At 41.2% G+C, this 72089-nt stretch overlaps 2 protein-coding genes across 8 annotated transcripts in view; both read right to left on the minus strand.

Annotated features, from left to right (window-relative positions):
* Positions 1 to 5393: 5393 nt before the first annotated feature.
* C9 (complement C9) lies at positions 5394 to 52257 on the minus strand. 2 transcript variants are annotated; one of them, XM_084781824.1, is made up of 11 exons: positions 52101 to 52257; positions 39097 to 39196; positions 38317 to 38461; positions 37919 to 38066; positions 29043 to 29181; positions 17632 to 17892; positions 16431 to 16671; positions 13581 to 13727; positions 12192 to 12370; positions 6617 to 6842; positions 5394 to 5948 (listed from the first exon to the last, which is right to left on the minus strand). In XM_084781824.1, the coding sequence occupies exons 1-10, from the start codon at positions 52217 to 52219 to the stop codon at positions 6618 to 6620; spliced, it is 1704 nt and encodes a 567-aa protein (XP_084637950.1). In that variant the 5' UTR covers positions 52220 to 52257; the 3' UTR covers positions 5394 to 5948; position 6617. The 2 variants fall into 2 exon arrangements, with proteins under 2 accessions (XP_084637950.1, XP_084637951.1); XM_084781825.1 differs by lacking the exon at positions 5394 to 5948 and having other exon boundaries at positions 6615 to 6842.
* Positions 52258 to 59850: 7593 nt separating this feature from the next.
* DAB2 (DAB adaptor protein 2) overlaps positions 59851 to 72089 on the minus strand; it is a 128981-nt gene continuing 116742 nt past the window's right edge. For 5 of the 6 annotated variants that reach the window (XM_084783767.1, XM_084783768.1, XM_084783769.1 and 2 more), the window contains 6 exons: positions 69335 to 69988; positions 68168 to 68321; positions 63530 to 64153; positions 62930 to 63039; positions 62372 to 62439; positions 59851 to 60655 (listed from right to left, as the gene is read on the minus strand). In XM_084783767.1, the coding sequence (XP_084639893.1) occupies positions 62377 to 62439; positions 62930 to 63039; positions 63530 to 64153; positions 68168 to 68321; positions 69335 to 69988 (1605 nt within the window). In that variant the 3' untranslated portion in view covers positions 59851 to 60655; positions 62372 to 62376. The remainder of the gene's footprint in view (positions 60656 to 62371; positions 62440 to 62929; positions 63040 to 63529; positions 64154 to 68167; positions 68322 to 69334; positions 69989 to 72089) is intronic. The other variant, XM_084783771.1, reaches the window with a different exon arrangement.

Here is a 72089-nt window from a genome sequence, read left to right on the forward strand (position 1 = left end):
TGCTTAACAGGTATAGGGCTTCAGCTAGAGGTCAAAACAAAACAAATCAAAACAAACAAAAATGTTCAGGAGATGTTTGTACATTGGTGTAAATGTACTTAATGCCATTGAACTGCACACTTACAAATACTTAAAATAGATTTATTTTAAATTTCTGGACATCTAAAATCCATTTTATTCTTAGACAGCATCTTTGAATATAACCCACGCTGCCCTCAAACATGTGTTCCCTCTTTCTATAATTTTTCTTGGATTATAGATATGTGCCACAGGCAAAAAACTGAATGCTATCTATATTTGGCCACAAATATTATTTATTTTTATTTTTTTAAAAAGAAACTAAAACATCTGCTTGCTATGAATGCTTGTTTGACACAAATTCATAAAATGAGAACTAATTCTGAATGTGAAAGTGGTAAGAGGTGGTGGTGGGGGATGTGGGAGATGGGGTGATGACGAGGACAGAGGCTTTGTGCGATGGATGGGGAGCACCACAGGGAATGGCGGAGGGAGCTGGTTTTCTGTTTCCACGACCTGAGGCCAAAGCACCAGCCATGGGATCTACCGATCTCTTGATCTTGTCACCAGCCTCCATACAAGCAAGAAGCACATTTCTATTGTCATAAGCAAACACTGTTTAGTATTTTTTGTTACAGAAGCCAAAAAGAAACACACAGTCACCAAACCTATTGTTTAGAGGGAAGTTACTAAGGTGTTCTGCCATGTGCTACTTTTTCCAATTTCCAGATTGAATCTTTTTGCTTGTCTAATATCTCAAATGCTACATTTATAAGGGTTTGACTGATAGCCTTGCATAATGATAATAGAAGCATTATTGTAGGCTGCCTTTCTATTAGGTGCAAAGATCTTAAGTGTGTGACCTCAATGAACTTGCACATCAATTCCATGAAGGATTTATTATTGTTTCTGAACATTCTTAGGGCTTATGGACTTAATAATTTGTCCCTTGTCAAGCAGCCACACTATTCCTTTCTCTTAGAGCATTTTTGCTGTTCTTAACTTGATAATATGTATTTGGTATAAGATTTGGGGACAGGGGAGTGGAGAGATAGAAGTTAACTACCTTGTGAAATATGTGTGTATGAAAAAAATCATTAAAAACAAATTTAAACATGTTTGACTCACTATTTTAAGTTCTCTCTCATAGGTAGCTATTTAGGACAAACTCAGGAGCGTATGATGTTAGCAAATGCCTGTGGGGTACAATGGTACGAGATGGGGGTACACATACTTTCCCAAACCCTGACTCTTGATAGTCAACAGGTTTCTCTTAATTCTCAGTGATAAGAAATGAATAAACAGCATGAAAGGGACAAAGAGTAAAGACCCAAGAAGGCTCTGGTCTGTCCTCATCCTGCCAAGCCCCAGGAAACATGATCACTTATCTAATTTCCTTAAGTCCTTTTGCTAAGGCCTCCTTCAATGGTGGTTCAGAGTGAGGGGTTTTACTGTGCAGTGTGAACTCCAGAGGGCAATGATCCTCACAAATGTCTTTCCCAGAATGATGGCGTACCCCTTCCGCGGGCAAGCGGGATGATGCAGCCACACTGCTCTCCATTGCATGGACAAAGGGAAAACTGGTTCTCCTAAACAGACCAACGAAGAGACTGCTTCTTGCCCAGCAGGTCACTCTCACTCCTTCTATCTGGCTGTCCTGCCTCCTTTAGACTTAGAGACTTCCTGATCTGCTTGGATCACTGTTGGGTTGTTTCTGATGTCTCAAGAGTGCACCCTGCTGGAAAAGTACCTTGCCAGACAGTCCACATTTGAATTTGAAGTTAGAGGATTGGGCCATCAATAATGAAACTGGGGGTGAGTGTGTAACTCAGCAGAGGGTACTTGCTAAGTATATAGATGGCTCTAGGGGGGAGACAGACAGAGAGAAGGAGGGAAGAGAGAAGGTGTGAGGAGAGGAGAGGAGAGGAGAGGAGAGGAGAGGAGAGGAGAGGAGAGGAGAGGAGAGGAGAGAAAGCCTGAATATGAATGTGAATGTGAGTGGAACAGACCTAGAGCATCCCCATAGTTACCATTTCTTTCTGGACTGTGCGAGGTTGGATCAAGTTTCCTTCTTTTCTGTTTGTGACAGTTGAGAGCTTGTCAGAGGCTCTGGCAGGAATGGGACCGCAGCTGCTCCTGTCCAGTCCTCTATTTGGGCAAAGTTGTCCTCCTCCTCCCTTTTGACTAAACTTCAGAGGGTCACACAGGGAGCAGCGAGGGGTCAACGGACCCCCAGCCAGCCAGATATCTGAATCCACTGTGATGATAGTGGAGTGACAGAGGTGGCAGCCAGACCATCCTTACACTCTCAGTTTGACATTTACAATTCAGACTCATTAAAGGAGGTCATAGCAGTTCCTCTAGTTACTTCCCTCTGCCCAGAGGGTCTGAACCTAAAGAACAGAGCTCAGAATTTATGTGATTCAAAAAATTAAATTCTTTCTGATTAACACAGAGTCTGGCTACAAAATACAGGACTTCTTTTGAGCTCACTGAACAAACTTAAGTACCAAGGAGCCTGGTAGGTTGACTATTGTCCCTACGTCAAACTTAATATTTTGTGTTACAAGGCATCTCACAGCCAGTGTTACTTTTGTTTACTGTTAAACATCTTGAGAATTAATTTTAAACTTCACATTTAAAATTATTTGCTTGTGAATAATTTATGCACTCAGTAATCATATACATTTTTGAGAATTTCTATGACCTGAAAGAAATCTCAACTTATGTTTCCCTTTTCATTTCTGATTTTGTAATTAAAACAGCATGATACTGGCACAGCAACAGGGTAATTGATCAATGGAATCAAATCAAAGACCCAGAAATAAATCCACACACATATGGACACTTGATCTTTTATAAAGAAGTAAAATCCGTTCAATGGAAAAAGGATAGCATCTTCAACAAATGATGCTGGCCTAACTGGATATCTACATGTAGAAAAATGCAAGTAGACACTTATTTATCACCATACACAAAACTCAAGTCCAAGTGGATTAAAGACCTCAACATAAAACCAGAGACACTAAATCTGTTAGAAGAAAAAGTAGAGAAGAGCCTGGAACACATTGGCACAGGAGACAACTTCCTGACCAGAACTCCAACAGCCCAGGCCTTAAGGTCAACATTTAATAAATGGGACCTTATGAGGCTGAGAAGCTTCTGTAAGGCAGAAGGTACTGTCAACAGAACAAAGCAACAGCCTACAGACTGGGAAAAGATCTTCACCAACCCTACATCTGACAAAGGTCAAATATCCAAAATATATAAAGAGCTCAAGAAATTAAACACCACCAAACCAAATAACCCAATTAATAATTGGGGATCAGAATTAAACAGAGAATTCTCAGCAGAGGATTATCGAATGGCTGAGAAACACTTAAAGAAATGCTCAAAGTCTTTAGTCATCAGAGAAATACAAATCAAAACAACTCTGAGATTCCACCTTATACCAATCAGAATGGCTAAGATCAAAAACTCAAGTGATAGCACATGCTGGCAAGGATGTAGAGAAAGGGGAACACTCATTCATTGCTGGTGGGAGTACAAACTTGTACAACTACTATGGAAATCAGTCTGGCACTTTCTTAGAAAACTGGGAATAGGGCTTCCTCAAGACCCAGCTATTCCACTCCATGGAATATACCCAAAAGATACTCCACCACACAACAAGGTGATATGCTCAACCATGTTCATAGCAGCCTTATTCATAATAGCCAGAACCTGGAAACAACCTAAATGTCCTTCAGTGGAAGAATGGGTAAAGTAACTGTGGTACATTTATACTATGAAATACTACTCAGCTATTAAAAACAAGGAAATCCTGGAATTTACAGACAAAAGAATGGAACTGGAAATGATCATGCTGAGTGAGTTAACCCAGACCCAGAAAGACTCACATTGTATATACTCACTTATAGTTGGACACTAGGCCAAAAGGGATGTCCCATGAAAGTCTTCACTTACCAGGAGATTGAGATAGATGCGAGGACTTCCTATTGGGACTCTAAGTGAGGGGAATATGGGAGAATGGGGAAATAGAAGGATCCAGAGGGTCCTAGAAACCCACAAGAAGAACATCATGATGGGCAGATATGAACCCAGGGGGGTCTGCTCAACCTATGCGTAAACCAAGGACAATTCATGCAGTAAACATTGAACACCTACTCAGATCTAGCCAATGGACAGGACACTCCCCACAGTTGCATGAGAGTGGGGACTGACTCTGACATGAAGTCTGGTGCCTCGTATTTGACCACTTCCCCTTGGTGGGGAGGCATGGTGGGACTCAGAGAAAGGATAAGCAGGCTACCAAGATGAGACTTGATAGGCTGTGACTGTATGGTGGGGAAGGAGGTCCCCTTCTGTCACAGACCTAGGGGAGGGGAATAGGATGAAAGATGGAGGGAGGGAGGAATGGGAAGATAAAAGTGAGGGGGTCACAATTGAGATGTAATCTGAATAAATTAATAAAAAATAAAAATAAATCTAAACATAAATGTATGAAGTATTTAATAGTGAGAATAGTAATGAAATGGCACACTATATGATATTTATATTTAATTGTGTTATAACTAATTTTGATCTTTGCATTTTCCTTTTAGTACTTTGGACATCCTTTCCCCATATCTTTACTGTCTCCCATTCTTTCTATCTCTTTCTGTCTCCCCTTTCTTTCCCCACATTACCTTTTTAAAAAATTTCTTTTAGACACATTCAAAATCAAAAGTTCTCAGGGCTGAGGAGATGGTTCAGCTTATAAAAGCATTTTTTTTGTGTGTGTGTAAGCACAAGGACCTGAGTTTGAACCTCTGGAGGCCATGTGAAAGCTTGGTGTGCATGTCTATGGTTCCAGAGCTCTTATGGAGATGTGAGGAGGCAGAGACAGAAGAATCCCTGAAACTCCAGGACCAGCTAGCCTGGTGTATGAATAGAAACCAACAAAGTAGTACAACAGCAAAGTGACCCTAGGTTAAGTGGAAGGCAAGAACCAGCGCTATGGTTGTTTCCTGCCTTCTGCAACTGTGTGTACGCGTGCATGTTCAGTTTCTCTCCCTTTCTCCCATCCTCCTTTCCTCCCTCCCTTCTTCCTTTCCTTCCTCTCCCCCTCTCTCTGTCAGTCTCTCTTACACACACACACACACACACACACACACACACACACACACACACACACACACCTAAGACCCCACTGCCATCTAACGGGAAGACCACAGGCAATTTTAATCGGCTCCTTCTGCAGGCAGCCTTACCTTTCACAGCTCAGAAGTCTCACCAACTCAAAATTAAAACTGTATGAAATTGCTGGAGTTTGTGCAAAACAGAGGCCATGTCACAAGATTTAACTTAACAGTGTTTGGTATGCATATGGCATCCCTTCTTCCCAGACACGTAGAGTTAAGTTGGACATCAAAGCCTACTAAGAGCAAACACTGTGCATGTGGTAGGTGTTCGGCATCTGCCAAATGAGCGCATGCTCATATAAACGAACAAGCAAATGAAACAACTACGTAAATAAGAACTAAATTACATGGTACGGACTTGGTAATGGGACTGGTGGAATATATTAATCATACAAAGCCACTTGGCAATTACTTAAAGCCTTTTAGAACAACATTCTGTTTTTAATTTAATGTTGTTTTATTAGCAAGAGATTGGCATTGCCTGTGGGAAAAAGCAGTCCTGGCATGTCTCACTGCTGACTCTTCATTAGGGAATAAAAAATGGAAGCATTATAGGCATTAAAGAAGGGGGAAAGGCACTGTAGACCTAAAAGAGAGAGGATTTCAGAGGTTGGTAGGATTTCCATGAAGCAAGCTGCTTTCCACTTGGCGGTGAGGATTTCCTCCAGGGTAGGATGCTAAGTTGGAAAGTCCTGGGATTTTGTCCTTTTTTTTTCCTTCCATGTGAACTTGGGTCTGCTTTATTACCTATGGAAAACAGAAGCATGTCAAGTCTTTGTGTTGACTAGGAGTCCATCTTTGCACTCGTATTCCCATGTGTACTTTCTTCCCCTGTTATCTGTGTCAGAATGAAGTACAGGATCCATGCACCGGGGCCATAGCATCGTCTGAGACACAAGTACGAGGCACGTTTCCAGACTAGAAGAAGATGTTCATATTGTGTTGGGAGATTCAAGGTAATGGATGCTCAAATGACCAAGGGAAAGCGTAGAGTGTGCATATGCAGAGAACTCATTCCTAGGGAAATTAGGAAGCTTTCACTAGAGAGGTTAAGTGGCTTGGGGTCAGAATTGAATGTTTATATCCCACCTATAGATTAGAATGACCAGGAGACTAAAAGAAGAAAAGAAAGAAAGGGAACAATAAACGCACAAAAGAAAGTAAGGGAGAGGGAGGGAAGGAGAAAAACAGTAACTAGAATTTGCTTTTGTAATATTTCTGTTTAAACAATATATAGAGATAGATGATATTAAAATGACACATGATGGCTGATTTGTTAGCTTTCAGTACTCAGTAAATAGTAGTTGTATTTAGACCACATGTGGAGCTCACTAGAAAGTAACTTAGTTTATTTCCATATGAACTAATCAAGGAATATTCTTGCCTTTAGTAATAGCAAAATAAGTTCATCTCACCTTAAAGATACCGTTTACTGATTTCACAGGCAAGTCCCTTAAATGTGAGTGGGCAGGAACAGAGGCACTGCCCATCCAGAAGAACCGCTGTTCCTCCATTTTGACAAGGATGGCATTTTCTAACACTGAATTCATTGATATAGTCTTCAACAGCTCTTTCCAAATTCTGTTTCTTTACGTATGCATCTTTTATTTTTAAAGGAACCAGATTATATATAGGGGATAGCTGCAAGAAAGAAAATATTCAGTCTTAGGTCTTTTCTACAGAGGAATTTGTGAAACACCCATCACTCAATCACTGACTCATCAATTTATTTGTTAAGGGGAAGCTTATTGAATGGTTGTTGCCACATACTGTGTTAGCTTTTGAGGTTACACTAGTGATCAGAAGTATTCATGATGCATGCTGTCATGGAGGTTACATTTAAAAACAAAAAGAATGAGAGAGGGCATATGTTATCAAAAATATCATCAAGCAAGTAAGAAGCCTGAAGTGGGGGAAGGTATTTGCAATACCTTTAAGACATAATGGCATTCTTCACAGTTGAGTGGAGAGTGAGGTCTGACTTTCACATGTACTCTGGTGCCCCATATTTGACCATGTCCCCTGGAGGGGGAGGCCTGGTGGCGCTCAGAGGAAGGATAGCAGGCTACCAAGAAGAGACTTGATACCCTATGAGCATAATGGAGGAGGAGGACCCCTCAGTAACAGTCATAGGGGAGGGGAGTAAGGGGAAAATGGGAGGGAAGGAGGAATGGGAGGATACAAGGGATAGGATAACCATTGAGATGTAATATGAATAAATTAATAAAATATATTTTTTAAAAAAGAAAGAAAGAATGGACTCATATCTGGAATGTGTCAGGAACTACTAAGGCATAACAAGTTTCTACTGATAGTTTTGGCTAACCCTAACTCATATTTCAGCTCTGATCTGTTTATTTGGAAGAAAGAGCCCTCTTTCCAACGCTGCCACACTAGCACAAGCAGTGTTAGCATGTGGTAGAGTTATTTTGGATTTTGAGAAAAGATATTTATCTTGTTTTGCCTTCAAAAGAAAGTCAAGGCCAGATAATCTAAGATACAGGAATAGAGGGCCATAGAGGAAACAGTTTGGATAAAACTATCTAAACAGTGTTCAAAGAGATAAAGATGAAGGACACACAGGTGGTGACAGTTTCAAAGAAGCCTCAATCCTGGCATCACAACTACCACAGGCAGACAGAGGAGAGCTCCAGGGTACCCGCCTCAAGCCTTCTTGCACAGCTCCTCTTTTTATGACCAACTTTGCCTTCTATTAAGTAAGAAAAAGTTTTGAGTCTTTCTCCTATATTCACTAGCTTTCTTGTCATTGTAGATATATTTAAGTGGACACAGTTTATCAGGAAACTTTCTAAAATACCAATCTTAATATTCATCACATTTATATCTCTTCCAAACATACAAAATAAAAGTGTGTGCCAAATGTGGTTTCGTAAGAGAATGATAATTACACTTACACTTACACTCAGTCACTATGGCTGTAGCCTACAGGGTACTAACATCCGTCAGTAACATCCAGGGCGTGTCTGCTAAGAATTACATAGCAGAACAAAGTGGCAGATTTGTTCACCACTCATTATTACCTCAGGGCACTCAAGAAAGTCTGAATGTAGAGTATTCATTTACTCAGTGGGAAGTGATTAAGAGTGGTGGTAGGAGATGGAAAAGGGAAAAAGGAAAGCTGAGAACAGAAAAGGTGAGGAGGCACAAGCGATACCAGTGAATAAAGCCAGAGGAATGCGTCGATTTGCGCGAGGTGTACCACAAGCCTCGCTACATCTCCTAGTTCATTAAATAGCACACAATGGAATTTATCAATCCCAGGCATATGAGAAAATACACCTGACTTCCAGGAGAAACAAAATGAGATAAAAGACTAATATCCCCCCAGGAGTTCCCATAAAGGGCACATTGTATTACATAACATCCTTTTGGAAAGTGAAGCAGGCTTACGTAACCTTGCTTCTTATAATGTCAAAGCAAAACCTTACAGGAAGCAAGTGCATTAAATTACAGCTGCTGTTGCCTTGGTAGAGCCTGTAAGCTTCATCTCTCTCTAATAAGCTGCAGTAGATGTAGCTTCTCTCTGCCGACATTTTAAGGATTTGGTTTTTAACAGTGGCTATAAGAGGGAGAAGCAAAGTTCAAGTGTTTTGTGGAGACTATATGTAGGGTATTTGTGTCAGTACACATGCAAGCTGAAAGTGGAATTAGCATCTTTTCCTGAAAAGTGAAGACTAAGACCAAAGTAAACGTTCAGACTATATCCTCTCTATGGAGAGGCCTATGTGACTATAGGCCAGCCTATATCCTCTCTATGGAGAAAGGCCAAGAGCAAGATAGTGGGCTATTGAAAGCCACAGGCTCTATGTAGTATAGTTCTGCCATGGTCACTGTAGGAAACAAAGTTGTATCTCTACCATCATAATCATCAATTGGTTTACTTAGTATAATGTGACATCATGGTTGGTCTTCCAAGATGAGCCTGGCAACTTAAGTATGTAGGTCACTGACTGATTTAATTTGCAGCAGAGGATGAAACACCAATGGGATGGAAGAGTATAGCAAGTCTTTGTATGGTTACACAGAACGATAACTATTTTAGTATTAAGAGCATCCCTATTGTTTGACATGTTGTCTACAGAGGATAGAATCCTCCTGCTCCTCACTAAAAGGACAACCAGTGGTTACAGACTGTAATTAGTAACCAACGACCCAAAGGTCCATTTCCACAAAATATATGAAAGCAAAACTACTTAGAATCTATTTCAAGGTCAAACTTGCTATTATTTATTTGTGTGTGTGTGCGCGTGCGCTCGTGTGTGCATGTGTTTTGTGGCACTGGATGTTGAACCTGCGTACTGCTCTATGCTAGGCAAATGAAGATCCATTTTCTATCTTTGAGACAAGGTCTCATTACGTCGCTCAGACTGACTTTAAACTTGTTATCCTTTCACCGGGCGTGGTGACACATGCCTTTAATCCCAGCATTCGTGAGGCAAAGGCACGTGGATTGCTGTGAGTTCGAGGCCAGCCTGGTCTACAAAGTGAGTCCAGGACAGCCAAGGCTACAGAGAAACTCTGCCTTGAAAAAAAAAAAAAGACCAAACCAAAACAAACCAACCCAAACCAAAACAAAACCAAAAAACAAAACTTGTCATCCTCCTGAACAGATGGGATTACAGGTAGGTGTTACTTTACTGTGCTTGAAGGTCAAATTCAACTGTATCTAATTTCTCTTTAGGGACTTAAAAACATGGAAAATAAATAAAAAAATGAACCATTTCTTCTTTTTAAAAATGTTCTCTATAAGAAGATATATTTACAAAGAGGTGCTTGGCACAGTACAGCTGCCATTTCCTTAGGAAGGTCGGACGTTGATGCAAATTAACTAGGCTTTCAATTTATGGACTTTGAAACATAGACAACTAGAGTGGACAGATTCTTTACTAATCAAAACATCTGAACAATGAACAGGAGGCGCTATGATGCACTTAGCCAGAAGGACTGTGCTGGCTGCTGACGAGTTCTTTGAGGATTCTAGTAAATACCGTGGGGACATCGCACCAGAGCCTTTATTCCTGCGGATGTAAAATGACAGCTCTGAAACATGTCGCACTATTTACAACCTCCCAGACACCAGCCTTGGATCCCTTTGTAAAGGACAGACTGAACTTGGTTTACTGAGCTGAGAGAACAAGCCAGCTTAGATGTTGTCTGCCTGAGTTTTCAATTCTTTCTTTATTTAAAATCTTCAGACATAAATTTTATTTAAATAAAATTTGTATTTAACAAATGGGCTTCCTTTGATTTTTCTTTTCTTTTCTTTTTTTATTTTTTTGTTTCTTTGTTTTTTGAGACAGGGTTTCTATGTGTAGCCTTGCTGTCTTGGACTTGCTTTATAGACCAGGCTGGCCTCAGACTCCACCTGCCTCTTCCTCCTGAGTGCTGGGATTAAAGGCATGCGCTACCACCGCCTGGCGATTTTCACTTTCTTATACAAGCAATTTTTTCACTTTTATTATATCTAATTTAGGGGAAATACCTTCACCTTTGTTTTGTTTTTCTAGTTGGACCCAGGGATTAATACAAGGTAAGCTAATGCTCTGCCACTGACCGATATCATCTCTCTCTCTCTCTTTCTCTCTCTCTCTCTCTCTCTCTCTCTCTCTCTCTCTCTCTCTCTCACCTATCTATCTATCTATCTATCTATCTATCTATCTATCTGTTTATCTTCTTTTCTCCTCTTCCTCCCATCCCTCCACCTCTATTTTCAACTTTGAGACAGAATTCCTCCAAGTTGCCCAGGCAAGCCTTGACCTTGAGGCCTTCCTACCTTAACCTTCCAAGCAGCTAAAGCTACAGTATGATCTACTACACCTTATGTGCAGTTATGTGTGCGTGTCTGCTAAAGGCTTTATTTCTATAACCAAAATGCAGAATTGGTTGCAATTTTCAGTTTCTGAATTTTTCCTTCATATAAAGAGATAGTTTGCCAGATTTGAGTTTGGGTGGCTTTAATTAACTCTTCAAAGACAATAAAATCGAGCAAGGAAGTAAAATTCTACAAAAACTAGTACTATCAAAAGCATTTCTAAAATGTAATAGAACTGACATTGTGAGCAAAGATAAATTTGACTGGAGAAAATAAACCATAAGACATGCATGGAAAGCTGCGAACTATACAAGCAATGAAATTAGTAATACTGGGGTGGGGGTAGGGGGGAAAAGCAGTGACTAGCATACGTCTTTTTAGTAAGTGGAAATGGTAATTACATCTTTATAATGGTAACATACAGTCTCCAATCCCTTTATGAGGAAACAGAAGATTGCAGGCTCTCAGGGTTTCCTAGATTGAACATTATTATAATTACAGAAAAAAAAGGGGGGCAGGCCAAGAGATTCACACCTGTATTCCTAGCACTTGGAAGGATAAGGCAGAAGGTTTGCTGAGAGTTCAAGACCAGGCCAGGGTACAGAGTTAGACCCAGACTACTCAGAAGGCTGAGGCAGGAGAATCACTGAAGTTTAGGAGTTAAAGATCAACTGCGCCATAAGAAAGAGAGAGGGGAGAATTGGATTCTCTGACCACAAGAATTACTTGTCTTTGTGTTTGTGTTTGTCAAGGCATTATGAACATCCTTTTCATAATGACTCTTGGATGAGGGTCTCCTGAGTGGTAGGTGATGCATGATTCCCAGAGAAGACAAGCGGAGCCAAAGGCTGACCGAAGAGAAGTATTCTTGGTGCCTGTTTTGTGCCACCCTGCACTATAGACTCTTTATGAACAATCTTAATACATCCTCAAGAGCACATGGAGCTCTGAAGAATTTAGTGTTGTAGAAATCACATGTTGTAGTGAGCGACAGACGGCATGCCTTTCTTTTATGCCATTCTTCTTTTTGAGGAAGCCATGAGAGAGCATTTTAATACTGACACCTCTCTCTTATAAAGGCAACAGTTATCTGAACCTACTTGGATGTGTAATTAGAAAATGACAACATCTTCTGTCTTAAAAGAAACATTCCTTACTTTTTGACTAATGAGAGCTGGTGCATCATTCAAGGACGTTGCCCAGTTGACAAAGTCATCCACGTCAATTGTCTTGGCTCCTCTGAGAAGCTTTTCTTTCAGGAGAATTGCATGTTTACTGGTTCCTCCTCTTATGAAGGAAATGACGTCATCTATGATGTTATCACTGGTGATGTTTACTGGAAAAACAAGGAAAACTTGAAGAAAAAAGCACTTGCAACTCTGTGGTCAGTTATTTGGATGGCGTTTGATAAATGTGTACTAATCTTTTTAGGATAGCTTGGTGTATTTGTTGAACTTCAATTGTAGATATTACAAAAATCTCTGTTCCATAATCTATGAGGGCAATTTTTCTCAATAGTCAATTATAGAGTTCTATTTCTTTTAAAAAAATAATGATGGTAGATAGATTGAAAACTTATATCTCATCATATAAGGTCAAGTACATACAGGGAAATTAACATGACTTTGAAGGAATTATATACATTTTTATAAGCTTAATTTCATTATTATACTGTGTATAATGAGCTTGAAATTGTCTTGATAGTGAACTGTTGTTTATCCTTCATCATTTATACAAATGAAAAACTTAAATGATGTGGTGGAATAGCCACCTGTGGTCGTGCAGTGAACCTAATGGTATAAGATTCTGTTCCTTTGTGAGTTGCAGTCATATCTACAAGTGAACATAATTTAAACAGTGTCCAGCTTCTGCTTGTACAGCCCTTTCACTATCAATTGGCTCTTTACAGATGATCAGAGGCATTTTAAAAAATTTAAAATAAATAGTTTAATCAAAATTTAAGTAAAAAGATTTTCAAGTATTCCTAATTAGAAGAAGATATGATGTCTCCAGCAGACCTTAATTCTTGTAAAATTGCTAAACATTAACGAGAGAAGGTTATGTTTGTAACAGGCATCTTGAGTTCCAAAAAGGCAGTGGTTGGGCGCTAAAGGAAGATTTGCCGATGAGGCCATGCTGAAAATAGAGCTGAGAAGACAATTTAGGTCTTATTCATTGTCATGGACACAAGAGCCTACATTAGCTTATATCAAACCTTGTGAAAATTAAGGAGAAAAAGAAATTGGTGCTCAAGACAATTTTCCATCAGTGACTGGTTTTCTATCATTCCCACAAAAGATACACAGATCAGCGTGGTAATGCCAGCAGCCCCTAGAGCCATGTGCCTCCCTTGCACAGCAGTGGCACTAACAGGTATGTGTCTGTGGGCTGCTCTTGCTCATAGTGACCAAAGGAAAAAAAATAGTTCTTAATAAGTGATTTTGACATTTCTAACTGAAGATGGTAACAAGGTATGAGAGGCAATACTCTTAGCTATTGGCTAGTAGCTCTGCCTTCCTCCATCTAATCAATTTTCCCACACTTACCAGTTTTACCACCACCGGTCTTTGTGCAATCATTTTTATTAACATTTGCTGTGAGTGATGGTCCATCTAAGATGCTTTGTAGAGGAGTGGTTAGAGATACATCCAGTTTAAACCCAAGACACCGCTTTACATCATTCAGGTCAATACCTGTGTTATAGATTCATATGAAGATTATTTGATATTATCTGTTAATATCACAAATTCTAACCTTACTATGTACATTCCTAGACATCATTATTGACTCAAAGGTAACATCATGTCTTCCTTGTCTTGCCTTTTTATTGGGATCTAGTGGCATCCTTTCACTTGGCTTGTCAACTTGATAGCAAAGGACATATTACATTTATCAGGATATAGGTCAGCTTGAAAAGGATATAGGTCAGCCTAGGTGGTTATAGTAAAATCCTTTGTGATACTCAAGGGAGACAGCAACAGCTAACATGCACAGAATGTTATATATATATGCCTGAAATCATTCTAAACATCTTGTATGATTTAGCTAATTTAATTCATACACTAATCTTATGAAGTATCACTCATTTTCATTTGAGTCTACAGAATCACAAAACAATATCCAATTCTTTTGGACAGATGGTTTGAATATATAGCAACTTCATTTCTCCTGATACTATGAATGACTACACATAAGAATCTTGGAAGTCAACTCACTCTGGCATATGCCTACCTAAGCAGTTATATCCTGAAATTTCTTGAATGTATATATTATTGTATATATATTACATATGCAACATATGTAATACATGTATATTTAATATTTCTCAACAGTTCCTTTGTTTTAAAGGTAAACAGACCTGACTTTAGGGAGTCCTTTAGCTTTTGTTCATACTTCTTTTTGATGTTACCTCATACATGCACACATATACATGCTATTATTTGTTATGAATTCCACCATGTTTTGTTTCTAACAGAAAGGAAAACCACATTTAATGCAGAATTTAATTCATCCAACATGTGTTTCGTGCACACTTGTGGGAACAACAGAAGAATTATCTGCTGCCATTTCCAGTGAGAAGGGAAGTGGGAGAATTTAAAGAATAAAATAAAATGAAAAAGAAGACAATGACAGAAAGGATTCTAGAATCTTACACCCACCCTCAAGAAGTGAGCCTATTTGCTACCTCAGGGGTGGACACTTCCATATGTAAATGACCTAAAATGAGGTACAGAGATGCAGTTTTCTCTTCAACGGCACTGGGACTAGCCCCAGGACCATTTTCTAAGGCCAGAAGGTATATGGGTTTAAGTAGGTAGCTCTGAGTTTCTCAGAACCGAGGATCTCCTTTGTAGAGCTTTGATTCAAAGACACATCTGGGCTGATGGCTTCTCTGTGTTCTGATCACCCTGGCTGAGCCTTCTCTCAGATGGTTCCTCTCATGTTCCTCATTCTGTGATTTGCTTTGACTCAGCCTACCAAGTGGAGCTTACAGAGACCTCCCTGTGCTGTGGGTACAGCCGTGAACAACACAGTGGTCCAAACACCTCCATATTGCATGCCCCTGGGGAGGCCTGTATATGCTCAATACCAGACTGAGGTAGCAAGAGCAGTTGGCTCTGGCCATGTCATCTGTTCATACAGGAAATGTTTATTGATACAGGGAGAGTGTTGAGCTTAGGATCACCATTACTTCCCACTTTCCATTTGAAACTGAGGCCTTGACACACACAGGAGCCATGAAAGTGTATCTTAGTAACACATTCCTGTCCAACAGGGAGACCCAAGTATTGTGAGGATGGAGTGGAGATATGCTGGCATCTATGACATATTGTAACTAGTCATAATCACTCAATGGACCACATGGTTATTTTTAATTAATTAATTGTTTAATTTATTAATGTTTTTGTTCTTTGAGATGAGTTGCTTTACATAGTCCTGACTGTCCTGGAACTCTCTTTGTAGACCAGTCTGGCTTAGAACTCATAGAGATCCTACTGCCTCTCCATCTCACAAGTGCTGAAACCAAAGGCATGCACCACCATGGCTGACTATAGTTATGATTTATTAACACAATCATTTTGAGTTTACTTTATTATTTTTACAAAACACAGTCTTTCTGTGATATCCAGGCTGGCCTCAAACTCCTGGTCTTTAGCAAGCCTTTTACCTTAGCTTTTTAAGTAGCTGAAGTTACAGGCACATATTGCTCTACGCTCTGCTTTATTTCTAAAAGGACTCGATGAATCTTTTGGTCCAAAGCATCTCTTAACTTGAGAGGATGCATGGGTGAATCACTATGTTACTTTTGACCCATGGTTTTGATTGTAACAAAGTCTTATTCAATATGCTCTCAACTGAACTATCCCCATAATATTCGAATGATAACCATATGAGACAAAATTAATTTTTCAATCTTGTTTTAACACATTATATTTATATTAAAATACTGATTCTTCCTTTCTCTCAAAGACAATGTTTAGAACAATTTGTTCCCACCAACACTGAAGAATACTTTGAAAGATAGTCATCATACATAAATTGAACTAGTCTGAGTAGTAAGAAGCAGGTTATGTAAGTTATTTCTTATACCTTCTTCTACATCTTAAATAAAGTTTTCTTAGAAGCTGTATTCCCATTACCAGCCATTCCATTATAATATGATGGTACATTTCTTTGTAATACTACTGCGTAGTTTGGGAGCAAATGAGCTTATTCAAAGTGTAAATCAATGAGCTGTTTGATAGACTGTTAGATGCCAAAGTGCAAAATAGAATTATCTCAAAAGAGCAGATTATTAGGTTATTTCATTCTAAGAGTTTACTGAAAGAGGGGAATGAAAGCAAGAGTACTCAGTTGTAACCGCGTTTGTAGCGAGAATTCATTTTCAGGCATACCTTTCTCTTTCATGGAAGCTTTATCCAAGATGTAGATCATTTCGTAGAGTCCTCCCAGAGACCCAGAGCTGCTGTAGTGAGTCCCATACGTTTCCAAAAATCCAAAATATTCTCCCTTTTCATAGGAAACTGGCAGAGCTTTTATGTCATCCAGGAAAGTTGTTGTCACTACAACGTCGCGATTTCTCATTACAAATCTACCTAGATGAACCATGCCTTTCACATGCAGAAACACTTTTTCCTTTGTGAAAGAAAAGAAACATGACTTTCATCACTAATCCATTTCTAAAGACTAGATAGCTGTCTTTATTTGCTATTGTATTCATTGTTTTTGGCAGACACCCTCAGCTGAGCTTTCAGCTGCACAAAGATAAGATTCTTCATTGGCTTGATTCAAGAAAGTACTCTAAGTATCTAGGAAGATGACTAGCCATATGGTCAGTATACAACTAAGAAAGCAAGGAGTGAGCTAAAAGGTTCCAACTCTCGGGGGGACATGTATATCGTGGCAATGTGTGGACTCATACAAACTAACTGTACCGTTGAGTACAATATAAATATTGAGAGTGGATTGTTACTTTTATTAATGCAGATGAAGCATCTAAGCAGATGATGATGTATCAGGAAAGGAAGAGTCAGCATTTGATCAATATCCTACCAATGCCTAAAACAGCATTTATTTAGAGGTGGTGAAGTGAACTCTGAAATCCACATTAAACACTGAAAACAAAGAGAATTCTTTAAAGTCTCAGTCTGCAAATGCAATTCCAAAGTAAGCAAACCAATTTTGTGTGCAGCGTGTATAAGCACACCCACCATTGCTTCAGAGACAGGCTCTACTGTGAGCACATAGACATCGCCCTGAGGGGGGCATTAGATAAATAAGCAAAATCTCCCAGATTAATTCTTCATTGAATTAATAATCATGGTGACTGTTAAATGGGATGCTCTGACGTGAAAGTCAAGCAGGATGCTCTGAACCCGTAGAACACATACTTCTAGCCAGTAAAACCCAATGTCGGCCTCACTGACTACTGCCAGCATCTGAGAATTCCCTGTCCTTGGCAGTCTGCTTCCTGTTCACAATATCTCTGTGAAATTTTTTCTGTGTTTTAGTTTCATTTCCTGTTACCTCAGAGAGAGGCTTGGGGAGTTTGAAATAGTCCTATAATATTCTTTATATGAATTATCCTGTTCTTACCGTCTTTGAAAAGTATGTCGACAATCGTTGAAAATTTTCACTCTTGAAATATGAAAATTGAAACTTAGCTGAAGAGTCCTTAGGCTTTGAAGAGTTTTTGTCTGGGAAAATGTCGTTAACTCCTTTTACAGGTGTTTCAGTGACTGTAAGTTTTAGAGATAAATCTGCATTAAAATTTGAGGTCTTCTCCTTGATGATGCTTTTGAATATTTGAATCTGTTCTTCATAATTCTCAGTTCTGAAACTTTTATCAGCCTTGGTCTAAAAGGGCATAGTAAAAAAAAATAGCTGTTAAAAACAAACCAAAATCAGGCAGTGATTTGAAAAGCAGCAGAAGGAAGGAGCTTAAGGTAAAGTTGCTGGAGTCGGATTTCTTGGGTTCAAGCACAGTGTCGTATTTTAATGTCATTTTTATTGCTGTGATAAAATATCCTAACAAAAGCAACTTTAGGGGAGAAGAGATGCATTCGGCTCAGGACTCCATCACTTTGGAGAAGTGAAGGCAGGTATCTGAAGCAGTTGACCTCATCGCTTCCATAGTTAAGAGCAGAAAGATGGAGGGAGGGAGGGAGGGAGGGAGAGAGGGAGGGAGAGAGAGAGAGAGAGAGAGAGAGAGAGAGAGAGAGAGAGACAGACAGACAGACAGAGAGACAGAGAGAGAGAGACAGAGAGAGAGAGAGAGAGAGAGAGAGAGAGAGAGAGAGAGAGAGAGAGAGAGAGAGCCAATGTTTAGTTCTGCTCAGTTTTCATCCTTTACTATAACATAGCGTAGGCCCTAAGCCCTAGGAATGGTGCTACCTGATTTTAGGCTGTGTCTTTTCACAGAAATTAACACAGTCCAGCCAATCCCCTGCAGACATGCCTGGGGGGAGATTATAGATTGTGTCAAGTGAACAATTAATTACAACTGAGCATCACAACCCCTCCTATTTTAACAGGTCACATGGACAGATCACATTTAAGCTATAGCCTTCTAGCTCTTGTCTGCAAAATATACGTTTGTATAGTAACATAAGATACAGTCTAACTTTATAAAAATCCTTAGCCTTTAAAAATTCAGACACCTTAAGGGGTCTGACTTTCACACGTACTCTGGTGCCTCACATTTGACCGCGTCCCCTGAATGGGGAGACCTGGTGGCACTCAGAGGAAGGATAGCAGGTTACCAAGAAGAGACTTGATACCCTATGAGCATATACAGGAGGAGGAGGTCCCCCTCAGTCTCAGTCATAGGGGAGGGGAGTAAGGGGAAAATAGGAGGGAGGGAGGAATGGGAGGATACAAGGGAGGGGATAACCACTGAGATATAATATGAATAAATTAATTTTAAAAATTAAAAAAAGTTCAAAGTCTCTTAACTCTAAGTGCCTATGGAGGGAAAAAAACAAGCCACATTCTTCCAACATATAATGGTACAGAACAAACGAACTGGGATGCAGAACAATTACATCCAAATCTGTTCCTCAAAGATTCAACAGGGAAAAGCAGCAATTCCTCTACCTCTGTATTCAGCGTCTGAGATCGGTGATATAGTCAGGGCCCTAGCAGGCTGTAGAAGCCCTACTCCTCCAGACCTGTAGCATTACAGGTTGTCTCCTAGGCTTAGATTATATCCATTTCATATCTGCAGCTTTTCTTAGGAGATGCCCTATGGTTCCAGATTTTAAATATCCTGCTGTCTCCATTGCAATCGAGGTTTCACTTTTCTAGTGTCTCTTCCAGTGGTTTGTCAGGGCCTCTCTGCAGGACTCTAACTCTGCCACACAGTGCCTGCTCTTCATGACTCCCTCAGCCTTGCATGGTTCATGGTTCAAAACCACTACCATGTAAATGGCATTTACAACACTGCCCAGTTAGGGGCCAGCCCCTTAGATCTACCCTGGCTCCTCTTGGACCACAGCTCTATGCGTTTCTGAGTGCTGACCTGATGGAAACACTCTTCTGCTGCTCCGGTGTCGCACCGAGGGCCTCTCATCAATGGCAGCACCAATCTGAATACTCTAGAACCCTGATGGCTCCACCATCAAACGAATCAGTCCATTATTTTTATATTCATTTTCACTCAGGATCTCAAGTCACAATGAGAATGAAGATCTATTTTTTGGTCAAAATACCAGACAAATGGCCTCTAGCTCAGTTAGTTCCCAAGAGAGTCTTTGTTCTCAAAAACATCACATCATGCCTCTCCTGCCCACAATCTTAGCATCACTGTCTTCCCAGCTCCCACCAGAGTGACCCACTATCCTCCACTACCAGCTTTTCTACCAAACTCTTCCACACAATCCAGTCATAAAATAGTTCAGGTAGCATAAGAAGTGCACATGTTCATGACAACAATGATCTCACTTCTTCAGAACCAATGTTATTTTTAGAATAGTAATAATAAAATATAAAACAAATGCATTATAAATAAATAATACATTTAAAACATATTATTTAGTACTAATATATTTATAACATAATGCTTATAATTAAAATTAACACATTTAAAGAGATTGTGAATAATTTTATATATTATAAATAAATATAGGATAATAGAAAAGAATAAAATCTACTTTTATTTCTATTGCTGTGATAAAATACACAGACAAAATCAACTTTAAGGTTGTCGTTGAGCATTTCAAGGAGGCTAAGGCAGGCATTTGAAGCAGCTTGCCACATCCACAGTCAAGAGCGAAGAGAGAGTGAATATGAAAGTATGTACGCTTACTGCTCATTTTATTTTTGGTGCTGTTAAACAGTTCAGCATCCAAACCCAGGAGCAGGTAAAACTCACTTTTAGGTTGGGGTAACATAATTAACATAATTATGACAGTCTCCCACAGACATGCCAAAGACCAACTTGTTCTAGACAATCCCTCACTGGGACTCTTTCTCAGATGGTTCTACATTGTGTGAAGTTCATTATTTTTTTTTAAACTTTTTTAATTACTAATTTATTCTGATTACATCTCAATTGTTGTCCCCTTACTTTTCTCCTCCCTCCCTCCCTTTCTCACACTACTCCCCTCCCCTAGGTCTGTGACAGAAGGGGACCTCCTCTGCCTCCATGTGGTCACAGCCTACCAAGTCTCATCTTGGTAGCCGGCCTATTCTTTCTCTGAGTACCACCAGGCCTTCCCACGATGGGGAAGTGGTCAAAGATGGGACACCAGAGTTTGTGTCAGAATCAATCTTTGCTCTCTACACAATTGTGGAGAATGTACTGTCTATTGACTAGATCTAAGTAGGGGTTCAATGTTTACTGCATGTTTTGTCCTTGGTCAGTGCAGTAGTTTGAGCAGATGCCCCTGGGTCCAGATCCACCCATCATGATGTTCTTCTTGTGGGTTTCTAGGACCCTCTGGATCCTTCTCTTCCCCACTCTCCCATACTTCTCTCAGGAGGTCCCCAAATCTATCCCCACCTCTTGGTAAGTGGAGACTTTCATGAGACATCCTTTTTGGGCTAGTATCCAATTATAAATGAATATATACCATGTGATTCTTTCTGGGTCTGGGTTAACTCACTTAGTATGATCATTTTTAGTTCCATCAACTTGCCCATAAATTTCAGGATTTCCTGGTTTTTAATAGCTGAAGAGTATTCCATAGTTTAAATGTACCACAGTTACTTTATCCATTCTTCAACTGAGGGACATTTAGGTTGTTTCCAGGTCCTGGCTATTAGGAATAAGGCTGCTATGAATATGGTTGAGCATATCACCTTGTGTGGTGAAATATCTTCTGGATATATTCTAAGGAGTGGAATAGCTGGGTCTTGAGGAAGCCCTATTCCCATTTTTCTGAGAAAGCACCAGATTGATTTCTACAGTGGTTGTACAAGTTTGCACTACCATCAACAATAAAAGTGTGTTCCCCTTTCTCCACATCCTTGCCAGCATGTGCTGTCACTTGAGTTTTGATCTTACCCATTCTGATGGGTGAAAGATGGAATCTCAGAGCTGTTTTGATTTGCATTTTTCTGATGACTAAAGTCGTTGAGCATTTCTTTAAGTGTTTCTCAGCCATTTGATAATCCTCTGTTGAGAATTCTCTGTTTAACTCTGATCCCCATTTCTTAATTGGGTTATTTGGTTTGGTGGTGTTTAATTTCTTGAGTTCTTTATATATTTTGGATATTAGACTCTTTGGACAATAACATGAATTAGATCCAGTAGCTTACACTGCGTAGCTATTCTGAGTGGGGAACATAAAGTCATTATAACCACATAGAAAGAGTAAAATGGATATAGTTATCTTTAAAACAAGTCTTACTGGTTAAATGCTCAACACAAAGATAACTCACGGTTGAGTTATCCAACTGATTTAGGACAAAATTCACTGCACTCATTCTGAGTCATCCTAACAACTGCTATCAAATCATTTTTCTCTTTTCCAAAACTCATGTTTCTTTTTTCTTAAAAAAAATTCTATTTTTTTTGTCTGAACATAGTCCAAGGGAAACATATCAATAAAAATAGGAATGTAGCATTTTTGAGGTTTAGAAAGTATTGAAAAACTGTTTTAATTTTATTTTAAATCACCCATGTATGTTTTTGTGTGTTTTTTATGTACATTAATGTTGTGCCAGGTGAGGATGTTGGATTGATTCCCTGGAGCAGGGATTATAGGTTGTGAGCCAGTTGACATAGGTGCTGAGAATTGAACCTGAGTCCTCTGGAAGAACAAACGCCATCCTTAAAAAATGATCCAGGGACTCAACTCAGATCATCAGGCTTATGTGGCAAGTTTTTACACACTGAGTTGTCTCGTTGGCCTTTTTCCTCCCAAAAAATTCTTTTGCTCTTTTCCTAGAATGTACATGTTACACAAATTCATATACATATGAGAAAAATAAACTTTTTGGTCTTATCGTTTCTCACTCTTCTTCCACTTCTTTCAGTCTTCTTATCCTTCTATGTTTTTAGACTATATGCTTTTTGCAGGTCCTCTTTTGAAACAAAACAGAACGGAAACATCTCCTGTTATAATTGATCATTAAATAGACCCTCAGTAGGAGAGCTACAAGAAGCTAGAGTCAAGCCTGCTTTATACTCTCACTGTCATAGATCCATACTTAGTAAACTGTCTATGTGTGGAAGGTACTCACAGAAAAATGATTAAATTCAATATGTAGAGGTAATAATAGCTAAAACTAATAACTGGCATTTATTGTTTACTCTGTGCCAGATGTGGTTGAAAGTGTTTTTTGTACAGTGCAGAGTGTTGGAGGTTGGTCTGATGTATTTTGATGCCAATTACTGCTTGCTGTCTCTGTGACCCACATGTACCTTGCCTAAGAGCCTAACCTGTTTGACCAATAAAAGGTCATCACACCTGGGCAGCGCAAATGGGATGGGTGTGGCTAAGGTTCCAGGGCTTGGGGAGACAGAGAGAATTTTGGGACAAGAGAGACTGGAGAGGAGAGGAGAGGAGAAGAAGCTGTGTCATGGGCTAGACGGAGGAGAAACACGTGGCCTGTGTGGATGGAGGATTTGGCCCAGATGAAGAACATTAACAAGTATATGGGATTATGGATGGGAGGTAGCCTGATAGAAATTGTTAGAAGCAGATGGCATGGAATTGGGACAGGTATCCCACACCTGCCCCACTATGGGAAGTAGTTTAGGGTATTGATATCTGCCCTGTCCCAGGTTAACTAAGGCTATTTTACAATATAACAGGTGTCTGTGTCTTGATTGATTGCTAAGAGTTAGAAAATACTGCCATAATAATAATCATAGATTATTAGGCCATACTGGTGATTTAACCACAACAGCAGAGGAGTGATGTCAGGAAGATGGCGGAATAAAACACTCCAGCACTGGTCACCTTGCAGAAACACTAATTTGAACAATTTGCCATGTGTACAAATACATTCACAAGAGCTAAGGAAACCAAGTGAGACATTTCCCTCGCTAAGTACAGCATATCAATAGGAAGATATGCAAGGAAGGATGACAGTACCGCCACTCGCTCAAACTCTAGGAACATACTATGGTGTGGCCCTCTGCAGCAAGGAAGAAATGTAAAGAGAGTGCTAGACTTTGCCTAGGACTGCTCCAAGACATGGCAGAAATCAGATGCCTGATACCCCAGACTCTTATTGAGTAATTGTGCACTGGACCTCCAGGCAAATGCATGACTCTGGGTCCTAAACTGGATCCTCACAGCTCCAAATGCCAGCTCTTACCTAACAGCCCTACGACACAGATCTCTTCTTGGAAACCCAGCCTATAAGACTGTCCTGATGCTGATTCCTCTAGTCCCAGACTCCAGAGTGAATTGAAGGATCTAGACGGCAGACTTTCCTCATATAAAAGGCACCACTTACACAGCTCAGGTCCAGGTAAGTTACTTCTGATACAAGACCTGATATAACCTAACATCAGCATGCATTGCAGCCTTGAACACAAGCACCAATTGGTTCCAGCTAATATAGGGCCCTGCTTTGTATAGGCCAGACCACCAGATGGTGTCAGGATATTAACAAAACACTTTAAACTCAAACCATGGGCTTTTGCCAGGTTTTAGGCAGTGCCACTGCCAGCTTGATTTATATACCTTCAAACTTGATGCCCATCACTGTATCATGCTGGCTTCTGCAGCTTTATCTTTAGGCTGCCATCTATGGGCAAAGCAACCATCCATTTTCCATTACTATGTTTGTGCTCAGAGCTTATAGATCCAAGCTCGCCCCATGTCCTCAAGTATTAGGTCAGCACCATCAGACTGTCTTCAGTTTTGACCCTTGTGCACAAGGGCTCTGATCCCTCCCAGAACTATACTGGTCCTAGTCTGGCCCATATAGATTGAGGACCCAGATATACTTCTATGACCTAGGCTTCAGGTTTGTCTCAAAAACAAGCTTAATACAGTCTGGAAAAAAAAAATCCATGATCAAAACTTGCAGTTTGACACATAAATAAAAACCATAAAAATGTTTACTTTTTATGAGATTGAGGCTAAATTGTTAGCATTGTAAAGAAAACAAAGCTTGTTATAACTATAAGAGGTTTTAGGAGGCAAGGCTCCTGGTGAGTCATGGTGATTACAAAGCAAAAATCTATAGCGAAAACAAAAAATGTAAAATAGAGAGCCAACATGTCACCGTGAAACAAGCAGGCAAGCAAACAAGCAAACAAACCCATCTAATTCAAAAGAAAGGAAGAAAAGAATAAGGAATCTACAAAGCAATAAAAGAACAGTGACATGGCAGAGGTCAGTCCTTACCTACCAATAATTACCTTGAAAGTAAATGGATTGCGTTGTCCAATTGAGAGACGGAGGGTGGCGGAATAGGTAAGAACCACAGGCCTGACCACGTGCTGGTTGCGGGACACTCAGCTGCCCTCTAAACATGCCTACTGAGTGAAAGAAAGGATGTACCGCGTACAAACGGAAACAAAAGAGGAACCGAGGTAGCCAAACTTGCATCAGATACAATAGAGTTGAAAAGAACTGAACTGTGCGAAGAGATAAAGAAAGCCATTGTACAATGGTAAAATCATTAATTTTTTAACAAGATCCACCAATTGCACACGTGTATGTGGCCAAAAGCCAGAGAACCTAAAGACGGGAAGCAAGTGTGGGCATGTTCTGAAACCTCCTTTTCTCTTCTCTTTGCCTTTGTTGTGTATTTCACAACAAAGATTCCGTGTGATCTCAGGCCCCTTTGAGAATTCAGTGATCATCTGAGTAAAGACCACTTTCAGGGATCCTCCTGGCCGTCAGATGAATATTATCTACTCCTTGTATGATAGCTATGTACCCATCACAGAAATTCTCCAACTCAAAACGACCAAAAGTCAGTCGTTCTCCTCTTAAAACTTACTGGAGTTCTCATATCTCTCATCCTCAGATCTGTTTTTGATGCTGCACCGTTCACTGAGGAGGGAATCTCCTAACTTTCTTCATGAAAATGGATAAAAGAATGATTAACAATAAGTTATCTTATTAATATGCGTTAATATTTTTAAAAAGCTGGCATCTTTAATGAAGGCAAGACGCTTTAATCAAATGAACATTTGTTAGATGTAAATAAATGTTTCATTTATTAGGTGTTGTTCCCGCATTTTACAGTTTGTAGCACTTTTAGTCCCTCCAAAAAAATTATGATCACTTTATTTCATAAAAAAAAAAATCACTGAGATTTAAGACGAGTTGCCCAGTAAGTGAAGGAATTTATCAAGTTCTATCCAGGGAGCCTTAATTCATAATTAGGCAGTCATCCTCACTCTTTCCTCAATGCCTGTATAATGATCTTAATGCTTGTGCTGGGCTTTACCTCATCTGGTCATAGTCTGTGTCCATTGCAGACCCAGACACGCCTTTTGTTTTCTGCTTCTTGGATCCTATCTTTCCATCTCTGTGCTCATCTCCCTTTGAAACTCAACTTCATAAAACATAAACATCTAAACCATTGTGCTGTCCCCCATGGCTTCTTCACCATCTTTATCATCAATTACCTCAGCATACTCAAAATGACATCCATTCCTTCACGATTTGACCCTGCTTATAACTCCAAATTGGAACCCATAAGAGTTCATTTCTAGGTCATAATCTTATTAGAACAACTTTTTTTATATGGAGAGCCTACATTCCTTGGGAAATATCAGTATAAAACAAAGAAATGAACACAAATACAATTAATTATTTACCAAACTTTCTAAATGGACTTAAGTAACCAGTAGGAAGTGTAACTGAAATGCTCATTAGGCCTCTGTTAGCATGTCTCTCTCAACTATAAGGACAATTTGTCATCTAACAAAAGTTCATTTGATTAAAGTTTCTTGCTTCATTAAAGATCCCAGCTTTTTAAAAATATTAATACATATTAATAAGATAACTTATTGTTAATCATTCCATTATCCATTTGCATGAAGAAACTCTTCATGACACCTTTACCAGTTTTCTGTGCCTTTTTATTTTGGGTTGCTCTTTAATCCTCCCAAGCTGAGAAAAGCTAGAGGCTGAAAGACAGTAAGATTATCAATAGATAATTTAGATGAGACATCGAAATAGATAGCAGTTTTGATGATAAAAGCCCGAGTTATAACATTACAACTTGATGATTGATTAACTACTGTGCACTTTGAAGTGGGGCTCTAAAGGAAGTCCTGGAAATACATTCAGGATTTAAGCTCAGTGATAAGGAAGATGCTTCCTCCTCACCAACGGAGAGTACCAGCGGGCATCACTTTTAGGTCTGTTGACTGTGTGATAACTGCAGACAATGGGAGTCCCAGTTATCTAGGTCAGAGAAAGATACAAACTAGAAACAACATTTGTGGCCATCGCAACTAAATGAATGCAGAAAGTCATCGACCATTAGGGGCGCGGGGGGAGTGTGAAACAAGAGTGCACTGAAGCAATCAGAAAACCTGGAACACCAAGAAGTAAAGACCGTCTGAAATAAAGATGGCTCCAAAGACAACTGAGCTGGGTTTGAAGAGGTCCGGGAGGTGACTGGCAACAAGATGGCAGAGAACTTCACCCAGGATATCTAGTGGCTCTGGGACAAAGGGATGGTTATAACCAGAGTGTGCTTTGTTGAAGCTTGTCTATCTCCCGAGTCATACATGTTCACAGAGACCCAGGTTGATAAAAGAGGCCACTGAGCACCATCAACCTATCATGTAACCACGAATGAAGTTTCCAGCCTTGGGTAGGTCTTTCGCTAATTACACTCTGAAAGTAATCAAAACAAGTGTTTATTGAGTGCTTGCTATGTGTCAATAACCCTCAGAGGGATTTACAAGTTAGGATTCCTTTATTGCCATGAGGTAGGCAGTGTTATTTCTGTTTTCTACATGAGGAAACTGAGTCACATAATAAGTACTTTACCAAAGATCTCATAGCTTTGGGGCCAAGGTAGGGTTACTCCCCATGAGGCATGAGTTTCAAACCACAGAAAATCTGAGACAAGTGAGGGAAGATGAATAGGAATAAGATATTACAGCAGGCCAGCATAATACTTTCAATAACAAAAGACAGTAATCTGTTGACAATGAGTAACCTGAACAGGCTTTAAAGATGAACTCATATAGTTTTGTAAGGTGCATCAGTAGTAATGGCGCTTGCTACCAAGGCAGATGACTTGAATTCCATCCCTGAGACCCACATGGTAGAAAAAGACAACTGACCCCTGAAAGTTGTCCTCTGAATTCCATATGAGTTCTACACCACCACTCACAATAAATAAATAAAATGTCATTTAAAAAAATCATTCATCAGACAGAAAGCTGTGGGTACAAACTCTACACATACAGCTGGTAATGGGCATTAAGAAAGCTTAGGTTTTGTACTGAATGTGGCAGATGTTTTATTTTACAGAGCATTTGAAACTGAAGAAAAAGTAAGTTAAACTAGAGGTTTCCACTCATAAAAATTCATGTTTACTCATGTACAAGATGGCAAGCTTGGCTACTTGCTTTCCAAGACCATAACAGCTTTGTCTAAGGTGGCCACCAGCACTTACAGTACCAAGGTAACAACACTGGAGCTTAGTGAGGCCTCAACACTGAGCTCTCTTGCCTGATTGGTCCCAAATAAGAACTCATGCCTACATCCCTGCCTACTTTTTTATGAGTTTGATGGAAAAACTCATTTGGAGGTACTAATCCAACCCAAACTAATAAAAAGTGATTTATAGATTTTATTTATTCCACATTGTGTGAACACAGATTAGTCTTGCAACAGAAAACTTAATGTGCTTAATTATGGGACACTGTTCCAAATATCCCAGGGGTGTAAGTAATATACAGGGCAGAAACCGTGCCTTTCTCCTCAAGTCTATAACATGCTGAAATGGCTCTCTTCTCTCTTTCTTCCTCTCTCTCCCTATCTCTCTCTCTCTCTATCTCTCTGTCTCTCTCTCTGTCTCTCTCTCTCTCTGTCTCTCTCTCTCTCTCTCTCTCTCTCTCTCTGGTACCCTCTCCCCACTTTCCTTCTCTCCCCATGCTCACTTAATAAACCTCATATAATCTAAAAAAATATACTGAAATGTTGAGCCTTATATCTTTCTAGGGAGTGACAGTAGTAGAAGGAGCTCTCTAGAAACTGAAGGAAACAGACATAACAGACCAATTCAAGGGACACCTGATAGGGAAGCAGTTTGATATTTTTTTTATCACTTTGATCATCCATAAAATCTGCTCTAATTTTAATTTTCTTAAGTCATTTCAGCACTCTGGATGATTCCTTTTATAGGATATAGATGTTGTCCCTAATCTCTATCACTAACAGGTACATGCTGTTAGGACTGATGAGAGACAACTGTGTTTCTGAAGAGCTCTAAGATCCATCTCGTCATCAGCGCCACGCTCACTGTAACTTTGTGCTGCATTGACTCACTGACTCTACTATTAAATTCATCAAAGCATCTTTCGGGCAAAACAGAACAACATATTTTCTCCTGAGGTGACTTACTTCAAAGGCCAGAAAAGCTACGTTCCAGGGTTTGCGATAGTATGTCAAAGTGTTTCCATCCCGTATCCGGTCACAGAGTCCGTTGTAGAACTCATTGTCAAAAGGTGTGCTCAGGGGATCCATCCCCAGAACGTTGATCCTGAGAAGAAGCAGAATGGGGTCACGTGGGTAAACGCCCTTGTTAATGCAAAGCGGTCTCCTGGAGTGGAGAGAGTGCGACAGCTTCGGTTCATGTCCCTGTCATGCAACACTTGTGGGGTTTAATCAGGAGCAGAAGTGGGGCCGTTTGCTTAGTCGTTTGCTTAGTTTTGGCAGAAAGCTTGCCTTAGGAGTGTCTTGTAAACCCTTTGGCACCTAGGGCGCTGTTAGAGCACAGAAAAGAAAAGGAGTAAGTGGGGCACATGGGACCATCTGGCTCCTGAAGTCTTAGCGCTAAGGCTGTACCTCTACCTCACGTCCACGAGTGAACCATATGCCAAGGCTGTAACACCAACTATTTGAATTATTTGAGAGCAGAACATCCAGGGGGCAGTATAATTACATGCATGCAAATTTGCATCTATGTATCAACATCCGGGGCTCTTTTTCTTTCTCATTCTCTTCCTTTCTTTTTTATTTTTTTACTTTTATTTTTTATTAATTTCTTCATATTACATCTCAATAGTTATCCCATCCCTTGTATCCTTCCACTCCTCTCTCCTTCTCTTCAGCCTTTCTCCAGCTGTCTCACTGCTTGTCTAGAATCTCACCCCTCCCCCAGGATTATATTATTCTTGTTAGACATTCCAAGATGAACATACCAAAAAAAAAAAAAAATCAGAGTCTAAGCAAGATATTCTCACAAGTTCTATGCACCTCCACTGCCAGCAAGAAATTTTTATCTGACAAACTTTAATTCATAGACAGAAATATACTTTAGCTGATACACAAAAGTTACATTCGACTTCCGGCCTTAAAAACAATGTCTACATTAGAAACCCTTAGCTCTTTGTGAAGTTCGCCTTTGCTGGTCTGTAGGAATGCGGTCATTGCTATGTAGGCGGGATGCAAAATAGATGGCTCTGAGCCCAGGATGCCAACATGGAAATTTGTTCCATACACCTACAACTCCCCAAACACAAACTTTGTCCATTGTTCTAGATCACATACCTAACTCCAATTAATAGGATTATAAATCTGTACTTTGGATTCAGGAGTAATTTGTTACCATAAGCCTATTGCTGATGCAAAACAAAACAAAAATAAAATAAAACCAGGAATATTATCAATAGGTAGGTTTTTAAAAACTTTAAAATTATAGCATATTTTAACTCAATATGGAGCTCCCAAGAAAGCAACATCATGGCTCTGTAGTGGAAGGACAGTTGAGGAACTTACTTTTGAAGGTTGAACTACAGATAAAATTACCTCACTCTCTGACATGCCCAAAAGATCTTTCCCAGCAAATGCTAACGTTCTGAAGTTCTAACAGAGCTGAAAATTAAAGTGACTAGTTCTGGCATGTTACAGACAATGTAGCTGCATTATTTTCTTTAGTGTTTTATCACTTGTTTGTGTTCTGTTTTGTCACCCATCCCTGCATCTGTAGCCTTCCCTATGGCATCGTGTGAAGCTTTATGCTCAACCTGGTCAGTTGCTGTGCTCAACCACATCAGTTGCTATGCTCAACCATGTCAGTTGCTATGCTCAACCATGTCAGTTGCTATGCTCAACCACACCAGCTGCTATGTTCAACCATGTCAGTTGCTTTGGCCATGGCATGTAGTGGAAAGTAATCTCTGGACACAAAGAGGCCCCGCAAAGTTTCTCCTTGCCTTCCTCTCCTTGTGCAACTTCCCTGAGGCCTTCTTCTGATAGTAACTGCTACTCCTCTTTAGTTCGACTGCTCCTGCAGCCCCAGCATTTCACCAAACCAAAGTGGAAAGCAGTGCCAACCCAGCCATTGCAGCTCAAAAGCAGAGCTGCCTGTCAAGCCCTGGCTTGTAAGCAGTCACTTCTTGTCTTCATTCACTGAAGGTTGGATACAATTCTTCCACCTTGAAGTCTTGCAGCAGTGGAAAGAATGGATAATGTGTTTGTGTCTTAAACAGAGCTTCAACTACATGTTGTGTGATGGTGAACCTTGTCTTACAATGCAGATGCACCTGCATTAAAGAGACTCCTTCAGTGAATGATGAAATTGACCTTCCTTTATAATGATTAACTTTTGGGGCACTAATTACCATATCTATATGTTTATAATAATTGGGGGCATGTGATATGGATATAGTTAATACACAATTGACCCCCCAAAATTTTTTGGAAGTTGGGGGTAGGGCATATAATTATGTATTTAAAAATTTGTTTGGAAAGAATGTACTGTGTCAAATAAGTAGTATAAATAAATGCTGTATAAGGCCCATGTTATACAAGGAAGAGATCATATGGGACAATCCTAAAAGGAGTTTAAGAAGAAAATGTTTGGTTTGGGTTTTGACAGGGTGTACAAACTAGGGTGGTGCTGGAAGCACAGGATGCATGGTGTGGGCAAGATCCCACACATGGCACACTTCAGGGGTAGTGTTCTCACTGGTGAACCCTCTAAAGGAATTTGATTAGCTGTGCTCTCCTAAACATTTTTAGTGAGACTTAAAAAGTTGCAAAAGATATAATTTCCCATCAGGCTATGAATAGTTATTAAAATATAATTACTGTCTACACTAAAAATTAACTCTATTATATATAAATGGCATAGTGATTGTACATACCATCCTCCTACAGAATTCTAACTGGAAATAAAATACAGTTTAATTTATATTGAATAATCTTGTTGGTCACTTTTTCATGCTATGTTGCACCAAAAGATATTAACTGAATATTTTAAACATTAAATATCCTTGAGTATAGAGTGTAAGTATTAAAACTCATTGTAAGTGGTATATACAAGTATGCAAAAAAATTTAAGTCATTACCAAATCAAGCAAAATTGTCTTAGAAAGCTATCCCAGTGAAATTAATTCAGTTTCTTTCAAATTAATATATAAATGTCTTCATCTGTGGATAAATGTTACTTAGTGCTAATAAGATTCAGGGCTCAATGCTAATATTACTTTTACTTCTCATTTTATGAATGTAAATGATGATAAATTCATTCATATAAGTGGATAAGAGTCGAGGTGTTTTGATATTGTAATGTCACTCAATTCTTGGTCTTACCTATCAAAAAGATTGCAGATAAAATAGTCTTTTATTAAAAATTATTTATAGTTCATTAACTTGTTATTGATCACAGTTAGTTTAAAAATGGAGACTATTTTATTCCTAAGGCATCAGGGTATAACTGAGCCCTAAGATCTGGAATCGGATCTTGAGTTTCCCACCCTGTAGGGTTAGTGAGGCGGATGAGAGGCTATTTTGCTTTTGGAAGATGGCGGGTAGATAATAAGTGGTGTGGGAAAGCTGCTAGAAGCTGGCGGCATGTACCACAGCCAATAGATTATTTGCTTGACAAGAATGAAGCCATGTCAGTCTCTAGCATCACATACAGCCTGGTACAGTGCCACAAAGAGTGATCTCAAGCTACATAGCAAGTTCATATCTTAAAATGTAGTGCTGAACTTAAAAATGCAAGAAACGGTGGCCGGGGAGATGGCTCAGAGATTAAGAGCACTGACTGCTCTTCCAGAGGGCCTGAGTTCAATTCCCAGCAACCACGTATTGGCTCATAACCATCTATCATGTGATCTGATGCCCTCCTCTGGCCTGCAGGTGTGCATGCAGGCAGAGCACTGTGTACATAATAATAAATAAATCTAAATAAATGCAAGAAACGATGAAGCAGTTGCATATTCACAATTACCAATTTTATATATATAAAAAAAACAACCAAGTACATAATGGAGGTTAAGTCTCATTGTTAGATAAGTTACATAATTAATATCGGAAGAACATATTACCTTACAGCTTACGTGACACTCCCGTGGAAGGATCTTGTGTGCCCTTTGCTATGCACAACCTACTTTGAAGGATGCTGTTTAACAGAATACCTCATTGACCATTGGCTGGACCCATCTGGAAAGCTACAGAAGCCAATAAAGTCTAAAGCACCGCTAAGGAAGAAATGTTTCAAAACTTTTTGACTTGATTCCACTCCTACAGAGACAGCCAGTCTAGTCTAAAACGAGCCAATATTTTTCTGCCAAGAAACATAAAAAGTGCTCATGAATAGAAAAGTCATCACCTGGGAAATTTTTAAGAAAAACGTGTTCTTTGGCAGTGTTTAGAGATGGCTACTTCCAGAGCTGCCCCAGAGCCACAGGCAGCTCCAGTTCCCCAGGTGAACTGACAAGAAAGCTCCCTTCACAGAAGTGGAGCTATGCTCAGATCACAAAGAAGTAATTTCTTACATATTGTACATCATTTACAGCTGGGTTTGATTTGTGCTTTCTCAATGAATGCAAGATGGGTTGGAGGACTTCCCCGAACATTTGTGGAGGATCTCGGATGCCTACAAGACAAAAGTCTGAACCATTGGTAATACAATGGAATTCTACCAGAGTAGTAATTCATATGAAAGAGTCCTTCACATGTATAAAGACTAATTAATGACATCACATCCCTGTGACTTGCCCACATAGAAAGTGTGAGTGTATAAAACAGTAGATTGGCTCCATTGGGGTTTCCCAGACTGAACTGTGGAGAAGCAGTTTCTAAGCGTGTTGCTCTGACTTGCAACTTTATTCCTGTGGCTGTCTCAATGAGGAACTCACCCGCAGGCTGAGGAGGCATGGCCTTGTTGGAGGAAGCATGTCACTGGGGTCAGGCTTAGAGGTTATACAACATCTCCTTATTTCCACCTCTGTGTGTGTGTGTTTCTTTCCTGAGGTAGATTATAATCTTTCAGCTTCCTGCTTCTCCCACTATACTCGCCTGATGCTATGTCTTCCTGCCTTAACAGACCCTTACTGTGGGAGTGTAAACCCAAATAAATTCTTAATATTTTTAATCATAGTTACAGAAAAGTAACTACTACAACCCCCATTATCTTTATTTCACATATAGCCTAAATCTGTGTGAGAATAATGGAGGCTTATTATAAATATCTAAAATGCATAGAATTGAAGCTTATAATAATATAACAAAGCATATTATCCTAGACCTTCTAGATATTAATGGTTGATTAGCCAATTCAAAGCATTCTACTGTTTATATATCTGTAATCTTTCTACCTATACATATATAATATATAGATTTTATTATACTGTTGTAACCTGTTTAAAATGTAGCTTCTCTATTAACACCAGCTTTTATCTTTAGCATAACATAAGCCATTTTGTGTTTTTGTTTTTTCGAGACAGGGTTTCTCTGTGTAACAGCCTTGGCTGTCCTGGAACTCTCTTTGTAGACCGGGCTGGCCTTGAACTCACAATGATATGCCTGTCTCTGTCTCCTGAGCGCTGAAGTTAAAGGTACGTGAGCCACCACACCCAGTGCCATTTTGTTTTTAAGCCTCCATTTTGATCATAAAGTGAAATTAAGTTCAGGTTCTTGGGCTCTGCCTGCCTGGGAGCTTGAACAGCCTTTTACTTACTGCTTACTTACAATATTGAACATTCCGGTTGAATTAATGATGTATGTTCTACTTAAACAAAGCCACAATGCCCTACTATATTCCTTTCTCCTAGAACAATGGGGAACTACAAAGTCCCCAACCCTATATCCTAGTAAATCAGCCTTAAATGCTTTGTCCAGTTACCTGGACCCAATGTATTTGGAACAAAATTAATTCTTCTTGTGGTTAGCTAATCAAAATTCTGTAATGCTGCCCTCCACCTGGTTACTTGATTATGGTTTTTCTTATAAGAGGCCTGCCTTAGAGACAGGTTGGTGTCACAGTCAAGCTCCTGAGTCCTTTCTGTGGCCATGATTGCAGTCAGCCTGTCTTGTGGGTGTATATCAACTCAATAAACCATCAACATCTCACTGAGATTGGTGCTGGAGTGGCCTGTATGGCAATTCTTATACTCCAACTATATTAATATATAATTTATAATAATATTATATAATATAGTAGATAGAATATATATACATAAACACACACACACTTATATATGAAAGGAAAGAGATGGAGTCTTGCTGCACAGTTAAGTTTGCCTTTGAACACATGATTCTCATGCCTTAGCCTCCCAAGTATTAAATTTATAGGAATAATAATAAATAGCTACTTAAGGATTTTCACTTTTTACTGTATTTATTTATTTGTGTGTGTGTGTTTGTGTGTGTGTGTGTGATACAGTTATCATGGAGCAAGCTTGGAGGTCAGAAGACAACCTGCAGAAGTTGAGTCCCAGGATTCACACCTAGGATGTCATCCACGGTGGCTAGTGTCTTTACCCACTGAGCCATCTGATTGGTCCACAGACTATCATTTTGCATGAATTATTTTTACCTTGCATACAGGAAGTTGACTCTAGGGCTTGAAGAAGTATAAGGAAGTGTAGGGGTGATGAGAAGGAGAAGGGTAAAGTGGCAGTGTGGGGAAAATATGGCCTTATGTGATACAGAGAAACTTGGGTTTAGTTCTCCAAAACACTCAACAAATGGCTTAAATTATTTTACTTAGTTCTTTTTTACAAAATGAATATAGAATCTCCCCTGACAAGGTCAAAGGATCATTATGACAATCTCTAGGAACAGAATGTACAAAAAATTCAAGACATTATGTAAATGACAGTAGTAGCTTTTATAAATAAAGACTAAATTTGTTAAGGGTTTTTGCTTGTAATAGTAGGGAGTTTAATAAAACTGTCGATAGACTGATTCAGAAAGGCCCTGCCTTGCTTTCCATATCTGCAGCTAGTCTTTCCCCGTAGCTGGGCCCCTCCTCGGCCTCTATGGCTCAGCCTTGTGATGCTCCCCATGTCTGCAGCTAACCTTTCCCATAGCTGGGCCCCTCCTCAGCCTCCACAGCTCAGCATTAGGATGTTCCCCAGCACCACCCCGCAGTGTAGGAAAGGCCAGTTCTCTAGGATGCTTCCTTAGGAAATTTGCTTGCAAATGCCAAGTTACAAATTTTTCTTTTCTCTGAACAAAGGAAACCAATAAATTATGAATGATTGTTTTTTTTTTTTCAGTTAAGTAGGCCAACATTTCTGTATTCTTCCCCCTGTAGACAACTATAAATTTGCATTGAGTGAGAATAAATAACATATGTGATTCTCTGTTTCAAGTTCTTTCATTGAGATTAGATATAAAAAAATTTTCCCCCCGAGGAAAGATGCAGACAGGGCTTAGGATAATTTGAGCTCATAGCAATCTGGTTAGAAAGGTTTTGGACAGCCCTGTACTGTTAACTGCCATTTACTGAGATTCCTGGCCTAAGACAATCCATTTGATTCACAAAGAACATAGCTTTTAAGCTAAGGGCCAAAGGCACTATGGGTAATAATTGAAAGCCATTTGGGTAAGATTTTATGAAGTGAATAAATGGTGTGTGGAAATTTTTTTTCTTGTGCCTGACTCTTGCTATCCTGGTAGTTTGCTCTTACATTCATTAAATGGATGTTTCCTCTGACCTCAGAGAGAAGACACCTTTACTTTCAGCCGGATCCAATATGGAGGAACCAGTCCTCAGTGCAGGGCTTTTTGACCTCAGCACCACTGACAGTGTGGGGCTGTGAGCAGCAGGATGCTCAACATCAACATTACTAGCCTCTAACAGCTAGTGGCAGAGCACCCTTCACCTTTGTCCTCTGCAAGTACTGACAATTCAGGTGCTCTTTAGGGATTCCTAAATATTTTCTGTAAGAGAATCACTGTAGCCAAGAAATTCTGTACTTCTAGTTTCTCTATTAGCTTCGTTCTTACCATCGCTGCTGTCTGTTTTTCTTCTCTACATCTTCAATCCAATTCTGGACTTCTGTTCCTGAATTTCATCCTAGGAACTTAGTTTCCATCTTACCTGGTATTACCTGTGTTTCAGAAGGCCCCTATGAATAGTTTTTTTACTCATTAAATAATTATTTTGTTTATCTACCTATGAAGAATTTATTGAGCATTGATTGTGAGTCAAGAATAAAACTATAAGAGTAAAGAAACCCATCATACAATAGATGGTGAAATAGAACCATTTACTTCTGGCAGTGCATTGCAAGATGTGAGAACAATTGTCTCTCTGTCAAGGACAAATTTATCCAGCTCAAGATAGTTAAATAAACTAAGCAGTGAATGTCCCTGGAATGCCTTGCAACTGGAATGGAACAGAACAGGACCTCTGATTTGTTCCCAATTCCTGGAGCACAGATACCCCCAGAATCCTCTATGCTCTCTATAGTCCTAAGTTTAAACTCCTAGACTGACTTCAGTGCTCCCACTGCAAAGCCCCTTCATTTTGTGTGGAGGATGAGATGTCTGTTAGCTGTCTACAATGAGACCCCCAAGCCCTTTCACCCTCTGGCATCATAACCTAGTCTTTTAGTCTTATTTCTTCTAGCCCAACTCCAGAATTCTTGAACCTCCTCAAAGCTTATAAGCAGGTATTGGTTTAAGAAACATTCCGGTGGGAGGCAGCCATCCCAGGAGTTCAGATGCTTTAGTGGAAATGACGCACCTGCTATGGGCCGTTTAGTTCTAAACATTGACGTGTCACATCTGTTGCTGTGGTCTTCCTGACATTTGTACATGAGCTGCACTGTCCCCTACTGATAGCATTGAACATGCAACAGACCCCTGCTGAGGCCATCCCTACATACTAACTTAATATTCCAAGGGCCTTAAATGTCACCCCCCAAAGAATACAAACCAAAGTTTCCATCCTCTGTGACCTTCGCATGTATCTTTGTCATGGTGACAGAGTTGGCGGCCATTTCCACCTGGAAAGATTCACGTGAAATACAAACCCAAAGCCCGCTGTCCTTCCTAGCTCAGATTCTTCAACCACTCGGCCACGGCATGGGGGTCGTGGGTCACTGTCACAGTCATCCTCATCTGAAAAATCTCCACAGTCATTGTCACCATTACACAGGAGTCGCCTCTTTATGCATCTGCCTGCAGCCAAAACCAGGAAACACACCGTGTGTAATTATAAGGTTTCTTTTTTGCTGAAGTCAGCAAAGGCACTTTAACATTGGAAGGTGAGTGCTAGGCAGCCTCAACTTCTTCCTATAGACTATTTAGCTAGGCCTTGTTGGGGAGCCGTTACACTTGGAATTATGTCTATCTATATAAATGTGTTTATTTATTTTCACTCACAAGTGTACATAGAAGACCACAGAGAGAAAGTGGGATTTCAGATTACCTGTTCCACATTGGAAGTCACTCCCACAGCCTTCCTGTGCTTCCTCACACACCTCAGTGGGTTCACAAGGTTGTCTCTCTCCCAGAGCATCAACACAGCTTTTCCCATGAAACTGTCCAAAGGCTTCAATGCTTCTGGAGCGAAACTGTAATCATTCAATCATTCAATCAATCAATCAATCAAACAACAACAAAAACATCTGAAATACTATATTTTCCAGTGCAAAAGTAGATTATGATCTTCCCAATGCTATGACCCCTTTAATACAGTTCCTCATGCTGTGGTGAACCCCAAACATAAAATTATTTCTGTTGCTACTTCATAACTGTAATTTTGCTACTGGTATGAATCACAATGTAAGCATCTGTGCTTTCAGATGACCTTAGGCGACCCCCCTGAAAGGGTTGTTTGACAACCCCCTTCAAGAGATTGCTACCCACAGGTTGAGAACTTCTGGAATAAGGCAACACCTACATCACTTCAGGCCTCATACCCAAAGGGTCCATGATTTTAAGAGGGAGATGGGAGAAACCGCCATCGACAGTACTATTGTACTTTGCTTTCTGGGTTATAGAGTCTTACACACATGAATTATCACAAACCCTTACGCAGTCCACTGTTCAACATGCAAGTCTCCTGATCAGATCAGCCACGTTAATTTCAATGATTACCTCTTTCTAGGTGGGAATTTGTTTCTGAGGGGTTCCTGCCTCACAGCCATTTCCCTGAAGATATCAGTTTTTAATTGAGAAGCTGGGGTGGATGGATTCAAATACTTACCCTTTGTTTGAGGCAAGGATCACATTGTGACCATTCACTCCAGCGGCTCAATCTACAGTCTATGGGTAACACAGAGCCTGTTTTTTGTGTTGGCTCTTGGCTATAATGAAGATGAAAAGGTATCAGTTTAAAATGACCATTATGTACACTCTTTCCAAGAAGCCTTCCAAAACCAATTTTACATAATTACTACTTTTCCCTTCTTAAATCATACTGCTTATCCATATACATAATACATACATACATGCATACCTACATGTATATGTGTGTGTATGTTTGTGAATGTGTCTCTGTGTATAGGCATGTGCATGTGTGTGTGCATGCAGTTGAGGCAAGAGATCTTCAGATGCCTTCTTCAGTCATTCTCTATTTTATTATTTTGAGACAGGGTCTCTCACTGGTTCTGGAGCTCATAGACTTAGCTGAACTGGGTAGCCAGCCAACTCTGCGGATCTACTTGTTCTTATCTCCTCCCCTCCTCAAGTTGACTTACAGATGCACCCTACCATAACTCGCTATAAGTAGTAGCCTGGGGATTTGAACTCAGGTCTTCATGTATATATTTACTTTACCAATTGATTCATTTCTCCAGCCCACTCCATATTCTTTACTGTGTCTTCTATGTACACAGTGTCTTGTATTTCCAATCCATTCTTTTGTTTAATTCTAACTTCTCAACAACAGCAGTAATGATGGTGGTGAGGACGCCAGCAAGGTGTCCTGACAAGCATTTCAGAGTGACTCATCTTTTTACAAGTATGTGATGGACTCATTGGGCCGGGAAGTCTTGTGTCACTTTCTTTGTGCCTCTCACTCACCCCATGAGAGGCTGGCAAAGCCTGGAGTGGCCTGGCTCTTTTGCAAACTTAAGCCAGCCAGCCCAGCCACCCTTGCAGCAAACACCCCATAAATCACCCCCCCCCCCCCCGAATCCCATGCTTATGTTCTAAAATAGATGCTTTCCTGCTTCAAAGTTCACTTCGAGAATTGTTCATGATCTTTTTGTGTCTTAGCATCATGTGTTTTAGCACTTACAGCTTCCCCTTCATGACCAGGCACAGTGCTTGGCCTTTTCTCAGGCCCTCTAGTCTTGAACTGTTGCTGTTCCCTTGGTTTACTATTTGTGTCTCTTCTTGCCCCAGCCCCACCTTGAGTACTTAACCCATTAAATGATAAGAAAGGGACACAGCAAAATAAACAGAAGCTATGCCGTAAGAGTCCTACAGACATTTTACCTCTGCTTTCTTACTCTGGTCTTCTATCAAGATTCTAACATTAGGAAGAGGTTCAGGTAGGGTCAGTCTCTCCGTAAGAGTGTTCTAGAGCTCAACTCCGAATTTGAAGCTGATTAGCTGGGGGTCTTTTCCATTTTAAAGTCCTCTTCATTGAGCTGGGCATGGTGGCGCACACCTTTAATCCCAGCACTCGGGAGGCAGAGACCAGCAGACCACTGTGAGTTCGAGGCCAGCCTGGTCTACAAAGTGAGTCTAGGACAGCCAAGGCTACACAGAGAAACTTTGTCTCAAAAAAACAAAACAAAACAAACAAACAAATTCCTCTTCATAATCATTTACCTACAATTGTAACTCAACATATTATATTAAATAAGCCAATGAACAGGCAAGCCACCCTCTCCACACTCCTCAGTTTCTGTCAGCTATTTCATCTCTCTCACACCCTTAATGCTAACTAACACATTTTTAAAAAGAGTGCAATAAACACCTTTCTTTCTCTCTCTCTCTCTCTCTCTCTCTCTCTCTCTCTCTCTCTCTCTCTCTCTCTCTTTCTCAATAAGTCTCTTATTCTTCAGACATCCATTCTCCTTGAGCCATTTCAAAATCTTTCATGCTTTCTCTCCCTGCAAATTTCTTGAAACGTAGCCTGCACTCTCATCTATCTCCTTACCTCTCAACCATTTTCCAACTCACTTGCCCCATGCATCCTGGCCTTGCTCATCAGTGATGACTGTCATGTGGCTCACTCACTTCCAGTCCTTATCTTGTTGGCTTCCTCTCGCCGTCTACTACAGTTGGCCACTGTTGCTTCTTAAGACAGTTATTCCTTTTATTCTATTTTTAATCCCTTGGCAGTCTCATAGTTGTCCATGATGGTGTGTAGTCATCTCAGCCCCATTCTTCTCTCTCTCTCATCCACCGCCCCACCACAGAAACTCTGCTTCAGAACCAGCCCTCCTTCTGCTTTCATGTCTTCTTTTGTGTGTGACCCACTCAGTTTAATTAAAGTTGCTTTCATGACTGTGGGTGGGAGGTTACTGTCTGGAATGTGGGCAACTTATCACTGGCTATACTACTGAAAAAAAATGAGTCTCTTTCCCTCAGAAGCCATTAACTGCCAATAGTCCCCCCAGAGAGGGGCCCTACTCATCCATAATGATGGGCCCAGTTTTGTTCAGACACTGTGCAGATAGCCACAGCTGCAGTGAGTTCATGTCATGTCATGTCCAAAAGACATATTTTTGCTGGATATCTCCCCATCCTATGGCTCTTCTTCAATGTCCCACAGTCCAGGAAGGGGATGATACAGATGTCCTTTTTATGACCAAATATCCTACCATTTGTTTTCTTAGGCTGAGCAGCACTAGACTCCTTTTCTCTGCTATTTTTAATTGCTCTCCTCGCCTCTATAGGATCATCCTCCTCTGTTGTCCTTCACATGCTGGGTATTCATTGAAGTATTACCATTGAGGTGCTCCTTTCCTTCCCTCCCCTCCCCCCCCTCCTCCTCCCCTCCTCCCATTCTCTCTATTGTCGTCCCGGATTCATGGTTTCCACATGTGTGCTAATGACACCCAGACAAAGATAAACGTGCTGTCCAGACATCTTTCCTGAAGTTTAAATTTTGGCATCCAATTCTCAATTCTATATCTGTACTTGGACATCTTCGAAGCCCATTGACCTCAATGTTTTCCCAAATGAATTCGTTATTTTCCTTTTCTTTCAGGGCAGCTCTTTCATTTATGAGTTATCCTAGCCAGAGACTGGGTGTTACTTGTCGAATTCTCTGTTCTCCCTCATCTCTGACATCTATTCGAGCACTGAAACCTGTTGTTGGCAGTCTTGTAAATGATTTTTCAATCCATCTTTACTTTCTAATGCCTTCCAGATGTTCTTCTGGTCTACACTAATATAACATCTCTTCTAGCTGACTTTGTTTGCCTACAGCATCCAGAGGGATCATTTAGAAAAGTAAATTTAATGTTATCCTGCCCCTATTGAAAATTCTCCAATAGTTAGAAAGCCTACATATGTGACAAGTCTCAAGTTTTCCAATATGGTGTGGAGAATGACTTTCAGAGATGTTTAAAATCCTTGGACTCTATGAACATATTATTTACACAGCAAAAGAAACTTTTCAGGCACAATTCTTTGCTTTTTAGTGGACTCCTTCTAATCACAGGATATCTTATAAGGAGACTTGTTCACTGAGGAATAAAGAAAAAAGAGATAAGAGAAACCCAAGGCTTAAAAGGAGACTCCATCCATTACTGATGGCTCTGAAAAATGGAAGAGTAGGGTAATAATTAACATTAAAGTACTTTTGAAAAAGTCATATAGAAATCTGGGCATGGTGGCGCACACCTTTAATCTCAGCACTAGGGAGGCAGAGGCAGGCAGATATCTATGAATTCGAGTCTAGCCTGGTCTACAAAATGAGTCCAGGATATCCAAGGCTACACAGAGAAACCCTGTCTCAAAAACAAAAACAAAACAAAACAAAAGTCATATGGAAACCTACTACGGTAGGCACTTCCTAAAATATATGCATATATCAAAGGAGTTTAAGTGGAGCTACCCTATACTACAGAGACTCTGTCTCAACTAGGCATCATATACTATCAAACGAAGCAGTCAGTACTGGAAGACTTACATCTTTTGATTTGTTACCCAATAGGATCTTGTAGGTGCCCTGCCTCAACAAATTACAGGCTGTGGCTGAAACTCTTGGTCATGCTTTACAACTTGAAAGTAAGACCCTACGACAGAAAACATTGCATGCTTATGTCATACAGCATGGAGGAATCTAGTTGGTACTCAACTGGTAGCTTCATCTTTAGTGGCTAGCTGTGGAGCCCTGGAAGGTGTTTTGTACACAACTGAAGGAGAAAAGTAACCATCTGTATCACTAAGTTACAAACATTGTGAGCTACAACAACGACTCACCTGGTCAGAGAGTGCAATAGTGGTATAAATGTTATGGGAGTAACCAGCCACTTTCAAAACTTGGATTTAAGGCCAACCCATACTATCTAGGATTAGCCCTCCCTTTCAATATAAGTTAAAAATATGTAACACATGTGCCAAAAACTCCTAGCAGAATGTCTTTTTCTTTTTTTTTCTTTTTTAAATTTTTTAAATTAATTTATTCTTGTTACATCTCAATGGTTATCCCATCCCTTGTATCCTCCCATTCTTCCCTCCCTCCCATTTTCCCCTTATTCCCCTCCCCTATGACTGTTCCTGAGGGGGATTACCTCCCCCTGTATATGCTCATAGGGTATCAAGTCTCTTCTCGGAAACCTGCTGTCCTTCCTCTGAGTGCCACCAGGTCTCCCCCTCCAGGGGACATGGTCAAATGTGAGGCACCAGAGTACGTGAGAAAGTCATGTCTTTTTCTATAAACTGAAGTGTTAGTGTATTTTGCTTGTTTGTTTATTTTTTGTTTTTTGTTTGGTTTTCAAGACAGGGGTTTTCTGTGTAGCCTTGGCTGTCAAAGACTCACTTTGTACACCAGGTTCCACCTCCAGAGTGCTAGGATTAAAGGCGTGCCTCACGCCCAGCGTGTTAGTGTATGTTAAAGTTGCCTAGCTGAGGCATTCTCTGCTCTAGGTTTTCCATTAAAGAATCTTTGGAATTGAAGGGTCTCAACAAGCCATTACAGATACACTCTGTGTTCTATACTGGTTACATTTCATAATCTTTAGATATTAAAAATGGTAATTTGGAGAGTTAATAGATGGTTTAGTGGTTATGAACAGTGGTTATGAGCTTTTCCAGATGACCTTAGTTCAATTTCCAGCACCTACAAGAAGGCTTACAACCATTTGTAATTCCAATTCCAGGGGATTGGATGCCCTCTTCTGGTCTTAAGAGGTCATCAGGCATGCATGTGGCACACAGAGACACATTCAGACAAAATAACAATAACTAAAATAAAAATAAATAAATAAATAAATAAAACTGTGGTGGAGATCTAAATCAATGGTAGAGTACTCTACTAGCAAGTGCAAGCTTCTGAGGTCAGCTTCCCAATAAATAAATAAATTTATGTACCTCTATTATATTATTGATTACATCAGTATCTCCAGGGATGAATTATCGCTACCCATGCTTTGAAAAGCTACTCAGGGGATTCTCATGTTCAAGCGATGTTTAAAAATCCTTAGTCATCAGGGAAATGCAAATCAAAACAACCCCGAGATTCCATCTTACACCCATTAGAATGGCTAAGATCAAAAACTCAAGGGACATCACATGCTGGCAAGGAGGAACACTCCTTCATTGCTGGTGGGAATGCAAACTAGTACAGCCACTTTGGAAATCTATCTAGTGCTATCTCAGAAACCTGGGAATAAGGCTTCTTCAAGACCTAGCTATTCCACTCCTTGGAATATACCCAGAAGATGCTCCAGCTCACAACAGGGACATATGCTCAGCCATGTTCATAGCAGACTTATCCATAATATCCAGAACATGGAAACAGCCTAAGTGTCCCTCAGTAGAAGAATGGATAAAGAAACTGTGGTACATTTACACTATGGAATACTACTCAGCTATTAAAAACAAGGAAATCCCGAAATTTGTGGACAAATGGATTGAACTAGAAGTGATCATAATGAGTGAGTTAACCCAGAAGCAGAAAGAGTCAAATGGTATATACTCACTTACATCTTGACACTAGCCTAAGGGCTTTGTCTCATGAAAGTCTTCAGTTACCAGGAAAGTAGGACAGAGGGGAAGACTTCCTTTTGGGACTTTAGGTGAGAGAAGCAAGGGAGAATGGGGAAATAGAAGGATCCAGAGGGTCCTAGAAACCTATAAAAAGAACATTATGATTGGCAGATCTGGGCCCAGGGGTCCTGCTGAAACTATGGCACCAGCCGAGGACAATAAGTGCAGTAAACTTTGAAACCCTACCCAGATCTAGCCAGTGGACAGGACATTCTGCACAGATGAGTGGAGAGTGGGGTCTGACTTTCACACGAACTCTGGTGCCCCATATTTGACCACGTCCCCTGGATGTGGAGGCCTGGTGGCACTCAGAGGAGGGATAGCAGGCTACCAAGAAAAGACTTGATACCCTATGAGCATATACATGGGGAGGAGATCCCCCTCAGTCACAGTCATGGGGAAGGGTAGGGGAAGGAGGGAGGAATGGGAGGATACAAGGGATCGGATAACCATTTAAATGTAATATGAATAAATTAATAAAATATATTAAAAAATAAAAATCCTTCTTGTCAATATCTGATGGAATCCATGGTAACGAGAGTGTGGAATAACTATAAGTGTGGGATTGCTCATTGTTGTCAGCACAATCCAGGTTTGGCTTAAACATGTCACTGAACTTGCCATCACTGGTTTCAGAAATTACATTTTTACAACCCTGTGATCCATTTCAACATCTTGTTGCCGGAAACTTGACAATAAGTTCCCATCTCTCCATTACTCACTTAGGTGACCATGTTGACACTTTGTTCAAGCATTTCCCCCAGGGTGATTCCTCCTTTGGTTTCTGAAACCACCTTATGGACCAGAGAGTCCTTTATCATCTCCTAACTGGTAACACTGAATATTAGAGAGCCGTGCTTAGGAGTTCAGACCCACTGAAATACTCCAAAGGCAGTCTTAGCTCTTTACTGGGTAAAACTAGATCCTAGGCAACAACTGGGGGTGAGCAGAAGTTCTTTCATCTGCCCACACATTGGTGACTAAACCCTGCTGCAGTGATCCTGGCCTTGCTTGTATGCAGTTCTCAAGTGCTCTTTGCATTACTAGCCCCGTGTTGACTGTGTGTGCACTTACTCATTTCCTTCCTAACATCTTACTTAGGGACTCTTTCTGCTTTAACAGTTTAACTCACAGTTTGGACTTAGTACAAAACACCCAGTCTTTACATTTGATCTTTTATTGACCTCCTGGACTGTGATTTGAATTCATTCCTTAAATAACATATCCTACCCTCAGAAGACGATGTTTGAAGATTACATGCTTTTCCTGGGTACTGGCCTGGCCTTACAGCCCTCTCTAGAACTTAGACTCTGTGTACTAATTTGCTTGAGTCACTCAAACAGCAGAAACCTAATTCCCTCCCCCCCCCCCCCAATTCTAGATAGGGGAAATGTGAGAGCAGGTGTAGTAGGGCTGGTCTCTGCTGAGGTATCATTCATTGTCTTGGAGATGGTCATATCATTTCCTTCCTCCCTTCCCTTTCTCCAAACTGTTCCATACATTCCTCCTTGCTCCCTTTTAAACTCATGGCCTCTTTTGGTAATTGTTAGAAATACATATGTATATACATGTATATTCCTAGATATGTAAATACATGCAACCTTCTCAGTCTATGTAAGGTTGCTTGGATGTATGTTTTCAGAGACGACCATTTGCTTTAGGACAGACAGTGTGCTCTTCCCCGATGAGGAGTATTTCTCCCACTCTCAGCATTCTGTAGTTGCTCACAGTTCTCTGTGCAGGTTTAAGGCCTCACAAGCTCTCCCCCCATGCATATCAGCATGACTATTGGTGTCCTTGTTTAGGCAGCCATGTTGGTGAGAGTGGATGGGTGTTGCTTCTGACTCTCTCTTTTTTTTTTAAATTATTTTGTTTTTGTACATATACATTTATATTATTACACATGTATACACTAGATTACCTATGGCAAGAAGAACCATGACACAATCAGGAATTATATAGATGTTACATTCTTAGTGTTTTGGCTATTTGTCTTTGACAGCCTTGAAGAAGACATCTTTCCTATCTTGGTGCATCTAAATTTCTGAATGTAAATCAATCTCCACCACATATTGTCATTATCAACTTAGAACACCTATCTAGACCTAAAAACATCTTAACCCCTAGACAACTAAGCTTCATTGTAAAACAAAGCTACCTGGTCATGCTGTCGAGGATGTGGAGAAAGGGGAACACTCCTCCATTGCTGGTGGGAGTGCAAACTTGTACAGCCACTTTGGAAATCAATCTGGTCATTTCTCAGGATATTGGGAATAACTCTACCTCAGGACCCAGCCATACCACTCTTGGGAATATACGCAAATGACGTTCCACCATACAACAAGGACATTTGCTCAACAATGTTCATAGCAGCTTCTGATGTTCTTAAGAGACACAGTATCTCAGCAAACTGTCAGTTTTGCTCTTACACTCTTTCTGCTCCTGGTATACAATGGTCCCTGAACCTAAGGTTTGGGAGTTGTATAGCAGTTGTATCCTTTGGGACTGGATTCCCTATATCTTTATGTGGTCTTCCCTCCATCTGTGTTCAAGTTTACTCTTTTTATTTTGTTTCCTTTTGTTTTTTGAGACAAGGTTTCTCAGTGTGTGGTTCTGGCTGTCCTGACATTCGCTTTGTAGACCAGGCTGACCTTGTAATTATATTTTAAAATGCAACATATATAGTCACATAGGGAAATTTTGAGCATCAATCAGGGCTTCAACATTTAGATTTTATGCTAACACAATTCAGCTTATAAGCGTCAAGTGGTTTTAGTGAAACAGCAACAACAAAACTTCAAGTTAGTGTTCTTACTTTTCATTTCTCATACTTCAAGTTTTTAGACAAACATCTATTATTTATGTATTTATTTATTTATTTATTTGCTTCTAGAGAGAGTACTGCCACAGTGTGCATATGGAGGTCGGAGGATTCTGTGGCTGGGTCAGTTGTCTTCTTTCATCATGTGGATACTGGTGAACCCACTCAGGTTATCAAGTTTAGTGTCAAGTGCCTTTACCTGCTTATCCATGGCAGGCTTTATTTTGCTATTTTCTTAACTCATTTTCACATAAGCATTTTATTTTGACTTTGAATAATAAGTGGCATTTATTATGATTTAAAGAAGGGAATCACAAATGAAGAATCCCACCACTTATTCCAAGCCAAACTCTCACTGGCTTAGAATGCACTTGGCTAGTGCCATTTGCTCCCACCTCTTTTTGCTTGTTTCCTCTGACAACAAAAATCATCTTTGAAATAAGCTGAGCAGCCACAGCTTGTTTTATCATTTCTGGATGGGACAGCCTTAAGGTTTTTAGACATTTTGAAACAGTGAGCTAGTAAGAACACAATTTATTTTTTGCATAGCTACCCAGATAAAATACAACCAGATAAAAGACAACCTAATTCTTGCCTGAATCTACAGCAACTTAATGATGTCAAGCGGGGCAAAAACAAACTGATTTTTGTCTTGGTCCCTAGCATTTTGTCCTCACTGTGTCAGGTGTCTGGCTATCCCCTTGCACAGTAAAGGCAGGATTCTGAGGAATTAGTCAGGGAGACTAAAAGGTTATGTAAACAGAGTGTTGTTGAATAAGCACGCTGCATAAATATTAGGACAGGCGACCAGTGACCTCAAATAACTCTGCCTCTTTTCAGCCCTCTGAGCCCAGCACTACCTCTGCAGCCCTTTTGACTGGCTCAGCAGATTATCCTTTGTAGCTTGAGCACTGAGTGTGCACAGCACTCACCACCTGCCTGTCATCCAGCTGAGCTATGAGGTTGAGCTCAGAGCCATGTTTGCCTAGAATTTTCTAGGCTCTCAAAAGAAATGTGCTTATCAAGGACAGCCCATCTCCAAGTGTTCAATCTCAGCTGGATCAAAGGAATGCCCATCAGCACCGCAGGGGGTCTAACTCTGAGCCAGAAATGCATTTAAGGAAGATCCGCATTCTTTTCCCTCCAGGAAGAGACATTTCCAGAAAAAGAAAACCACTGTAAGCTGTTCACATTCCAAACTGTGCTTGCCCCAAGCAGGAAGAGATACGAGGAATCTTTAGCTGTGGTTGGTACCTGAGAATATGAATTTATTTGAAAATAGGATCTGGGTAGTGGTGATTGAGTTAAAATGGAATCATCAAAGTGGGCTCTAATCCAGTATGCCTGGTGTCCACATAAAAAGAGAAATCTGGGCCGGGAGAGATGGCTCAGAGCTTAAGAGCACTGTCTACTCTTCTAGAGGTCCTGAGTTCAATTCCCAGCAACCATGTGGTGGCTCACAACCATCTATAGTGAGATCTGATGTCCCTCTCTGGTGGGCAGATGTACATGTAGGCAGAACACAGTATATATAATAAATAAATAAGTCTTAAATTTAAAAAAAGAGAGAGAGAAATCTGGAGGCTGGGGAAATGACTTGTTGGTAAAATGCTTGTTGTGCAAACATGAAGACCTAAATTTGGCCCCCAGAACTTATGTAAAAAGGCTTATTTGAATCCTGGCACAGTGGTGGTGCAGACCTATAATCCCAGCACTCGAGAGCCAGAGGAATGAGGATCTTTGTGAGGCCAGCCTGGTCTACAAAGTGAGTCCAGGGCAGTCAAGGCTACATAGAGAAACCCTGTTTTGAAAAACCAAAAAAGATGATTGGGTGGCATGTGTGGAGGGAAGGCGGGAGGGAAGGAAGGAGGGAGAGAGACAGAGAGACAGAGAGAGAGAGAGAGAGAGAGAGAGAGAGAGAGACAGAGAGAGAGAGAGACAGAGAGAGAGAGACAGAGAGAGAGAGACAGAGAGAGAGAGAGAGAGAGAGAGAGAGAGAGAGAGAGAGAGAGAGACACAGAGACAGAGACAGAGACAGAGACAGAGAGACAGAGACAGAGACAGAGACACACAGAGAGAGAGACAGAGACAGACAGACAGACAGACAGACAGACAGACAGACACACACACACACACACACACACACACAGAGAGAGAGAGAGAGAGAGAGAGAGAGAGAGAGAGAGAGAGAGAGAGAGAGAGATATGTTTTGGGGACTGACCATATATATAGCTCAGAGACAGAACTAGAAAGCCAAAATATGTGCAAGATTGGAGGCCACCCCCAGAAACTAAGGCCCTAGAACAGTGGCAGAGTGATCCTGGCCACAAGAACCAACCACAACCAGTGTCTTACAGAACCAGGAACTAAGGCGCAGAGGTGTTGAGCCATTCATTCCACTCCGCCCAGCTTGATGTGCGCTGTGGATGTCTATGCTTAGAAACCCTTTCAAATGTTACTGCTGTTGTTTAAGTAAACGGTCTCTCCCGTAGCTACTGAGGCCTCTGAAGCCTCCGTCTGTCACATATAGTACAGCCTCATCCTCTGTCACATATAGGACAGAGTGTTCCAAGTGGGGGCATTCTGGCACAGGCTGAAGGGCACGGCTGCGAGAGTGCCTGGTACTCAGCAGAACTGGGGAGCGTAACTGCCAGATCTGGGGCCAGCCAGGGGTCTGCCTGTTCCTGCCTGGAACAACTGAGTGTGGCCAGACCCAGGGAGGTATGAACTTCAAAGCAATTGTGGCTTTCCCATGCCTTTCAGTTTTAAGCCACAGTCCAGAAATGTGGTTGTTTAATTAAAAAAAAAAAAATCAAAAACAAAACAAACCTAAGAGAGGGTCAGGTTAAGTACAACTTAGAGGCATTGGGCACGGGTCAAGGTTAATGCAGACAGAGGAACAGTGTCGAGGCCTGTGTTGGCATTGGGGGTATTTCTCTTCTGACTTCAGAGAACATGCTGTATTGGACCACACAGGTGTGTGTCTTCTCCTGTGATGTGTGGATGGGAGGAAGGGAGCCTCGTGCCATCAGCATCTCTAGCAGTCCTAGGTGCTTTTACTGTCCTGTTGACCTATTTGCTGGATCTGTTTGGTGTCATCCTCTGTTTTGTACTGCTGTCACAGAATGCCTGATGCATACAGGAGAGTCTCCAATTTGCAGGATCTGCCTGTCTCTGCTTCCCAGAGTGCTGGGATTAAAGGCGTGTGCTACCACACCCAGCTGGGAGTTTTACTCTAGTCACAATTCTGATGACTACAAATTGCAAGCGGCGTGGCCCAGGCATCTGGAGAAGATACCTGTGGTTTTATCATAACATGGTCACTAAAAGGAAAACGGGAAGTCCCTGTGTGCTGAGGGGCCATATGTGTGAGTAAGGAAACAAGGGCTGGAGGAAGAGCCTGGCTCGACAGGCCTGTTAGCAGCCACTCCCGCTAGGCTTGGCCCATTCCTCAGAGATAGTCCATTCCGGACTGTGGAATCCGGAGACCTTGTGCCCCCTGAGGGCTTCACCACCTCCTTCTGTTGCCATGCATGGGGAGGAGCTTCCAGCACACGGAGTCTCGAGCACACCCTCACATCATACGTAAGCCGCAGCTTAAGGTTTGGCAACCCCAAGTGGGATTAGGTGAGAAGGAAGTGAACGGCTGAGCAGGAAGCATAGCCATTGGATGTGCACATGGCAATTCTCAGGTAGAACCCTAAGACCCGGGACACAAAATGTGGGGCACAACATGAGATGCCATAGAGGAGAAGACAAATGATTAACTTTTGCTTAATGTGTGTGTGGGGGAACCAAAGGGCCGTACAGCCAACAGTTAAAAAGTATTAGGTTTTGAGATAAAGGACAGAAAGATTAACTTCCTTCATTGTAAACTTCTCAGACCATAGACACTGATCAACACTGATCTACACAAACTGGCAACAACCAGTTTTGTTTCCTAGTTCTAAATATTTAAACAGAATATCTTAGTCTCAACATTTGAGTTCCGTCTTTAGAACAAAGTCCGAGGAATATCAGCAGGCTTCCGTAGCAAACCAGCAGATAACAGCCTGGCTTTGATGGCTTCTATGGAAAGTTTAAATCCTGGGCGTTTTATATATCACCATTTAGCTTAACCTTTATTTTTCCTGCTTTGCTGTTAAGAACTAAACCCTAAAACAACAGATTCCACAGTACAATTGCAGAGATAAACAGCCAAGCCGTGCACTCACCTGGGAGTGGGTCCAGGGCCCGCATTGATTTCCCAGGCAAAGACTGCAATTGCTAAGGTGATGACCCCACCTGGAGACATGCTGCTCCCCCAAGGCAGCCCCGGAGCCTTACAAAGCATTTGTTTGCAGCCAGAGGACCAGGAACAGTTATTGCTTGCATATGCTCAGGGTTTTGTTTGAGTGTGTTGGTTTGTGCTACGTAGGTGTCAAAGTCCAACCAATGGGGTGTCATTTATTGTAATTCCTGACTATTTTTCCTTATTGACAAGGTGTCCTTGTGCAATAAACTAAAACAAAACAAAATAAACCAAAAAAAAATGTGAAGGTGAGTAAAAATTAGGAGCAGAGCTGTGTAAAGATAAAACAAACAAACAAACAAACAAAAATCAATCAAACAAACAAAATCCCAGCAGTAATTCTTTTGGGAGACTCTCCAAGGGAAGATAGCATAATTTGTGGATGAGGCTTACGGATTATTCTCATAAAGACAGGCTCAAAATAACTACAGAAATGGCATAATGAAAGATAAGGCTTACAGCTGGGCCTGATGGTGCATGCCTGTAATCTCAGCACTTGGGGAGGTAGAGACAGGTGGAACTCTGTGAGTTTGAGGCCAGCCAAAGCCAGCTTTTATTTATTTATTTATTCTGTAAATTTTACACACCTCTTTCTTATGTGCATAGTGGATGCTTCTGAAAAATACAATGTAAGCTCCACAAGACTCTAGCAATAGCCACCAAAAGGATTTGGCCTGGTTGTAACAGAAGCATACACTAAAAGGATAGAATTTTCCTCTGCTACAAAAAAGATTGCTTGCTCGACATCTCCACATCCGGGGCTGTGGAGAGGGAGAGGTTTCCGAGAAGGCTGGTTGCACAGAAGAGTGACCTGGGATGTTGCAAACATGGAAGTCTGTCAGTCTCTTATGTTACTCAGATTTAACAAATATGGTTTCACAAATCTTTGTAATGTGTGGCCAGGGTTGGGACTGAGAATACACAACGAGAGAGAGAGAGAGAGAGAGAGAGAGAGAGACCAAGACAGAGATGGAGACAGAGACAGAGACAGAGACAGAGACAGAGATCTGATAAACTTTTGTGGCTAATGTGACTTTAAAATGCCTCATGACACCATTCTTATCTTTTGTTTTGTTTGTTTGGGGCAAGGTGTGGTAAGGCAGTCCAGACTGGCCTGAAACTTGCTGCAGCCTTTTTGCCTAAACCCAATTGCTAGAATTACAGGTACAAACTCAGCTGTTCCTAACACTTTTTTTTTTTTTGGTTTTTCGAGACAGAGTTTCTCTGTGTAGTCTTGGCTGTCCTAGACTTGATTTGTAGTCCAGGCTGGCCTCGAACTCACAGCGATCCGCCTGCCTCTGCCTCCCGAGTGCTGGGATTAAAGGCGTGCGCCACCACACTTTTGTCTTCTTGAGACAGATTTGTCTCAAGCCCGCTCACTGCATAGCGGAGGGTGACCTTGAACTCCTGACTAGTCTGCATCCTTTTCCAAGGGCTGCGATTGTGGGCATGCACCACTGTGCGTGGCTTAAGAGACATTTGTAGATGAGTATTAATTGCAAATGAGCAAATCCTTTTTTTCCTAGACTCACTTTGTAGACCAAGCTGGCCTAGAACTCACAGGGATCCACCTGCCTTTGCCTTTCAAGTGCTGGGATTAAAGGAGTGCGCTGCCGCCACTGCTGCTGCCGCCGCTGCCGCCACCACCGTGCCAGCAATAATCTCCGTGTTTCCTTGATACTTCATCCTTTTCACATGGAGAGCTTGAGAACTGATTCAACTAATTTCACTGATGCATGAGCTTACCATGGAGCCCGTGTGCTTGCCTGACTTGTAAGCCATGGGAAACTGTCAAGTAATAAGATGATTCTTACAGGTGCCATGCTTGCAGCCATGTCATTAAATGAATCCATGCCATAAACCTTATCTAATGACAGGTAGGTGGCATCTGGACTGAGTCGGGACCTGTCAGCTATGTCATAGTGCATGTATGACATAGACCCTTGTATGGTCTCTGTGGACACCCACAGGATGTCTTTAGACCTCAGGACATGAAGTATGTTAGCATAGTATGCTGTTTTATACCAATGAAATGATGCTAGCTGATTAGACAGTGAGCCTTAAATTTGGTCTTGGTTAATTTGGTTTGAATGGGAGGATATTCTAAGTTACTATTTGACTTTATCATCAGCAATATGAGTAAAATATAGTAACAATCTATAAATGGATGATATATACTATATAATGTGTACACTATATTAATAACATGGCTTTTTTCCCCTGAGACAGGGGTTCTCTGTGTAGCCTTGACTGTCTTGGACTCACTTTGTGACCAGGTTGACCTCAAACTCACAGTGATCCACCTGCCTCTGACTCCCAAGTGCTGGGATTACAGGCATGAGCCAGCACACCAGTAATAACATGGCTTTTGTTTTTTTACAGTACCTTTAACTCTGACATCTGTCATACACTGGACATATTTTGAAGTGAGGCAGGTGCTTTGTGTGTATCTTGGAGAAAGGGAAGGTTAGGACGAATTAAACTGGAGGAGCAAAATTGCTACCTTTATTGGTATAACACATAATAACAACCAGAGATGAAAATGGGAAGTTTATAATATAATAAGCTGGCTTATCCGAATATGCACATAAATGTAATTCTCAATGGATCTATCGAAGAGCTGAAGAAATGCTGGATTTGGAGGTTCTACCATCTGCTCAGTCTCACCCAGGGATTTGCACTTAGTGTGTGAGGCTTTTCCACTACCCTACAAGTTCAATACTTTAAGTAGCTCATGCTATTCTCACAGACCATGGCACTGTGAGGATGCCTACACAGTCTGCTCCCACTAGTACAAGGCTTCAGTGGGAAGGCAGCACACTGGCTTCCCTCTCCAGTTCTAGGAGTTTCCGCCTTGAAGAAAGCCTCATGGTTTTCTATCAGCTCAGTGGGGGAGATTTTCTTTTCTCTTTTCTATCCCTTTATTCACATTTTCTTGGGAACTCTGTGTTACCTGAACTATACTTTCAAATAACAGTATAACATTTTCCCCCATTTGGAATGCAAGAGCAACATGGATAGTCTGAAGCTGCCTGAAGAGTTGGTTTTGTTTGTCTGATTTTAATATGATGTGTTCAGGATCATTTCCATTTGGCCCTTTTAAAGGTATGGGACAGCTTATTTATTTTCCCCCCTGAAGTCCTTTTCTTGGTAATCACGAGCTCTCTTGAGTGTCCCGGCATCCGAGGTTGGAGGTCCCTAGCCCCTCCTATAGCTTCTCCTTGAGCTGCTCTGGACCACCACGGAATCTTTGCAGCACATGCCCTGGGGCGAGAGGACCTGAGGTCACCATCAAGTTCAAGTCTTACATGTGTGCCTGTGCACTGCCGTTCTCAGTACCTGACAAATGTAACACACCTGTGAATGACATTAGCAGATGACAGAATGACTAGAGAGCCACAGAGCTACATTTTGGATATTAACGTCCCTCAAGTGTGGTGATCAAGAACTGCATTCAGCTGTGCTGCCGCCAGCTCCTCTTCCCTGAGCATCACACAGATGTGCACACTTCAGTGAGCTGATCTCTCTTCCCACTGCTTACTTTATTTTCTCTTAAAACATCCATTCTTAAGACTAGGTCAACCTTCAGATGAAGGCTTTTCGGAGTGTGGCACGTTGAACCCCCACTACCAGAACCTGCTTCTCATTTTAAAGGTTCTTATTTTACATGTAGATTCCTAGAAGTGGCAAATTGACTATGCACATACACTCTGTGTGTGTGTGTGTGTGTGTGTGTGTGTGTGTGTGTGTGTGTGTGTATGCATGTGTGAATTACTTTCCTGCTTGATAATCCTGGTCCTGAGGTCAAGCTACTCCTACCTTCTCTAAGTCTTTCCATTCCTGTAGCCTGTTCATTCCCAATGCAGGCCATGAACTGACGCCCAGATCCCAGGGTTTTTATCCTTTTATCAAAAACAGATATCCTCTCCAGCTTCTAGCTTGGTCATTTCCTAACATTTATGTCCCAAACCAGTCTCTTGGTTCTGTGACGGAAGCAGGCAGGAGGCAGATGGCATGTCAACTCTTCTGTTCTCTTCCTTCCCTTCCCTATCAGCTCCTGTGTCTAACACTCTCATTTTCCCTGACTGTAAATGGAAATTTCTGTGGTGTTCAGTAAATATAAGGGGCCGGGGTACTTAGGCATATTCTAAGCTTATCTGTGACTCCACTCCAGCCCAGCTGGGTCACCCTTTGCTCTGCTCCTCTCTTTAAAACAGTAACAACAGCCAGGTGTGGTGGTGCATGCCTTTAATCCTAGCACTGGGGAGGCAGAGGCAGGTGGATCGCTGTGAGTTTGAGGCCAAGCTGGTCTACACAGTGAGTCTAGGATATCCAAGGCTAACACAGAGAGACCCTGTCTCAAAACAAAACAAAACAAAACAAAACAACAAAATCAAACCTAAAACAGCAACAACAATATAGAATAATAACTGAAGCCAACCCCTGTAAATATGAATGACTAAAAAGAAGTCTGTTACAAAGTTACACAAACATCACCACAAGGAAAACAGTCATGAAGAATTTTATAACTTGTGTTCTGTTTACTTATTGGGTCCCTTTAACTATTACAACCTTCTTAGGTTACTGAGAAGCCCACTTTGTGTATTCTGTAGACACCAGCCTAATGACCTCAGGCTAAGGTAGTACTTTGTAATTAGGCATATTACTCCAGCAAAGCAAGGGCAAACAGGCTGGGGTACTCATGAAGTAAGATGACAAGTGACTGGCCTTGGTCCATCAGCATCAATGTAATGAGAACATGTTAAAAGATCTACCGCGGGTATGTAGCTTTGTTCACATCCACGTGTGTCATATAAACTTGGAACAAACCTTCTAGTTATTTTTAGGAGAAAAGAATTAGTTAAAAACATGCCATTTCCCAGAAAGCATTGGGTGCTTTGTTGTTAAGCAATCTCTTTAAATGGCGGTAGGCTTAAATATTTACCGGGGAATTCGTGGGCAATTCCCATCTTTCAGTAGAGGACTTTGTTTTGAACCAATTCCAAGCATGGAGGTCAGAGTCCTCACTCATCAGGTAATTCCAGGTCAACCACATTCCTGAGTTAGCCATGTCCAGTCCCTTCCTGCCTTGCTCTCAGCACAGGAGGACAGAGCACTGCTGCTTGGTTTGATGAAGAGTCTGACATTGTGGGAGAAGAGTCCCCACTACATGTTTTGCCACAAAATAGCCATTAGAAAAATTCCCTAAACTGGGCACTGTGGCACACGCCTTTAATCTCAGCACTCAGGGAGGCAGAGGCAGGTGAATCTCTGTGAGTTCGAGGCCAGGCTGGTCTACAAAGTAAGTCCAGGCTACCCAAGACTGCACAGAGAAACTCTGTCTTGGGGGTAAAAAGGAAAAGAAAAACTTCCTAAGCCGATAGAGCAACTGCAGCCATTTAAAAACCTGGTTGTCAATGTCATATGAGCTGTAATGGCTACAGATTCACCTCACTGAATTATGGACCAGCAGAAAGGAGCTATTTTTCATAACTAGTATAGCATTTCCCCAATGAGAAGTTATCATTAAAAAAAAAAATCAGCAGATTCTCTTTGTGGCAACTTTATGTAAGAACTCTTAGGTTTTTCTGTCTGTTAATACTCAACTCTTTGCTTAGACACATTTGATGCTTAAATGAAGCTCTTGGGTTCCTACAAAATATCAGACTCTTCAGATAGGCCTAAACACCACGTCTACTAAAGAGTGTACGGATAGAGTGCGCATCCCGTTTTGTCCGACAGTGGTTCTTATTGCATTGAATGAGTGTCTTCTTGTACAGGAGCAACACTTAACCCCCCAGCATGTGCTTACTTATCAAGCCACACGAAAAGAGTACGGGTTCAGATAACTCAACACACAGCAGGACATCCATGTACACCACATCACCTGTGCAGTGTGTCCTTGCCAGCAGCCTTCAGCTCCCACCCCCCCTACCTCTTTCTCCACATTCTACCTCACTGTTGTCAGAAAGATACCAACTGTTTTCAGTTAAGGATGTGTGTGTGTGTGTGTGCGGGGGGGGGGGGGGGGGGGAAGGCCTAAGAACCAAACATCCCATAATAGTAGGTACCAAAAGATGGTTCCTTCCCAGTGTCCCACTCTTCAGGGTTGTATTTCCCAGAACCTGCCTTAGGATTTGCTCCAGGCCTTTGTGGAGATGAGAGCCTTGAAGGTGAACCGGGGCGCCCTTAGTAAGAGTGTCTTCAGCTGATCACTGACACTGCAGGTCTTCTACATGGCTAGCAGCCACCCAGGCTATAACCCTACACGTGTGGCTTGCTGTGGCCAGAGATGGCTGGGTAACAGAGAAGCAAAGAACAAAAGGCCTGGACAAATACAGTGCAGTGGACATCATGTGTGGAGCATGCCAACCAACTCCATTAAATGCACGGGACGGGAACGCGTGTCAGTGTGGGAGAGGATGGCATTGAAAGAGACTGGATCGTTTACTCGTGTGTCTACATCACAGATTTCTACTTTCTCTTATCGTTGTGACAACCCACAATGTGGGTAACTGGCAGCTTCTCACCTTCTAACTGGTGTGCTTAGGGGTTAAATATAGAATAAGCTAACAGTGACAGGAAGATTTTTGTCATTGCTGTTTATTGAGTGAGTAAATTCATAGCTTTATTCGCATACAGAAAAGTGTGCAGGAAGACAAACACGTACAAAACGGTTGTGTGGCTGATCATAATTTTCAAAAATTCAACTATCTAGAGATGGCTACCTCCATCTTAGCACATCTTTAGGTACTTGGAATTTTAAAGTGTGAGTTCGAGTCTGTGTTTACAATGACTGAGTAGGAAGTCAGACAGGAAAAAAAAAACAGATGTCATAGATATTAACTACCAGCATTAAACAGAAACCCACAGGACTTCAGCTTGGACTAATAATCAATAGAGGCTCCCAGGACAGCTTCTTGTTTAAAACCCGAGCAGTCATTCCCTTCCAGTGAAAGGTAAGATTGTACCAACACCCACAAGAACCTGAGCATCAAGGGTCAAGAGAGAACATTTAAAACAACAACAACAACAAAACCTCAGCATGAGTCAACAAAAGATTGGAAATGAAAATGTACTTCATAGGTGTCCAAGGTTCTGAGGAAAACATCGCCGGCCGACTTTCAATGATAACCCCGGACATTTGCCCTCATTCTCATATATTACTGCCTTAATAACTGTGATTGTGGCTTCAAGAAAGCTTTCCAGTTACTTGATAAAGAGCTAGCATGACCTCTGGTAAGGGCCCAGTGTTTTTGGCACAGTCACATTTAGCTTTCAGAACGTAGTCTTTCATTGCTGCGCCAAGTTCTGATCCTCTTGTGTTAAACTACTCTACGGAACTTCAGTGTACAAGAATAGCCCTCCCATTCATAGGGAAGATGAAGATGGCGCACCTTCCGGCGTCTGGCCGCTGGACTAACAGTGACTGGAGGAGGTGTTAGCACTTCAGATCTGTGAATCATTTAATGCTTCTTGCTCCCATGAAACTCTGTTCCTGGTACAAGGGAGGTTTTATTTACACTAACCCAGCAGCAAAAAGGACTGAAAGAGAATGAGAGAGAGAGATAAACAATGTTTTCCTCTCATTTACAATAGCCAGCAGGAGATTAAAAATGGACTAGCCTAAGTCCTGGGATCATCAGAATGAAGAGAAATCATACCATTTTCAGTAATGCACAAATAATCATCTTTATTGAGAAAAAAATCACATGAAATAAAATTAGGATTTTCAAGGAAAAATCAGGCGATAAGGTCACTAGGGTCAAACAGCTGCATAATGTCTGCAATGAAAACAATTTGAGGTCCCAGGGAGAAATTGTTTTATATTAGCTTTGAATAGTGTCTCATGTTTTGAGTTAGAATTTTCTCCTCTTCAAGTCAAGTGTAGGCACCTCTCGGTGCAGGACTGGTAAATGATGCCATCAGCTGAGAAATGATCATTTTGAAATGGCCCTTGTGTGTATGTGAAAAGTCAGTCTTGCTTTCATTTTACTCATTTTTTTTTCTGAGTGGGGCTGGGAAGCAAGGTGCCTTGCTCTCTTATTAACAGAATACTAATGTTTATGCTGTACACCAGGAACCCCAGACAACGTTGAGCTATGAGGATTTGGACATTGACTCAAGGCAGTGTGATATGCAGGGTTAAAGTGACTGCACCTCCCTGCTGGAGGGTAGAAGGGAGAGTATTCCAGAAGATTCTAGGGGCACAGCAGACAAGGATTTGATAGGGAAGCTACTTCATTTATATTTGAGCTAGAGAGTTGAGGAGCTTAATTTACGTAAAGCCATAGTTTCAGTTTAGCCTAGACAGAAAGTGAAAGGCATTTTACAAGTACAAGAGGCAAAGACAAGTAAGGCAACAGCTAATACGTCAAGGCTGGAGCAAGGACGGAGGTCAGCATGTTGCTGGCTATCAGCTTTGTCCTTGACTAAAGCCAGTCTGTTGTTCATCTGGACAGTCAGCATTGCAACTTCCTAGGGAAACAAGAAGGAGAATGGTTAGAAGATTTGGGTTGAGTATCAGTGCTTTACATATTAAAGCACTATTTTCAAATGCTAGTGATGGTATAATGTAGGGCTGATGTGACGATCGAACCTACACCAGATGTGGTAGCGCGCGCTGGTGACCTAAACATTCAGAAAGCCGAGGAAAGAGAAGAATGAGCTCCAAGCTGGCCAAAACTATATGATAAAACCAAGTCAGTGTGACCTACAGGGCAAGGCTCTGTACTAAACACATCTGTATCTTTAAGGAATCATCTGCATCAGGGTAACCCACCCTGGATATGGGATGGGAAGCCTTGGGATGGGATCCCAAATTAGCTAAAAAGGAGACAGCCAGCTGAGCAGCACTCGTAACTCATAACTGACTGAGGAAGCAGTGCCACAAGCTGGTGTGTGCCATGGGTCTCTGCACCATGATGGGCTTGGAATGTGAGCCCATCTCTTCGAGTTGCTGCACGTTGCTGCAGCAATGTGATAAGTAAATAACCGGCCACCCAATCTATTGATTTTACAGGTTATTGTTATTAGTTTTGGCTGCTAACCTCTGTGTTTAACTTAGCAATGACATTTCAGGAATTTCTGTCTAAGGGGAAAAAAAGCTGGTTGGTACTAAGTTTTAATTCTTGGTTTCAGAAATCCTCAGGGAATTTTGAAATGCATTCTCCATGTGTAATGGGAAATAAATCTTATAATGTACTTATGTGAGGAATTTATCTACTATAGATGAATCAAGACAGAGACTAGCCATGCTTGGATGAGGGAATATTGGAATAAAATGGGTTTGGAATCATTTCTCTTCTTTTACTTTTCTATCCCTTCCAGCTATGCCTTCTCTAACTAGAACACAATTGGTGTCATATTATTGTTGAAAAGAACATATTACTTGACATTCTGACAGAGATTCAGCTTTCCTAGAAAAAGCTGACTCCACCAGAGGTGGAGCGGCCAAGCCTTTGACTCATTTTGAACTTTTACTGCTTCTCAAGGTCACATTTACAGCTGTCACTGGAATGAGAGTTAGCACATCCCACCACAGAGACCAACTTGAGACACCCTTGAAGATGGCAGAGAAGTGTATTGTCATCTGCTTAGGTGAGTATCTATGGACACTTCCCCTTTAACAGGAATCTTTTTGTTGTTGTTTAAGCAGGTCTGGGAATGGAGCTGGGAGAGGGCTCCATTCATGAAGCCCTGGGTTTAATCTCCAGGACTTCAGAAACCTGGCTTTAGTGGTGCATGCCTGTCATCTGACACTTAGAAGGTGGAGGCCAGAGGATCAGAACAAGGTCATTGTCCACTACAGACAGTTTCAGGCCAACCAGAAACACATGAAACCTTGCTGTAAAAGTGGAAAAACAAATAAACAAAAAAATCTTAAAGATTAAAAATATATGTTCTATTGAATTTATTTTTATATAGAACTGAAGTATCAAAAACACAAAATAGAAATGTATATCTCCTAGCTAGAATATTGTTTGTAAAATTATATTTCTAAATGCTCAGCTTCATTGTTATTAAATTGTCAGAGTATTGATTTCCATATCTGTTACTCTTAAATTACTTAGTTAAATCTCATACTTAGCCTCTTTCCAATTCTGAAAATAAAATCTCACCCTTTGCCCTCTACATCTCCCTTTCTCGCCATCCACCCACTGCAAGACAGTGTTAATAGGTTCTTCCACTTACAGAAGCTAGGCGAAAGGATTTCCGAAAGGGCTCCTGTAGGCATCAGAAGATGCAGGCTGAGAAACCACCTGAGAGATGAAGCCAACACAACAACACTATTATAGCTATCAGAATGACACACAATGGAACCTCAGCTTCCAATCAGACATTGTACACTGTTCATTCAAAGTCAAGGCTCAGGAGAATTGCCTTCCTCCCCCTCAACTTGGAAGAATTGTTTTTGATGAACTATACAGCTGTTGATGGGAGATTTAGAATTTTAATCTTCAAAGGTTTTAAAGAGAATATCTTGATTCAGCATCTCCCATCATGTTCTCATAAGGCAGACTAAGTGAAATACAAAGGAGGCTTTTGATGGTCTTACTCCTCAAGTTCAGGGGGTAATAATGGTTGTGAAACACAAGCCATCCCCCAGCTTGATTGGATGTTTATGCTGTGAAGTTTCCTGAGAACACATCATAGGAAAATGGGCATTCTCATCAGAGTTACTGCATAAGGGAGGTAGACTGCGGAAGCGACAGGGATGTGTGGCATGTGTTGCTAGGGTTTGATACTCACGGAAGGCTGTGGTGAGCTGAAGCATCCTTTAGAGAAAGGGTTCTCGAGGGAACTATCAGCAGACTTGGTACCCAAGGGGGCACCTTGCCTGGGAGCTGGCTTTGGTGGTTCTGCAAAGCAAAGAACCCAAGTAGTTAGTACACAGGCTTTGCTTACACAGATCACATGTTTCCTGGCTGGCTTAGCTTTGAAACTTAATTCTTTACAGCTGTGAAATAAAAATCACCACATATACCAGGACTCTATCCATCCATCACAGAATATATATATATATTCACATAAAATCTGAAATGGAAGACACTCAGAAGTGCTTGCTTGTAGCCATGGAATGTGGGCTAGATTGTCATTAGCTCTCCAAATGTCACACACAATCCATCACATTTCTAGCTCTTGGTGGCCCTCTTAAGAACTATCACTAGAGGGCAGCATCGGGCCAGTCCTTGGGATTGGCTGAGGTAAATGGTTAGGTTACTCCCAAAGGCTTGAATACCAGAAGAAACAGGAGATAGATTATTCCTGGACATAGAAGGTTCCTCTGAGCGCCCCATGGGACTGTATGACAGTTAAAACATTAGTTGGCAGATAATTGAGCAAACTCACCATTAATCTTGCTCAGCAGTTGATTGGCATCGAAATCATCATGGTCTACATGCTCCTGAGGAATGCCAACTTTACTGTTGAAGTAGCTGGAGAAGGCACTTGAAGTCCCAGCGGGAGGCGTCTCTCCCTTCCTCGTGGGTAGGACAGGTGGCTGCCGCAGCTGGAAGTCCTTAAACATCTCCTTCACTTCCTTGACTTCTTTGTCCCCAAGAGGATCTAAGCCAGTGAAAGCATCACTGGGGATGTCCTTTAGTGGGCCATTCCTGGGAGGTGGTTGAGGAGGTGTAGCCAAAGAGGACATCATAGGAGAGGACTGAGTGGACATGGAAGGAGGTGGAAAGATGTTACTTTGAAAAGGATTCCCCAGAGGGCTTGTGGTGGACCACGCGTTGGGGGCCACAGATGGGGTGGGACACCAAACTGCAGGGGCTGGAGAGGAAGCTGGGGTTGCAAATGATGAAGGCTGATTCCAAACTTGAACTGCTGGGGTTGTACCAAAAACGACTGGCTGACCAAAACCTGAAGGCTGGCCACTTATTATGGCTCCTGGGACCACAGCTGTAGGAGGACTAAAGACAACAGGTGTCCAAGGTCCTGCCTGGGGAGGTGTCACTGGAACACCACCTGAAGGAAGAGGGATAAAGGCGTTATCAAGAGACAAGCCTGAAGAAGAATCTTTTATTTTTATTTGTATGAATTTTATGAATAATATATTTAATGGTGACATTTTCAAACATCTATATAACAGACTTTGGCTGTATTCATCCCTTTGGCAAGGATTCTTGAAAAAAGCATGGCTTTCTAGGTGTATTTCTAGAGTATTCCCAAGGCAAAATACTTTATGAAGCTTTGAAGCTAATTCAAAAATAATGGCCTCCAGAAATGAACGCATCAACACTGTTTAGCTAGCCTTCAAATGCTTGTTGAATAGTCTTTCTACGATACTTTTTTAGTGACCTCATTAGAAGAATAAGATACTCCATAAGTTCCTAATCATGAATAAATGAATGCTCATCAAACATGAATTGATGTACCCTGAGTGCAATTTGCCAATAGCAAGAGCTGATTTGTCAAGTGGACAGACTTAAATATGCAAATCACAACAATTATTAAGTAGTTAGATAAGATAATCCACAAAAGTTAATTAATTACGAGAATCCAGTTTGCATTTAATAGCTGGCTCCTGCTGAGGACTTATGGAATCCAGCTACCATGAATGAGCATAAAGCCTCAAAAAGCATCTCTCCTCTTTCAAAGTCCCCCTGCCTTTTAATGCTGCCAAAGTTGATACAGTTATATAAAGGGAAGATAAAATTTAGCTGAGGCCAACATAGGTTTAGATTTTTACATGTAAAAATTGGAGGAAAGGCTATTACCCTGGTAAGGCTGCTTCCAATAAAAGAGCTTCCTGCCATGTGTCACTCATTAAAGTTTGCCAGAAATTTGGGCAGAGCAGTTACAAGAAAGGTGATGGAGATAAAACAACAGAAAGCAGAACCCCTTCCTGGGTAACTGTGGCCTGAGTCGGGGAAGATTATCACCAGGGCCTGCCTCCTTGCCATATTCTTCAGGGTGAGTTACCCCAGGAGAACCCAGCCCTCCCCATCCTCTGTTCCTTAGACATTCTCTGTTCTCTCTTCCTAAGTGCATTAACGAAGCAGTAAAACATCACCACTGAGCAAGACCAAAAGCACAAACCATCCTGCGAAACCCAAGTCCTGCCTCACCCTTATCCATGGATGCTGCTGTTTTGCTCTTGAAACCTACTAGTTCTGAGGGTCAGAACACAGAATCCTTTCATCACCCATTTTAGCTCATTCAATCAGGAAAAGGCTCCAAACTTAGAATAGGAAAGGTTGGTTGCTGTTGGTTTGCTTTTCTTCCAGGATGAGAAGGACTTTAAAGTGGGGTTCAGATGAGGCCAACACAGGGATATCTCTCTTTATTTTTTGGCATTGATGATTTTATTATCATCAGTGCTGGCTCATCAATGCTGGCATCTGGCCAGAAAGCATTTGTTCCACTCACATAAAATGGGTACCTTACTTGACCAGCATGCCTATTTGTCAATGACGGAACTGAATCAAGAGCAGAATCACAGTCCATGCTTATAGGGACAAAATGCACCTTGGCCATGACCCAGCGCTTTATTCTTTCATTTTGACCTCTCCTCAGCAAGGCACAAAAAGTTACTACTTGCGCAACGGTAAGCTAATTCACACACCAACTTCAAAGACACAAAGATCCAGGACTTATTGGCATTTTGGAGTACAGTCATAAAAACTAAGACATGGATTCTCTTAGATTTTATAATATAAGTCTTAAAAGTGGGTTTAGTTTGAACAAAGCTATTGACAACTGTTTCAAAACAAATTAACATTGTGAATGAAAGGATCATTTACTAAAAATTTCAACCATTTAGATGGGCATAAATAAATAAGCAAGCCAGGCAGTGGTGGTGCATGCCAGAAATTGGGAGGCAGAAACAATTGGATTTCTGGGAGTTCAAGGCCAGTCTGGTCTACAGAGTGAGTTCTTGGACAGCCATGGCTACACAGAGAAACCCTGTCAAAGAAGAAGATGAAGAAGAAGAAGAAGAAGAAGAAGAAGAAGAAGAAGAAGAAGAAGAAGAAGAAGAAGAAGGGATGTACCCACTGTTCATCCTTCATTCTGATCTACTTGTCTTTCTGCTTAACTATAGCCATAGGTAATATTGAGAGGAGTGCCATTTTCCATAAAAGGAAATATTACATTTGTCAGGAAGTAAAGGCTTGCCAAATCTGCATTTTGTGCCAGCCTTCATTCCCTCCTCCCAGCCTTTCCTCATTATATTTCTAAGACATTTATGGCCCAGCTGGGGAAAGTAGGGGCAAGGACGGAGGAAAAAGAGTATGGGAGTAAAGCATTAATTTTACTACCTTCTAAAGCTAGATCAAAACACAGGGTACAAGTCAGAGCCAGGGGCTCAGCTTCCTGTCACGCCTTCTCCCCACCCCCCAGATCTCTAGAGGAGACAGTCCCCCAGCTGGGTCCAGCGGAAGCCAGATCTACACCCTTCCATGCTTTGGCTGAGGATCCCTGCCAATGGACAGGGGCTACACTGTGGGGCTCAGTTTGAGTTCCATGTCCAAACTTGGAAGAATCATCAGTATTCTGCAGTTGTACACCCCAAGGCCTCAACAGGGGCACCTCGCCAAAAAGCTTCACTTCGTCTGAATAAATTAACAGTTATAGGGTCCAGCTGTATCTTCAGGCTGACTTGTTAAATATTGGCTGTAAGAATTCTTCAAGGCATTCATATTAGATGATGGAGCCCCAGGATATGATCTAGTCACTGGCCCTGAATGCAAGTTCTCTGCCTTTCTGGGAAGGGAAGACACCAGATGCTTCACTGTGTGTACAGGCGGGATAAAGCAATGCTCTCCCAAAGACACAATGCATTTAAAGAGAGTCACTTGGTGCTATAGCATCCATAAGAAACCCAGACTCTACTGGCTTGTCACTTTCATTCTCAGTAGTGTAACATTTTTCGTATCCCTACTCCGGTCATGTTTAGACAGACTTATGGTGGCAGAAACAAAGTACTCTCCTTTGCAGAGAGACAGCAAAGGAGAGAACAAAGGAAATAAAGGAAGGAAAACTATCTTGGTGACTGATTCTGTAGAGTGTAAGGAAAGCCGTGCTGTCCATTCAACTCTTACCAGAGGGCCCGAGAGTCCTTCTTGATCTGTGGTCCCAGACCTCCCAAGCCAGACTCTATGAGTTTGTACAGGTGCCAAGAGGCAAGCAAACACAGAGACTCCCCAGCAGGAGAGCAAAGACTATTGTTGGCGTTTCTGAAAACTGAACTACGGAGCCTGAGAAGAACAAGAGACCGTGGAGGAAGAGGAAGAGGACCATCCCTCAGTCAACGTCCCTTCACTGTCATCCTGCAGCAGAGGCTCAGTGGATGCGGCAAGCAAGAAACACATTTTAACACCAGCACATCCCTTTGTCTAATACGTTCCTTCTAGCTTTATTTTAATTTAATTTTTAAAGTATTTACCTTTTAGCTCTACTCAGACGCTTTTCTAGAAAAATTATTTATTATGAATTGCTAAGGGGCAAGTATTCAAAACCAAATCAGGATATGTGCCCATTCCCTGCCTACTCAGACCTAGAGACAAGAGAGGCCAGAAGTTAGACCTCCCTTTATGACTTAGCCTTGCTTCAGGCGTAACCTACACCCACCTCGGCATTCATGAGCAGGTCTGAGAGGATCTAGACCCCCATCTATCTTGGCAAACAGCATGCAAAGCATGCAGACTCCTACTTTTACTATGCAGACAGCACACAAGGCTCTCTCGACTCATCTCTTTTTCACCGTCCTTTACAACTGTCTTCTGAAAGTCTTTGCCAGCTGTTTAGGGACATACAGTACTGAAAATGGACATCTTGCTATGCGGCGGGTCAGAGAGCAGAATTTCAGTTACAAGGCTGATGTCAGAGGAGTGTGGTCTGTGCAGGAGTAAAGGTGAGAGCAGTGTTGCTTGAGGTCTCCCATCTTATGTCCACCAACATAGAGAGTGTCTTCCTCCTGTGCCATCACTAGGAATGACAGTAGTAGAGTCACACTTACTCTCAACTCTAGGAACTTACCTAGACCTGCAAGGGTCCCCACTGGGGCAGGGGCACTTGTTTTGAAGAGATCCAAAGGGTTGGTCTGTGGGGCTGCAGGTGGTCCTGTGGGAGATGTCTGACCTGGAGGTTCTGAGGCAAAGATGTCTGATGCAAGCAAGTCATTTGCTGAAGACTGACAAGGTGGGGAAGGACGGAGAACGGTTACTTAGCAAGGAGGCAAATGCAGCTTCCATCTGTCTCCTACTCTTTACCCCAAAACTAAAGAAAATGTTCTATTACTATTGGCAAATGATTAATTCTACCAAAGTAAACAAAAGACAAAAGGTGAAGTGTGGGGTGGCATTGGGATGGGGAATAGAAGACGCGATGGCTGCAGTGGACAGACTAATGGGTACCACCTTAGATTTGCAAAAGAAAATCTTTTTTCTTTTCTTTTCATTTTATCTTTTTGTGTCAGTCTGGTCTCCTTATTGGCTAAACCATGAAGCTGGGAAAGAAAGGGTAACAGAAGCATCCTCAGTAATTTCAGTCACTCCATGAGATCTGAATCCAATTCCATGGAGACAATACCACTTTCATTGTTAGGTGAATCTGCACATTTCTATGAGAGCTTTTAAAAATCTCCTACAGATGCTGCACTTGGAGTCACTTTTGAATGAAGTTGGTAATAGTAGTCGGGTAAGTTTTTACGTCAATGGGTTATTAAATCAACATTTACGTTTAAAAGAGGAGACAGACTTGAGAATTTTATACCACCACCATGGACATCAGCGATGACGGGTGTGCAGGACATGTGTTAGTGTGGGGACAGGTTCCCAGGGAATCACAAGGACTCTCACCCGCCCATCCCGGAACATGACAATCAGACTTACCAGAGGTACAGAAGCATAGCAGCATTAACAATGGAGAAAAAAAACAACAACTCGTGTTTAGTTTAGTATTAAGTGACAAGACATGCAAATGGAAAGCAGATGTGACGAGCACAGCTGAGAAGCTTAGGGAAAATGTTGCCTGGGAGGAGGAGGGCATATTCCTGGAGGATCGATGAGCCTTATCCCACCTTCTATTTACAGCCACACAGGAAACTTTTTTTTTTTAAAGCGGCAAGGAAGCGAGCTTGCATCACACCACCCTTTGGTACCGAGCATGCACTCTGCTAATGGATATGTGCAAAAGACCATTCACCTTAGCAGTTCTTCTGCCTCTTCCTGGTTTGGTACTTTGTGGAGGTGGGATAATGGCTATGGAGTCATGCGTTGAGGACTGGACAGAGCTTTCCAAGTCCTGCTTGACGCCATTCGGTACCGATAGTCCTTTGGGAGGGCCTCCCACAAAAGGGTTCGGGGAAGATTTGATATGGAAGCCGTTCTGTTCTCTTTCAGATACCCCATTTTGAGTTCTCACTGCTTGCTGGGTTTGCGAACTTGGATTGGGCCACGGGTCTGCCTGAGCTTCCTGTTTGCCAGTCCGGTTAGAGATCTGGTCAAATTGTTGGCCAAAGTAATCAGTACCACCGTTCAGGGGCCCTTTACTCAGAGGAGTAGACAAGCTACTCAGATTCGCTTTCTTCTGATCTGGAGATGTGAGAGAATCAAACGAAGAGGGTGCCGATTGGTCTGGCTGTGCAAAAGGATCATCACGGAAAGGGTCAGGATTAGGGGTGGGAAAGAAGTTGAGATTGGCAGAAAAGGCGTTCTCAGGCAAGAAGGATGCCTGAGGCTTTGGTCGAGGGAGAGAACAGGAGGTGACGCCATTTTTTAAGAATGGATTTTCTCTTAAAGAGTTCTGATTGGTGTCGATTTCAGAGTTTAGATCCACTAACAGGATATCTTTGCTTTCCTAGCACATTTGGGGGAAAAAAGAGAGAAAGAGAGAGAAAGTGTTAGTCCATGTTATAACCTCAAATGAGAAAACTACATCAAAATGACAAGGATTACCAGGATTCCTATTAGAATTTGGGACTATTACCATCTCCTATGAACTCCCTGAGTATTTACTAGCTGTGAATTTATGAGCTGTAAATTTCCATGGGGTCTGCTCTGCCTTTGGTGTAATCCTGTTAAATTGATGTTCTCATTAGTTCATATGTTTAAGTGGGCTGGGTTCATTATCTGCATTGGTTAACTGATACCTTTGAATTAAAACTGACTCTAAATGATTATCTGAGTACACTGTTTGGACTTATGAACTGACTTCACAAATCTGGTTCAGCTTCCTACCGGAGAAACGGACAGTTCACAGTCCTTTAGGTTGTACTTCTAGAAGTCTCTGGCATTGCCTCTCCAATGAGCACATTCATTGGTTAAGACTCATATGCACCGTGTGTGTATGTGTATGGTGCTGGAGACAGCACCCAGGGCTTCAGATACGCTAGGGTGGTAGTCTACCCTAGAATCCCCCTTCTTATCTTAGTCTGTAGGTCTGACTCTTCTAACAGACAAAGATCTTACTAAAGGCACTAGTCAAGTTGGACCACTCATCTTTACCATCCTCAGGCCTTCTTGGACATACTTTTTGTTGTGTGTGTTCTTCTGAACATGACACTCAAAATACAGATCACATCTAGCCAATCACAAGCTGACCTCATTGTTCTAACCAATCACATGCCGACCTCAATGTACAGATTCTACTTCCTTTGTTGTCGTAGTGGCCCTACCTACTTAGCCATAAAGTCAGCTAGTAACTAAGAAAAAAAAATGTGGATTTACGGTGTAATCTTCAAAGCTTGCAAAATGCATAACTGTTCTAATTCCATTTCTTCCCTATTACATGAGAAAAATATAGATGTTAATTGGTTTCTCCATTTGTCTTATAAAAATCATTAGCATCAAAGCTGCCAATTTAATCAGTTAGACGTTTTTATTCCAATTTATAACTAATTATGAATTACCCTAGGAAAGACCGTTTTGACTGACTTTGATGCATTAAGCACTTAACTATGTCAGTCATAGAGGATAAACAATAAACACCGTCTAGCCAGAGAGGAAGCTGAAGTCGACACCTAGCACTAAACTGGGTGGAGTACTATTTTGATCACAGGGACAAGAACAACTTAAAAGAAATCTGAACTTTTCAAATTAATAAGGACAAAGGAGGTTCAAAAGTCTCTGCCTTTTAAAGAAAAGAAAAAAATTCTGTTTCTCTTTTGTGATCGTAGAAGAGGCAACAAAACCATATTCTCTCTTTTTACTTTGTTTACTGGAAAATATAAAATCATTTTTTGGTTTTTTTTGTTGTTGTTTTTTAAAGATTGGTTTTCTTTTTATAATTAAAGGAACTCATCACAAGAAAGAACTTAAATTTAAGAGCTTTTAATCAAACAAATGAATTAGGAGCCTTCTCAGTGAAGGGATCTTTAAGCAATCAAAAGGTGGGGACAAGACGCATTCCGGAAGCTTGATTTCAGTATTTATTTGTTTGTAATGAGCCACCTCTGGGTTAGCACAGATGGGTGTTCACAGCTGGCAGAGTTCTCCCTTCCAAACACTTCAGAAGAAGTTCGTAGGACACCAAACAGGAGCCACAACGTTAGACTTCTGAATAGTTACCCTACGAGCAAAATGTATAAGGCTCTCCTCAGTTTAGGGTTGCCGCCACTCCAAGCGAAAGAGTCTAACTAAAAGACCACAGTGGATGGATAGAAGACCTTCTCCTACTCTTGTGGTCAGAGTTCCATCAGGGCTTTGTTGGACTGTCTGGAGTGCCAGTACTACACGGCCAGCACTTGAGCATCTTCAGACAGCCGGGAAAGTGAGCCAAGTTGCTTCACCAAGGGGACGGAACAGCAAAGGGAGACACAAAGGCAAGATTTAAAAACTGGTATCTGCAACCCTTTGGGTAGCTAGCCTCCCAGAAATGGTTACTAACTCCGGCCTCAACCCTATTGTTGGCTTCCCGCCACTCCTTATGTGTGTTAAAGTCAGCTTCCTTAGATCAGCTT

This window comes from Acomys minous (genome assembly GCF_964271855.1).
Source record: "Acomys minous genome assembly, chromosome: 5".
Taxonomy (NCBI): domain Eukaryota; kingdom Metazoa; phylum Chordata; class Mammalia; order Rodentia; family Muridae; genus Acomys; species Acomys minous.

Coding starts and splice junctions, on each gene's coding strand:
- C9 (XM_084781824.1), bottom strand. CDS start 52,219: ATGCTTTGTAAGGCTCCGGGGCTGCCTTGGGGGAGCAGCATGTCTCCA. Junction 38,462..39,096: donor ATCCTTGCCTCAAACAAAGG/GTAAGTATTTGA, acceptor GAATGATTACAG/TTTCGCTCCAGAAGCATTGA. Junction 16,672..17,631: donor CGACATACTTTTCAAAGACG/GTAAGAACAGGA, acceptor TCTTTCACAAAG/GAAAAAGTGTTTCTGCATGT.